Raw genomic sequence first — 72,089 nt, forward strand, 5'->3', positions numbered from 1 at the left:
TGTGGTCGGGTGTGAATGCGCTCGTTTTGCTATCTCTTTAAATGCCCATTCTTCTATTACAGGTTTACAAGTCTACCGCCCCCAGGACCATTCTTGGTATTCAAATCAGACATTATTGAGGCCGTTAGTTCCCTGGCACTGACAGCTACGAATTTTAGCCTTGTTGGTGACCTTAACCTACACTTCGACCATTCCAATGACCCCGAAATTAGAAGCTTGCTTGCCGACTTCACTGCCTGTCAATTAAGACAGCTAGTAGTGGGCCCCACCTACACTGCTGGGCACTTACTTGACCCGGTCTTTTCTAACATCCCTACGTTTTTGGTCAAAACACCTAGCCCGGTGTGTTGGTCCGACCATCTCTTAGTTGCTATCTCCTTCCCGCTCTCCGAACCTATACCTAGAACCAACCTCAAAGCCACTTTTAGACGTTGCTGGCACAAACTTAAAATAGAGGACCTGTTTTCCATTCTGAAATCATCTCCCCTTATCCTGGACACCGATCCTGAGCAAGTGTATAAATGATTCTGTGCCTGGATCCTACATGCCTTAGACACTCTGATCCCTGCCAAATGGTCCAAGGGTCGTTGCTCGAATTCCAATCCCTGGTACGACGACTCTCTGGCAGCTTTGCGTAGCATATGTAAGAAGCTAGAATGGGCCTGGAGAAGGGAATATGACCTTGGGGCAAAAAAGCTGTACCAGGACGCGATTAAACGATAACACAAGGCCATACATCTGGTGCGAACAGCCTACCTCTCTAATGAGATCAAGTTCAGTAAAACTCCTGTAAAAAGCATTTTTAAAATACTTAACGATTTTAAAAACAGGAAAGATCCTTCCACTCTGTTGATCACATCTGGGCAACAATGGGAGAATCTGGCCACTTTCTTTGTTCAGAAAGTTGAAGCCGTCTATAAATCCTTTCGTATTTGCCCTATGGACCCCGTAGTTCTATCAGATCCTCTGTCCACAAATACCCTGGCAGCTATACCCCCTATCTCCCAGGACGAGTTTCTTACTCTGAGCAAGAAGATCAAATCAGGTTCCCCTACAGATTCCAGGAGGCCTGCCCAATTTAGAGATACCCTTTCTGTCCTAATCACACCATTGCGTCGGATCATTAATGCCTCCTTCACCACAGCGGTAGTGCCTCCTTCATGAAAACAATCAAGGGTGCTCCCCTTGCTAAAAAAAACGCCATTGGACCCAACTAAGCCGGAACATTTTCGACCCATATCCCTCCTGCCCTGAGTCGCTAAAATTGCTGAGGCCCACACCAATAACATCCTTTCGGGTCATCTGAACAACACCAGTGCCTTGGATTATTCCCAGAATGGTTTCCGTCCCAGTCATAGCAGAGAGACCACGCTCTTAGCAGTGAGTGAACATTTACGGACTATTCTGGATGAGGGACAAACTGCGGCCCTCATAATGCTCGATCACAGCGCCGCGTTTGACATGGTCTCCCATCAGATCCTCCTGTGTCGACTAGAGTAGGCAGGGGTAGTAGGTCCTGCCCTGGAATGGTTTTGGCCCTCCCCTTTCTCTCACACGCCCATTCCTTCAAGCAGGGGGTCCCCCAGGGCTCTGCATTAAGCTCTGTTCTGTTTAACCTCTACGTTCAACCCCTGGCCGCGGTGGCGAGGTATTACGGCTTGACCATGGTCTCGTATGCCGATGATACACAGCTGGTGGTGGCCCTCTCTGATGACCATAATCGGGGCGCTGCGCAATTTCGGTGTGGCCTAGCAGCGGTCGCGCAAGGGATGACCACCAACTGCCTTCAATTTAACGCCAATAAGTCAGATGTGCTGTTGGTGGGGAGAGATAAGGGGCTCTGGAGCACACATTGGTGGCCGGCATCTTTGGGCAGTGCCCCGACCCCCAAGACAGCAGTAAAAAATCTAGAGATCTGGGTTGATTCCACGCTTGTGTTTCAGGAGCATACCAAAAAGAATGTTGGTACCTGGTTTGGACCTCTCCCGGGCTTAAGGCCCATGTTGGGCTTCTTCGATCCACCCACCAGCCAGTTGATAGTCCAGGCGACTATTCTGTCCAGATTAGACTACGCTAACTCACTCATGTTAGGCACCAACAAGGCGGAAGTGACTCGCCTTTTGCGAGTCCAGATCGCTGATGCCCGTGTCCTGCTGAGGCTCCCCAGAAACTGTTCTGCGGTGGGTGCTTTGCGGCGCCTACATTGGCTACCCATGCCTCAAAGGATCCAATTCAAAGCTTTATGCCTGACCTTCAAAATCCTAAAGCTGTTTTCCCCCGACATCCTGTCTACTTTGTTGGTCCCCTATGTACCCACATGCCAGCTACGTTCTGCTGAGCAATTCCTGGCAACGGTCCCCCGGATGAAGTACCTCAGAGCAAGGGGCCGGTCGTTTCGGCATCTTGCCGCTAAACTGTGGAACTCCCTCCCTGTCCAGATCCGTTGGCTAGATGTCCTGTTGTCCTTCCGCAAGACTATCAAAACCTATCTATATCCAATGGTCTAGCCCTAGCTCTTTTCCGACACTGCTGCAAGCGCCGGGACGCCTTTTTGCTGTGGCAGCTGCGCGCTATACAAAACTACCTAACATAACATAACCACTTGTGGCCTGTCCCCATTTATTTAACACCTTGCTCAAGCCCACACCGGCCAAAGTGATGGGTGCTGACAGGGTGTGTTGTAGAGACGGTGGCTCAGTACATCCTGGGCCTGCTCACATGGAGGGACGGATCGCATACATGCCAACATTTTTTAATTGTTAACAGAGAGAATGAAAAACAAAATCAGGGGAATGGATTTCCCCCATTGAATTAAATTGAAGCAGAAGAGATTTTAGGTGGGTGACATCTAAAATTAATCTATTTGGGGCTTACAAAATCGGGAGACTCCCACCTGAATCAGATCTGTTGCCATGTATAGGACCAGACTAATGTCGATTTCGGCATTCCATGTGTAGCCACAATCGGACTCTGAAGTATAGTATAGGGCCGTGTTGACATCAGAAGTAATTACACCTTTATAACAAGGGAGAGCTATGTTAAAGCAGTACATTGCATACCTTCTTAACATATAATGTCAAACCCTCAGTCCATGATCTCAGGTGGACCCGTCAGCTTTAGGTCGGAGGTGCCCCAGTGGATTTGTTGTTGGAAAGCTTACTCTGACGGACCAAAAGAGCAAGCGGTATTGAAGTGAGAACATCAGACGCCCACCCTATTTAAAGACACCAACCCCATATGTAGAAGAAAACTCCAGTGGTGATCTAATACTTTGGTGGGTGGTAGTTCAGTCAGGAAAGAGAAGGAGATGACCTCTGCAAAAAAAGCAGCCAAGGCTATTCTTCAGGTGTTATTCAGTTAAGCATTTGTAATCACACACACAGTAAAATATACCAATCCCCCCACAAATGGACACCAGGCTGTGAGTATATAAAAATACGCTTCTTTATGTAAAAATTATATATACTTCTCATCAGACTTATCACAAGATCAAATAACGTTTCTGTATGCCCACAGGTTGTAAATAGGCAAGCTCTCTTTTAGTTGTAGTTCAAAATATACTTTCAGTCTTTATACACGGATGTTTTCCTGCAGTGTACCTTTCAGGATTGTTCTCTTAAGTCCTGGGGAATATTGGGGGTCACACTGCTCCTCTTTAGCTTGTTGCAGCCGGCTCAGGGGCTCCTGCCCGTTCCGGGCCGGGATCGGGGCCCGACCGCCCAAAGCTCACGCTTCCCGCGTGGGACGCGTTCGGCCCCGCCGGGGCTGGTGATGTGCACGGCCCCCACGGGTCTGCGGGATTCAGGCGGGGGTTAGGGCTGGCCTCAGAGCGGCCCACGGAAGACGAGGGCCAAAGGACCTGGGGCCGCTCCTGTCACTCTGGCCGGGGCGCTGGACGCAGCCTGCGGCTTCCCCTTCCCGTCTCTTTGGCAAATTCCGACGGGAGGGGCTGGAGCGCTCTCGCAGCGTGGAGCTGCAGGCAGGCATACAGAGCGGTGCGAGTCAGCTGGAAAGGGCGGCTCGCACCACAGCTGATCTTTAGGCCGGGGGCACTCGAAACAGGACGGCTGGTAGCAAACAAAGGGGGTCAACAAACGTTGCGGGCCACGAGCCCGATGACGGTCTCGGTGGCGGCTTTTCCTCCGTCGGCAGATGCGAGGTGCCCAGCGGCTCTCAGGCAGACCGAGGCTGGCACCCGAGGCGTCCGGACAGCGGAGGTCTGTCCCCTGGGTCTGTGGGAGTCCGGTGGGGATTTCTGGCGGGAGAGTGGGGTACAACAGCGAGCCTCCGTGGGCGGTGGGTTCAGTGGTTTCCCTCGGCGGAGGGGGAGCAGCTCAGCAGAGCGGGGCTCTCCCTCTGCAGGGATGGGGAAACCTGGCGATCACGGCCTCTAGGAGGGGCTGGGGGGCACCACGACAGCGAGCCCTCCAAGGTGGGGGGACACAGCGATCTCCTCAGCGGGGAGACACGGCCTCAGGAAGGGGCTGGGGGGCACCAGGGTCACAGCTCCGGCAGTTGTAGAAATCCCGGATAAATACCGGTAGACGAGCAGAGGGCAGGTTGAGCCAGATGGTCCTGTGGCTCAGGTCAGGGGGCAAGCTCAATCAAGCCCTTGGAGAATTTGGCAGGGAACCAGAGCACACTATACTTTTTCAAATATCTTCTTCATCAAGTGTTCATTCATTCAGGATAGATCACACCAAATGGAGATTTTTCAAAAGGATTTTATTTATAAACAGTGTCCACTTCTCGGGAATCACTGTTCCCGCACTCGGAGACTGAAGCTTTACAAGCTGAACCACGGCTGTACACGGCCTGATTACAATTAAGGACATTTGCTCACCGCAAAAGTTTGCTGACGGCACTCGGAAATACCGATCAGTGCCTCTTAACTACGTATAACTACCCGATTAGGACCGGGTTGGAACTATCACCGGCTCCCCGACCACGCGCCTCGATCATTAAGATCAGCCCTGAAGAGTCACAGCCACATGCTGTGATGAAACACGTGTAGGCTTAAGTGATAGATGCAGTGATTCCCGAGAAGTGGACACTGTTTATAAATAAAATCCTTTTGAAAAATCTCCATTTGGTGTGATCTATCCTGAATGAATGAACACTTGATGAAGAAGATATTTGAAAAAGTATAGTGTGCTCTGGTTCCCTGCCAAATTGACTCAAGAGGGGGGTGGTTGTACCACTTCTCTTTACAGAGGTTAAGGTTTTCCTCTGACCAAGAAGCACCTACCTTGATACTACGACAAGCCAAGACTATACCGTAAGAAGTTGAGCGCCTAAATTCTCTGAACACTTAAAAACCTACCCACCGATTTAACCAAGCCCTTGGAGAATGTTTAGGCACAAAGCAGCAAAGTCTTTTCTCATCAAGTCTTTTCCTCTCCTTTCTCAGCAAGGCAAGCAGCAGGCCAGTCCTCCCAGCGTCTCTTCTCCTTCTAGGCGGGCAGAGGTCCTTCGTGGTAAAACAGGATTCTGATTTACAAGGAGCAGGGCTCCTACTTTTATACACAGTTTCTTTTGTTCTGACAGGCCAGGGGGGCCTTTGCATAGCCACTTTCAGTCTCTGAGCACTTTGTTGGGTGCAATCTGGCTTCTGCTTTCAGTGTGAGGGGCAGGCACATCAGACGCTCCACAGGAGGTGGAGCCAGCATTGTGTGGACAGGAGTAGCCAGGAGTACCTTGATGATGGGGCTTCGCCCTTCCTGGGCCAGGTGCAGGCTGAGTCATCAGTCGCTCCCCAGGGGGCGGAGCCAGCATTGTGGTGGCAGAGCACAGCCTGATGCATAGTCCAGGGAAACTCCCACCTCCCACTAAGGTGTAATCCTTCCATTCACCACCTGTCATCCCCCAGCCCTGTCACTCACACTTCCCAGACAGTCAGATACACACAAAAGCAGAGGCGGGCTGAATAGGTTAGGCAAGCAAATGCTAACTTTCTAAAAGTAGCATTTGCAAACACAGGATATTAAAATAAACTTTACTAAAAGAAGTATTTTATTATTCTGAGTTCAGGCATACTAAACATTAATTTCTACAATGTTCCCTGAGCCTGCTGGGATTATAGAGTGTAATAATTCCAGCAGCCCATTCTGGCCTAAAGGGAGCAGGTAGCCTTACAATAGTGAAAAACGAATTTGGCTGTAATTCACTATTAGGACATGCCACATACATCAGGGCATGTCCTACCTTACACTTACAATGCACCCTGCCCTAGGGCCTACCATAGGGGTGACTAATATGAAGTTAAGGGAAGGTTTAGGGGCTGGCAAGTGGGTGCACTTGCCCAGCCAGCATGACAGTACCAGACTGCACGCAGGTTCTGCAATGGCAGACCCTAGACACATTTTAAAAGGCTGCTTCTGTGGGTGGCGCAACCAGCACTGCAGGCCCACTAGCAGTATTGGCATTTACAAGCCCTGGCACTCCTGGTGCACTTTACTGGGGACTGACAGTAAATCCAATGAACCAATCAGGTATACCAAACACAGTTACATTTTATACAGGGAGAGCATATGCACTTTAGCACTGGTCAGCAGTGGTAAAGTGCCCAGAGTCATTCAACCAACAAAAACAGGTCAGAGAGAGTATTGGAGGAAGGCAAAAAGTTTAGGGATGACCCTGCCAAGAGGGCCAGGTCCAACAAAGGGAAAGCAGTGGTCTGAATGATGGTGCACACATGTGTTCCACAGATTGATACAGAGGGATTAGGTGCAAACTGTTTCTTGAGTTAGATGATTTATGACCTTTGCCTATTGACTTTGGCATGGTCTCCTATCACTCAGTTTTCCAAGTTTAAGTTTATGATTTAGCTATTTTGGTAGTAGGGATTTCTGGACAGACGATTTATGTCTGGCTTATCTTGTAGAAGAATATATGCACCACATTTAGATAACGTTCTTTGATTTTCTTGCTTGATATGCATAGTGCTACACCAGCTATTTTGTAGAAATGGGGTTTTTCTTGTTTCCCTATTATTAAACTTCCACTTTGATCCATGAACTCTTAATTAGAACAGTGGGATTAGTTCCAAGGGTGGTCATCTTAGACTTTAAGTTATCCTGGGAGGTGTGTCTTTTAGTTAGGTTGTGTCCTAGATCTATTAGTAATGGTTGCCCAGACTTTGAGGACCCTTTGTTATGTTTATTTGTCAGATTTTACCCAATCCTTTCTTAAGTTGACCAAAGTAGTTAGGCCTCATTTAGGCCCTTTGTTGTTTTTATTTGGCAGACATCTCTCCACATCAATAGATTTCATGAGTTATTACTAGAAGTTGAGGCACATTTAGATTACGTATGCTTTGATTTGTTTTCATTTGGTTGTCGGATTTACATTCCCTACATCAAGTATTAGGTGGTATTTTCTTAGTTGTCATTCACTTTAGGGATTCTTTTTGTTTTTGATTTTTTTTGACAGGTTATGATGATGTTTGTTTATTTGTTTGTTGTTGTTTACGGATGTTAGCAATTAAAGTCAAGGGTGCAATGTTGTGACCGGGTTTTTAGTTCTATTTCTGAGTGATGGTGACTTTAGCTTGCTACCATCCTAGATGCCTATTCTTAGCTTGTTTTGGTCCTTTTCAGGCCTCTTTTCAGACCTAGAAGCATAAACTACAGGATAGCCGCTTTATATGATGATATATCCCTTATTCCTGACTCTAATCCATCTATTGCCTATTGACTTTGACATAATTATGTGTCCTTTCATAAATTTCAGGCCTGAAGATCTATAGTACAGGGTGGATCCTGTAGTTCTGACTTTATATTACCTATTGGTAGGGTTTGTGTATGTACTTTGATAGAGTTATGTGTCTATTTCATCCTTTTCGGGCCTACAAGGCCCAGAACCAGAGAGACTCCATTTTGCTTTCTGCCTCTGCTGACTGAGGAGCTTGCAGGGTAAAGGTAATGTTTATAGTTAAGCCTGTTGTGTGCTAGGGGAAAACCAGCGGAGACTGGTTCTTATCGAAAGAATGTGTTGGTCTCTTGGGTCCAGACGTAACATGCAGATGGTCACTGCAGCTGCGCGGAGAGCCTCGGAGCTGGAACAGGAATTCGATGGGAGGCAGCTTTCTGTTGGAAATTTCCATGAGGAGAGAGCATTCCATATTAGCGAAGTGCAGAGAGGCAGAGTGGTCAGATGGTCTTTGGAGCTGAAGAGAGCGGTCAGATGAATCTTGGAATGGTAGAGTTCAGATGTTTGGAGCTGAGGAAAGCAGTCAGAAGCAGTTGTGGGCAGAAGCAGTTACTTGTCAGAAGGAGTTGTGATCAGTTGTAGCAGGCAGCTAACAGCTGGAGTTTGGAGTGATACCTTTTGGAAGAGACTGAAGTTATATTGTGGATTAGTCTGTGGGAGCAGCTGGAGTGAGTTGGACATTGGAGCTGGAACAATCAGACAGAGTGAAGAAGCTAGTGGAGCAGACGGGTATCAGAGCGGCAGAAACGATATCATTAGACTGAAGTTGGAAGGTGAAGACAGTTTGTGGGAGAGAGGAATCCAGTGCAGAGTGATCGGCGCAGATGTGTGTCCAAGAGTGCAGGGGAGAATCTGAGATGAGCCAAGGCACAGACGAGAGAGGAACCCAGATGACAGATAGAACAAGACTTCATAATAATCAGGTGATATCTGTCCTGTTATATTAGTGCCCATATATATATCCTTTCCTTTATCTCCTAGGCTATATTCCCTACTGTATTGTTGCATTGATTAATCCCTTTTCTTTCAGCAGTGTGCAGTCCTGTTATAATTCATTATTTCCCTTTTTAGCTATCTACAGTTCCTGTCAGCTATATGTGGATGTGTTAGTAATCTGAGCTTTCTTGTTAATAAAGAGACCCCGCAGATCTGTGTATGTGTCTATTTCCCTTTACTCTTCAGGCTATATCTAGATTGCTAGTTATTGTGATATTATAATTTGCTATTGTATAATAAAGGGACCCCAGCTCTTAGTGAACCATTGTGTAACTGTTATTTGTTTGGTAAAGTTAACCTTTCATCTAGTCAGATGCTGTTATGTGGACGGATGCCTTTCCCGTCCGGGTAAGTGGTAACTGAGCAAGGGAGCAGGGAGCACTTATATCAGAGAATAACCTTTGCATATTGTAATTTGGCCATTCTTGTATGAGAGGATTGAACTGTTTATCTACCAACATCCCCAGTAGACAGTAAATATAGAGAGAAACTTCCCAACAGAGAGAGAGAGAGCTGAAGGTATTCATAGGACATAGATTGCCGCTAGAGAGAGTGGCATTAGTGAGAGCATTGATTGTGGTCAATGTGTATACCCACAGGATTGTGGCTTGTGTCAGAGAGTGAGAGCACCGGGAGGACACAGTGTATATGCCCACAGGATTGTGGCTTGTGTGAGCACTGATTGTGGTCAGTGTGTAATGGTAAGTAATCAGAACTGCCCCCTTCACTATGAGTAGGAGGGTAGCATAGTCTGGGTCTAAGTTACCGCGAGACTATAAGGTATGAGTGTGGTGTAGAATATGGAATTGCTTAGTAATCAGTGAGTATTCCTAGTAATCCTATAGATTTAGTGGTGTTTTTGATGATATGAGCTTGTATATTGCTAATTCCCCATCCCCAGGAAGGTACCTCGGTATTGTGGTAAGTAGGCTCTGGAGAGGTAGATGGTTACGTTTCGGCTGGATTGGTGGTGTCTTGGTGAGCTGGTGATATCTGGTCTGAAAATCCGGTCGTTACACTGCCTGACATCGTGACTGATGACTCTTCCCTACTGAGTCACCAGACTGACATGTGACTGCCTGACATGTGGCTGAATACTCCATTCTCCTGATTCACCAGCCTGACATTTGACTGTCTGACACGTGACTGATGACTCCTCCCTCCTGATTCACCAGCCTGACTGTCTCTTCACCAGCTCTCTAGCCTTTTAGAGGCGTGACATGCTACTCAATATGAGTTTCAGTGACACAGTGATGGTTATGACTGATTCTGATCCAGCAGTTTTGTAGCCAGGAGCAGCACCAACATGCTAGCATTAATGTCAGCTCATATTTGGAGTGGTTAAGTCCAGCTGCAGAAAACTAAAATCTGTTAAGGATTTCAGAATAACCAAAATATATTAAAAACTTTCATAGGACTATGACACGTCCAGCTCCACCTCAAGACCATACCTACATCTGGAGTAGACTAATGCTCAACCTACCCAAGAGATCGCAGATCACCTGAAGGACCTCCACTGGCTCCCTGCTCTGAAGAGGTGCCACTTTAAGCTCCTTTCCCACACCTACAAAGCCCTTCATGACCAATGACCTGCCTACATGAATCACTGTCTACACTTCCACCAGCCACACAGAAACCTGTGCTCAGCACACCTCACCCTCGCTGAGATACCACGCATATGCCGTAGGTACACCGAAAGATGCTTTTTCTCCCACCGGGCCTCCAAAGCCTGGAACACCCTACCCCTCCACCTCCTCACTGCACAATTGCTGACCAAATTATAGAAGAAGACTCAAGGCCTAGCTTTTCAACTAAGACCAGAAGCTAGCACCTGGATAACCTCCTGGGTGACATGTAGCACTTTAGAGATATGACTTGATTGATTGATGTGTATTTATAAAGCACACTGTCACCTGCGAGGATATCCTGACGTTTAGTAGTTGTTTGTGTCTAGCCCTGCCTATTGTAGGTTGGTTTATTGAAAGGCCAGGGCTACAGCTTCTTGTGAAATTCTAGACAGGAATAGGCTTTAATGTGGAGAGGGAGGCTGTTCCACGCTTTAGGAGGGCTGTGAGAGAGCATCCATTCTCCTGATCTTGCAGATATCTACAGATATTCCCCATCTGAGATCACTTTGCCGTGTGTTCTCTATGGAGCACATTGTCGTTTATCCTAACTGTGCACATTGTTTAGCACTTTTGCTTTGCACATGTCGCAAAACATCACGCTTGTTTTTGTGCCACATTGTTATTTTACAAATAGGCTGCACATAATTTCGAATTTGCTCTTTTTTGCTGGGATTCAGTCGGAAACACCTCATGCAAGGTCAAACAACACTGTTCCCTGTTATACTCTGTGGTCGGACACTAGTACCCAGACATATTAGAGAAATCCTGCTGCTGATTTTGAACACACAATTTTTATCATATAACCCAGGTGTTTTTTCTTTGAAAACATACACAGTGAAGACATTATTGCAAAGCAAAGTCCCAGGGACGAGAGGGCAGCTCGAGCTGAGATGTAGAACAGGTGCCCATATCTGCCAGGTGAGGGGTTCACCACTAATCCCAGAGATCTATAACATAACATTGTTTCCCCTGGTGAGGGTCGGCTTCGGCAAATTCCTCAGCTAGCAAGACAGAGCTTTTTATTGTGTATGGTTTTCTAGTTATGCTGTTCACATTGTTGACCTGCATATGATTTCTGACAGCAGCAGAGTTGCTTCATAATATAAATGCAGGGTAGTGTCAATACATATGGTAAGCTTTCTTCGTGTCTCTTTTCCATTTATTGTGGACATGTATGAATGAAGGAAGGAAAGGTGATGACCTGCTACGCGATCCCTGAGAGGGTCTAGAGTGTTGTGTTCTGGGGTGCTAAATCACTGCTACTGCGATCCCTGAGAGGGTCTAGAGTGTTGTTTTTTGGGGTGCTAAATCACTGCTACTGCGATCCCTGAGAGGGCTAGAGTGTTGTGTTCTGGGGTGCTAAATCACTGCTACGGCGATCCCTGAGAGGGCCTAGAGTGTTGTGTTCTGGGGTGCTAAATCACTGCTACGGCGATCCCTGAGAGGGCTAGAGTGTTGTGTTCTGGGGTGCTAAATCACTGCTACTGCGATCCCTGAGAGGGCCTCGAGTGTTGTGTTCTGGGGTGCTAAATCGCTGCTACTGCGATCCCTGAGAGGGCCTAGAGTGTTGTGTTCTGGGGTGCTAAATCACTGCTACGGCGATCCCTGAGAGGGCTAGAGTGTTGTGTTCTGGGGTGCTAAATCACTGCTACGGCGATCCCTGAGAGGGCCTAGAGTGTTCTGTTCTGGGGTGCTAAATCACTGCTACGGCGATCCCTGAGAGGGCTAGAGTGTTGTGTTCTGGGGTGCTAAATCACTGCTACAGCGATCCCTGAGAGGGCCTAGAGTGTTGTGTTCTGGGGTGCTAAATCACTGCCACTGCGATCCCTGAGAGGGCCTAGAGTGTTGTGTTCTGGGGTGCTAAATCACTGCTACGCGATCCCTGAGAGGGCCTCGAGTGTTGTGTTCTGGGGTGCTAAATCACTGCTACTGCGATCCCTGAGAGGGCCTAGAGTGTTGTGTTTTGGGGTGCTAAATCACTGCTACTGCGATCCCTGAGAGGGCCTAGAGTGTTGTGTTCTGGGGTGCTAAATCACTGCTACTGCGATCCCTGAGAGGGCCTAGAGTGTTGTGTTCTGGGGTGCTAAATCACTGCTACTGCGATCCCTGAGAGGGCCTAGAGTGTTGTGTTTTGGGGTACTAAATCACTGCTACTGCAATCCCTGAGAGGGCCTAGAGTGTTGTGTTCTGGGGTGCTAAATCACTTGTCTCTCTACTAACGTTAGGAGTGCAGGGGAGACCCTATAAGCGAGTCAGATTTGGGCTCATAGGTACTGATGTGGTATGGTGACTCAGTCCCTGCATGCCGATGTTCTATGATCCCAGGCATAGTTATGTTTCTGAGCAGAATCCCTGCAACAACCTCTGTAAAAAATGAATGATATTATCAAAGAAACCCCACCTAAGTTCTATAGTTGGTGTCCAGGCCCTGATTGACAGCATCCATTCATCTTCTGTACCACTTCCAGCCGACAGAGACAGCGAGCACATACACATGTGCACATTCACACATACATGTGCGCACACACACACACACACCTCCTAGCAATCAGAAGGGCAGGGCCCATTGTACCAATATAAAACCGGTTCTGTTCCATGATCTGCAAAAGAGTCAACACTTTATTTTATATCTCTATTTCACTTCACATCAGCAGAACATTTCACACTCAGTGTAATTGATCATCAGATGCATCAATGGCGAGCTCGGAGCAAGAGGTCATGCAGGTTGAAAACACTTGATTCACAGTTGGCGACCACTGTTGGTGACGTGCTTCTTACAACATATGACAACAACACGCAACGGAACGAATGACGACCACAAACTGAGACTCGGAGAGATACAAATGCAGCACTTATGAAATCCACCCATTCTTCACGTGGGACAGTTGTACTTCCGGAGTCATGACCTTTGTGAATCTGTGGCTTGTCAGCTTCTCCTGGATTAGGCATTCACTGCAAGAAAATATAGGAACATTCACTCAAGTTTTCATAATACCCAAGGAATATGTACAATCAATTTTACTGTGGCGATTATTTGCATATTATTTGATCTAAAATATGATTTGGTTTTGCCGTTTTGGCGAACAGTCGAGCCCAGCACCATCATAGAGTTGGTCAGCAGCACTTTGGGGTCAGTCAGACCCCAGCAGTCAGTGCATGGGGGCTGCTGGGGCCGCATCCTAACTAGTTATAGCAGAATTATTTTTTGCTTCACACAAACAAACATCCCAAACGGAGATTTATTTCCAATGCAAACAAACAAAACCAATGTGACTGACATGCAGGGAGTTTCCCCAGCCCATGGAGACACTGTTGTTTGTCCCTGCCTGGTTTTTCCATGGCAGGGCAGGTCTACTTTTGGAGGCCCACCCTAAATAGAGTATGTTTAATGATGCATCAAATGCAGAGACCTGTGGAAGATGGCTTACTGCCAGTGGAGGCTGCACCTGCAGTCAATCAGCACTTGTCCACCTCCAAGTAAGTTTCTTAGAGCAGTATCCCTCTAATTTACAACAGGACTCCCCTCGGTAAAACGCTGATGGCCTTTGACTTCCATATTACAATGGTGGGAGAGGAGGAATGTCAACTGGCATTAGTGTCCGCCTTTATTGGCAAACTACAGAAGACGTGACAGCCCTGAATTGCCAACTATCAGCAGTACTGCCACTTCACCAACAGCTAAATGTCCCCCTTTGTCTTCCCCTGAAAGGGCAATGACACGTGTCACTACTACCAGAGTTAGATGGTGGGAGATGAGGCTCCAGAGAGAACAGGTTAACCCCAAGCAGAGTAGATTAGAGCACATGCCTTGGGGCCTCACAGGCCTCTGACACTTCTTCTCAGATAAGAACCTCAGTGATGAAGAGCCAGTGGGTCACTTTACCGCAGATAAACTTACCGAAGGTGTAGGAGCCCTGGAATCCCTTCATGTTCAATATCTCATCACTGTGGAAATGGAGCAGGAGGGAGTTACCGGTGGAGGTCACTGGTGGGACGAGCTTGGATCCACAGTATTTGCCAATAAGCGGCGAGGTGGTCTTGGCACCATCGAAGATAGACAAGGAGTCGGCAGCGCACTTTGAATCAGGTTCGACGGAAAAAGATGTGATTGTCATTGAGACCTGCAGGGTGTAAAAGAAGTATGTGTTAGTCCTTAAAGAGCACCTCTGTCCTGCCAGCGGAAAGCAGTGTGATATAAGGAAGAAAACAATGTGACAGCCGGTCCTAACCACCACTAACATGCCAGTAGGGGGCAGTGTGAGATAAGGAAGGAGATGTATGCGTTGGGTCTTATTTACCATCACCGTTCTGCCAGCAGGAGTCAGTATGAGATAAGGAAGGAGAAATATGTGTTGTCCCTTATTTACCGTCACTTTCATGCCAGTAGGGGGCAGTGTGAGATAGGAAGGAGATGTATGTGTTGGGTCTTATTTAACATCAACGTCTAGCTGGCCGGGGGTAAGAGTGATGTAAGGATGGAGAAGTATGTATTGGCCCTTATTTACCATCACTATCCTGCCAGCAGGGGACAATGTGAGATAAAGAAGAAGCATGCCTTGGCACTTACTTACCATTACTGTCCTGCCAGCAGGGGGCAGTATGAGATAAGGAAGGAGAAATATGTTTTGGCCCTTATTTACCATCACCTATCCACCAGCAGTGGGCAGTGTGACATAAAGAAGGAGAAGTAAGCGTTGGCTCTTATTTACCATCTTGTTCCTGCCAGTAGGAGGCAGTGTGAGATAAGGAAGGAGAAATATGCATTGTCCCTTATTTACCTTCATTGTCCTGCCAGCAGGAGGCAGTGTGACCAAGGGGTCTCTTCAGGTTTTATATCTACTGTGCAGTGCCTAGACACCTTTGCCACCCAGAAGTGACATATGATCCACTGAGTGGATTGTCAGGCAAGACCATTCCTAGGTTTCACCTGCATAGCGCTTGAACTGTGCTTGTTTTTAAATATATCTTAAAAGTAGGCTCTTATCATTTCCCATTGCTGAAGTACTGTATTAACATGCATTTGTGTGGGACTTTTAGTTTTTTCCTTTCCCTGGCTGCACACATACAAACAGTAGTGTTACATTCCTGATCGTTTATTCTTGACGCCATCGAGGAGCACTCATTTAATCTTACAGTACATTTTTTTAGGCTCAAGTTATTAAACTCAATTTAATGACTTTAAGAATTCAGGCCCTACTGACACTATTGTGCCGTCAGAACATCACTAATCTTATGTTCCTGCGGTGCAATGTGCCACTGCCATATTTATAAGGCCACGTAACGTCATGTTACATGGCTTTTCATTGCCTTCTAAATATGTGCCCCTGTCACGCAGAGTACTGGGTGAAAAAGACATTCCATGGATGGTGCTGGGGGGGTTCCCATGACTTTTTGACACTGCCCCGAGGAAAAATCTCTTTTTTTCTCCTTGTTTTAACTCTTTCTATGTGTGGTGCATTCTGCAGCACATATAGAGGTAAAAGCCTCTTGTAATTGTTTTTGTGCAGGAAGGTAATCATCCAGACAACGCAGGCACCCATGCACCATTGTGCAAAAGTGCCTAGGTTGGCGCACCGCAGCCCATTGTGTGCCGGCGCAGGGGAAAAGGACAGGAATGTGCCTTATCTCAAAGATACAGGGCATTCCTTCCCTTTTCTTGTGCCGGTACAAAAGGGGGTGGTGATGGACGGAGCATCTGAATCAATCAAACACTCACACCCAGTCAAAAGATCTGGGTTTAATCCATCACCGTTCTTTAGCCCACTCTGCCACCCCAGTTCAGACATGGCTATATGCAAATCAGTCTGACCCTGTGCCTCATGGGAACAGTCCAGCCCGAACTGCCAAGCCATGCCTTCCCTGGACCGCAAACAAGCTTCCGAGGACCGGTTTCTGGCATTCCAGCCGTCTTCAGCCCGGTTTGCTTGAATCCAGTGGCAAAGTGAGCAAGGGACTCACGTCTGAGCATACCCTGCCACACTTATGGCGGCCAAAAGCGGTAAAAAAGGGGGTGGTGATGGACGGAGCATCTGAATCAATCAAACACTCACACCCAGTCAAAAGATCTGGGTTTAATCCATCATCGTTCTTTAGCCCACTCTGCCACCCCAGTTCAGACATGGCTATATGCAAATCAGTCTGACCCTGTGCCTCATGGGAACAGTCTAGCCCGAACTGCCAAGCCATGTCTACCCTGGACCGGAAACAAGCTTCCGAGGACCGGTTTCTGGCATTCCAGCCATCTTCAGCCTGGCTTGCTTGAATACTGTGGCAAAGTGAGCAAGGGACTCACGTCTGAGCATAACCTGCCACACTTATGGGGGCCAAAAGTGGTACAAAAGTGGTTGGTGATGGAAGGAGCATCTGAATCAATCAAACACTCACACCCAGGCAAAAGATCTGGGTTTAATCCATCACCGTTCTTTAGCCCACTCTGCCACCCCAGTTCAGACATGGCCATATGCAAATCAGTCTGACCCTGTGCCTCATGGGAACAGTCCAGCCCGAACTGACAAGCCATGCCTTCCCTGGACCGCAAACAAGCTTCTGAGGACCGGTTTCTGGCATTTCAGCCGTCTTCAGCCCGGCTTGCTTGAATCCAGTGGCAAAGTGAGCAAGGGACTCATGTCTGAGCATACCCTGCCACACTTATGGCGGCCAAAAGCGGTACACAAGGGGTGGTGATGGACGGAGTATCTGAACCAATCAAACACTCACACCCAGTCAAAAGATCTGGGTTTAATCCATCACCGTTCTTTAGCCCACTCTGCCACCCCAGTTCAGACATGGCTATATGCAAATCAGTCTGACCCTGTGCCTCATGGGAACAGTCTAGCCCGAACTGCCAAGCCATGTCTACCCTGGACCGGAAACAAGCTTCAGAGGACCGGTTTCTGGCATTTCAGCCGTTTTCAGCCCGGCTTGCTTGAATCCAGTGGCAAAGTGAGCAAGGGACTCATGTCTGAGCATACCCTGCCACACTTATGGCGGCCAAAAGCGGTACACAAGGGGGTGGTGATGGACGGATTATCTGAACCAATCAAACACTCACACCCAGTCAAAAGATCTGGGTTTAATCCATCACCGTTCTTTAGCCCACTCTGCCACCCCAGTTCAGACATGGCTATATGCAAATCAGTTTCACCCTGTGCCTCATGGGAACAGTCCAGCCCGAACTGCGAAGCCATGTCTTCCTTGGACGGGAAACAAGCTTCAGAGCACCGGTTTCTGGCATTCCAGCCGTCTTCAGCCTGGCTTGCTTCGCTTCCCATACGACCAAAAACCCATAAATGATGCCCCCAGTTGTGCGATGGAAGTGTCACTGTTGTTTCATCCCTGTCACTCTCTCCATACTGGACAGAGCTGCCATGTGCTGTTTATTTTTTTAATTGAATATAACAATTGCTTGGTTTAATGTTGTTCGTTCTGTGTTGAGATGCTTCATTGAAGTATGTTTTGTGTTTTTTCATTTGACAGAATTACTTTGTTGATACTGTAGATGCTGCTTTTGTGTAGACATTTTGACTCCTGAGTCAGCATATTTTAAAACTTTGAGTCAAATTAATCCTGGGGGAACCATATTGCTGCCACATTTGAATTAGCCAGGTACCTTGCTACAATATAGTTTCCCTCTGCAGCATATATAAAGGGCCAGATTTACAAGCCCCTTGCAACACTTTAACTCTGCGTTACGTCACTTTTGGGAGACAGAGGCGGCGTGAACAATGCGCCCAATTTACAATGTGAGGCATCTATGGAGATACATTTCTGACACATCTGTCAATCCTTGCGCCATAATACGCCGTATTGTAAACATAGCTCATTCATGGTGGCGCAAGGGTATCGCAGGTTGGAGCAGGGAAACTGACGCATCTTTGCAGATGTGTCAGGTTCTTTTAAATCTGCCCCTTAGTGTTTTTTAAGTTCTCCAGCGCTGAATTAAGATAAGTTGCCCCCGTGCTGTTGCCGATGAGGCCTTTATTTAAAAATGTTGAATAGGACCGAGGAACGCCATATACTCTGTAGCTGTACTATCTAACCTCGTTGTCATGCACCTTTCCCGCCAGCTTCATGGGGCTCTCAGGCTGAGTGCCAGGAATACATTCTGGTTGTCTACAAGATGTATTACTTGCTTCTATAAGAGAAAATAAACTGTCGTCTTGATTGCTGCCCAGAGACCATGGACCTAGTGTGTTCTTGAGAAAGTAGGTGCAATCGTACATTCCATCGCCTTGGTGCATGAATACCGTCTTCTGGTCGATGGGCAAGAGGCTGTTCCCCTGCAGGGAACTGGTGGAAGTGAATTGAAAAGGTGTGAGATACAGTCCCATTTAACGACAACGTCCCCTCTCGCAGTATAGGGCCACTCCATTCCACAGGCATGGTCGGAAGGGGATGGACTTGTGTGGTCCTGGCTGAAACTTGTGTGCTGTTCCTAAAGCATCTTGGCAAACGTGTGTCTCTCGCGGCGCACTGGGCGATGCGTAGAGAGGTCAGGCATAGAGTCCGCCTATGCTTGCCATATTCTGGTGTACAAGTATGGAGCTGTCCTGAAGCAGACACTTGTGCTGTGGAATGCGGGATGGAGTCTGGAATTCGAAGTTTCCACTTCTTCCCCTGCCCCCCACACTGCCAACACCCTACTAACTGCCCCTCCCCCCAGAAGATGCTTCATTAACATCGAACCCCGATTCATCCATTCAGTCCAGAGGAATTTCTCAGCAATCCCAGGGCAATAATGAAAATCTATTTTCATATAACTTGAAGTGGTTTACAAACCTGGTTTAAAAATTGACATTGATTGGAAGTATACCAGTGGTTGGTGTAGATTTAATTCCAAGGATTCGAGAGTGACTGCATTTTTAGAATGAAAACAGAGGGATCTGGCATTTAAAGCTAGCATGGTTGACAAAACAAAGAAATGGAGAAGAGTTTACTTCTAGCTCAACAGACATTTCAGGTTGTTAGCAAAGAAAACACTTTGAAATGGGGAGCCCAGGATAATGCACAAATGTATAGATAGGCAAGGCAGTGTCCAAGTCGGTAAAATGGAGAGAATAAGACAATCAACCAGAAACCTGTAGAATACAAGTATTGTTCAAAGTCTTCCGAACCAAGTATAACCTCCCCTGAGGAAGTTATTAACAGACTTCTCACGGTCAAGTAGACTGAGCAGGCCAGATGCACTCACACACCATGGGCATACCTCTCACCCTCCACCCACACCTCTCACCCTCCACCCACACCTCTCAACCTCCACCCACACCTCTCACCCTCCACCCACACCTCTCACCCTCCATCCACACCTCTCACCCTCCACCCACACCTCTCAACCTCCACCCACACCTCTCAACCTCCACCCACACCTCTCACCCTCCACCCACACCTCTCACCCTCCATCCACACCTCTCACCCTCCACCCACACCTCTCAACCTCCACCCACACCTCTCAACCTCCACCCACACCTCTCACCCTCCACCCACACCTCTCACCTTCCACCCACACCTCTCACCCTCCACCCACACCTCTCACCCTCCACCCACACCTCTCAACCTCCACCCACACCTCTCACCCTCCACCCACACCTTTCACCCTCCACCCACACCTCTCACCCTCCACCCACACCTCTCAACCTCCACCCACACCTCTCACCCTCCACCCACACCTCTCACCCTCCACCCATACCTCACACCCTCCACCCACACCTCTCACTCAACACTCACACCTCTCACCCTCCACCCACACCTCTCACCCTCCACCTACACCTCTCACCCTCCACCCACACCTCCCACCCTGAACTCAAACCGCTCATCCTGCAATTATACTATTGGCACACCTCTCAGCCTACACTCGCACACCTCTTACCTTGTACAGGAAAACATGCCTCACCCTGTACACACACACAATTCGCATTCTGCACTAAACACATACTATCTCTATGCATTGAGGCACTTTCACGCTGCACTCAGACACTTATCAACCTTCATTCATGCACCACTCACCCTGCACACAGAGCACTCACACCATTCTCCCTGCACTCACACACTGCTCCCACACCTTTTAACTTATTATTAATCTCATAGGCTAAACCTAAACATAATGCACATCTGAAGAATACCGTGCTTGGCTAGATTAAAAAAGGAATCAAAGACCTTCCTAATGGGTAAATTCCTTCCTTAACATTCTCAGCGCTTATACAGCTTGTTGCCTGCCGCCATGCATCTCTTCTTGACCTCTACATATGTATGCCAATCTGCACTCCCTTGATGTACCTGTGCAATATCTTGTACCAAGGCTGTTACTATTTCCTTCGACCTCATTCGTACCTCACTGTTCACTTTATGGGGCAGAGTCTAGTGCTGTACAACCTGTCTCTGCTCACGCTAATGTTTGTTTTTCCCTGTTAAATTGTACCCATGTTGCTTATTCCCTCTCATTTTATTGCCCTGCTTCAGATGGCAAAACGCTCTCATGATTTCGGCTGTCTTGAATTATCTTGTAAACATCTTGTTTAACTCTCCAAAGCGCTCTGATACCCTAACGGGTCATGTTCGTGCTCTATAAAACACTAAATAAATAAATAAAATAAAATTAGCAATGCTTGCCCTGTTCTGGAAAGTCATGATGCCATACCGCCCTCTCTGGCAGACAATCTAGACAGTTCTTCCTGATTCCAGGGTCTACAAGGCTTCCACTCTTATTCCCAGTACTAGAGTGACATTGGGGAGCTCCGGCGCTTACCTTGTGTCCAGCTGGAGCGATGATGTAGTAGCTGCAGTCCAAGTTGGAATAGTAAATGTTGGGGAAGTAGGGGGATGAGACGGTGCCAGGAGAGCTGGTGAACGTGCCGCCACATTTTACTGTCAAACAGAATTAAAAATAATGTTAATTACTCTGCAGCATAGAGTACTGGTCACCAGTGCACAATGTCCACATGCACAAAATACAGAACAGCTCAGCTTCAGCCCTTCAACAACTATGTGCCAAACCGGAGCCAGGGGTACGGTTCTGCCTGATGCCCCCTGCATGCTGCTTGTGCCTCAGCTCACATGTCCCCAAATATAGTGGTCCATTGCAATACATTTAAAACATGGCATGGGGAACCAGTCAGTACAACTTTACTGTCAGGGTGGTAAATAAAACAGCTCATGTCAAGGGAGATGTTCTGCCAATAGAGGACCCACTATCAGAGATCCTAGCCAGTACTCTCCTACATCACTAATCATAGCTGTCGCCATATATTTTGCACACAGTGTGATCTTTGCCAACCCACAATCATCAGTGGGCAAGATTCTACAGGCAGAGAAATCAGAAACAAAACACCAGTAATCCATTTCAACTCACCGACTACCACCCCTCCCCCAGACTCAAGGGGATTATGTCAGTGTGCTAGCCCATGACATCTTGCATTCCATAGTGAGACATCTATTGACTCTGAGAAACAGGTAGTTCCTGCAGTAAACTGAATGCCAACATGCCACGATATCCTGGGAGCAGAGCTCACTGGGTCCCAACAAGAGGCCTTTGCGTCCCCTCGCCCTCTATGCTCTAGGAGGTCTTTGTGGCCTCCTCCATCCCCTGGGTAAAAGCGCTCTGACACCAAGGGCCATACCACTGTTGTAGGAGGCTTTTAGAACCCATTTCCTTTACTGAGAGCACCCTAAAATCAGGACCATTCCATTGATGTAGGAGGCCTCTGAGTCCTCCCTTCACTGTCTTAGAGCGACCTGATTACAAGGACCGTACCATTGCTGAGGAAGGCAACAGAGTCCTCCCTCCCTGTCTGACAGCGCCCGACACCAAGGACAGTGCCAATGCCATAGGAGGCCTTCGAGTCCTTCTCCCTGTTTAAAAGTAGCCTGACACCAAGGACTGTACCATTGCTGTAGGAGGCCTCTGGGTCCTTCTCCCTGTCTGCGAGCAGCTTGACACCAAGGACCGTACCATTCCTGTAGAAGGCAACTGAGTCCTCCCTCCCCTGTGTGACAGCGCCCGACATCAAGGACAGTGCCAATGCCATAGGAGGCCTTCGAGTCCTTCTCCCTGTTTAAAAGTGGCCTGACACCAAGGACCGTACCATTGCTGAGGAAGGCAACGGAGTCCTCCCTCCCCTGTCTGACAGCGCCCGACATCAAGGACAATGCCAATGCCATAGGAGGCCTTCAAGTCCTTCTCCCTGTTTAAAAGTGGCCTGACACCAAGGACCGTACCATTGCTGTAGGAGGCCTCTGGGTCCTTCTCCCTGTCTGCGAGGAGCTTGACACCAAGGACCGTACCATTCCTGTAGAAGGCAACGGAGTCCTCCCTCCCCTGTGTGACAGTGCCCGACAACAAGGACCGTGCCATTGCCATAGGAGGCCTCCGAGTCCTTCTCCCTGTTTTTTTTTGACAATCAATTTTTGTGAGTTTTGAATTTGAATTTGACAACACCCAGCACCATTGAGAGCTACGTAGTACATTAGCAGGATAGGGGAAAAACACATCGCAATGACATCGAGATCACAGAGAGAAATCCGGAATAGCATTTCTTCTCCCTGTTTAAGAGTGGCTTGACACCAAGGATCGTACCATTGCTGTAGGAGGCCTTGAACCCACTGGCCGTGATGGAGCCGTCCGTCACAAACTCCAACAACATCTCATTTCCGGAAGAGGTGAATGGCTGGAGCTCTCCGGTACCACATGCTTTGCTGAGTAAGACTGGGGCTGCCTTATTGTTGCCATCGTAAATTGTGAGGTAGTCAGAGGCGCAGTTTGGGGATGATTGGAGATCGAAGGCATCAAACTGCAGAAGAATCTAGAAGAAAGAGCAGTGAATTAGACACACAATTTCTAGAGTTCCTTGAACTTTCTAGCCTCCATTTGTTTAAAAAGGGATGTTTTTCTGTTTTTGAAAGTTATGCTAGACTAGACTCAGTTGGTAATTTCGCATTGAATATCGGCCAATGCATGCATCCCTTTACCTCGACTCTTTAATTCAGTGACTGCTTCCATCTTTGGCATCCTTCACCACAATCCCTCCACTTTAACTGTGTGTTCAAAGAGACAGGACACCCTTATGCTGTCCTTGATCTTCGTTTTTTCTCTCTTGGTGCCTCTACTTGGAACCAAACCTCTGATGATGCTCAGGTACCTCTTGTGAAGAAGTTACACACTGGATACTTGATTGCTTGTGCTAAGCTGAGGCTGTCAGTCAAATAAAAGGAGTAACAGAGATAGCTAGGCTGGTGTAAGCTTCAAGACGCCTGGCACAGATGGTTCCTCACTGGGCTCATAGTGAAGGTCCTATACCTCTGTGGCACTGCCTCTGGATTATCAATACCCTCTGTCCTACCTTTGAGTGTGAGTGATGCCCAACAGAAGACCAATTAAACGAAGATGGCTGCCACCCTAAAGATAAAATCTCATGTTGGGTTTCCACATTGGGAAGAGAAGCTTAAGCTTAATGCAAGGCTTATACATTAGAATATCGAGCAGAGAAATATCACACACAAAAACATTGTAGCCAGAATATCAACAATACAGCATCCACAGTATGTATAGCTAAGTATAGATTAACTACTCTCCGCATCACCTTAACTTGAAGCCATATATCTATATCCTGTCAAGAAAAATGTGAAATTTAGATTAGTAAGTCTATACTTATCTATACATATATTGACTATAACCATATTTTAGTTGCTGATATTTTGGCTATGATTTTTTTGTAGCGATATATTCAAAACTCAATATTCTTGTCCCATACACTCAGAGGATAATACTGCAACCCAGTATTCTCTCCTGCTACACTGTTCATTAATAGATTTACCCTTACATATCCATATCCTCTGGGGAACTACAATGGCATTCTCCCTCACCTTTGTTTACTGCCCCCTTGTGGCATTTCTTTGAAGTCCAATTTGAACTTGCTCAGGGTCTAGCTTACTTGCACCATGCAGACCCACGCTTTAACCCGTATTCCGTCTTCTCTGTGGTGACAGCACTACTATAGGTTTAAATAACAACCACTAATCAGTCGTCTCAGAAGTTCTGTGGCAATGGTTCTGTCATCATTAGACAGAACATTTCTAGGACAGATCCTACTCCTTGCTGAATTACCACTCTAACCATAGTGACCTGCCTCAGCAGCTACCTCTGCCACCTGTCAATCAGGCAGGTCCTAGCCCAGTGCACCCCCCAGCCAGCTAGGACTCTGGCAGGAGGAAAGCGTGACTGGCTACATTACCTTATCAGAAGGCACTCGGATCAGGTAGACACAGTTAATGTTGTTTGGGTACGAGGAGGGGTTATTTGATGACTTCACAGTGCCGGTCGGGTCAGAGAGAAGAGTGCTGCACTTATCTGAAACCAAATATGAAAATGAAAATTCTTTAAAAAGTGATGTCTTGAAACTTTACAATGACTGTGACAGGTAGAAGTTCCACAATCTACCAGCTCCTACTGAGAATTTCTTAGTTAGGCTCACCAGTATTTAAGCAGGTATCTTATACCTCCTCCAAGAAGAAGCCCCTTGACCTATACAATGATCTCTGTGGACAATCAGCACTCAGTGCAAGTCTTAGCAAGTATTAGCAATGATCTGTACTCACACAAGAACATCGGTAGGCACCGAAAACTACATTCAGTGTTGACACCAACTGCCCTGGTGCAGATACATTTGCAGTAGATATAGGATCAAGAATAGAATATTTCTATCTCTCCACTTTCCCTTTTCTGGTCTTCAGTGACATGTATCCAGGTCAAAGAAATATACATGGTGTATAGCTATAAAGCCACTTAACTTCTAATGATAAAAAGACATAACACTCAACGGCAGGGACATTTTCAAACCTAGGAATCCAAATGTCAAACACCATAAAGGGAACAAACAGGGCCATAGCAGAACTCTAACATTAAACCTGGAACTCCCTTATAAGAGGAAGATGGTTCCATAAAGAAGTAATTTGTGCTTGTGAATTCCAGCGTCCACTGAATGTATGCTGGGAGTTAAATGCTGAGATCACATTACAAAATAAATGCTGGGAGGCAATCATGAATTGAATGCAGACAGCTCACCAGTGATACATGCTGGGATCCAATCAGGGGATAAATGCTGGGATCCAAACAAGTAATACATGCTGGGATCCACTCAAAGGATAAATGCTGGGATCCAATTGAGGATTAAATGATTGAAACCAACCAGGGGATAAATGCTGGGATCCAACCAAGGAGTAAATGCTGAGATCTTTTCAAGGAATAATTGCTGGAACCCAGTCAATGGATAAGTGCTGGAATTCAATCAAAGGATACATGCTGAGAAACAATCAGGGGATAAATGATGGGATCCAATCAGGGGATAAGTGTTGGGATCCAATCAAGCAATAAATACTGAAATCCAACAAGGGGATAAATGCTGGGATCCAATCAGGGGATGAATGCTGGGATCCAATCATAGGATAAATGCTGGGATCCAACCAGGGGATAAATGCTGGAATCCAATCAAAGGATAAATGCTGGGATCCAATCAAAGGATAAATGCTGGGATCCAATCAAAGGATAAATGCTGGGATCCAACCAGGGGATAAACTCTGGGATTCCAACCAGGGGATACATGCTGGGATCCAACCAGGGGATAAATGCTGGGATCCAATCAAATGATAAATACTGGGATCCAACCAGGGGACACATGCTGGGTACCAACCAGGCGTTAAATGCTGGGATCCAATCAAAGGATAAATGCTGGGATCCAACCAGGGGATACATGCTGGGATCCAATCACAGGATAAATGCTGGGATCCAATCAAAGGATAAATGCTGGGATCCAATCAAAGGATAAATGCTGGGATCCAACCAGGGGATAAACTCTGGGATTCCAACCAGGGGATAAACGCTGGGATCCAACCAGGGGATAAATGCTGGGATCCAATCAAAGGATAAATGCTGGGATCCAACCAGGGGACAAATGCTGGGTACCAACCAGGCGTTAAATGCTGGGATCCAATCAAAGGATAAATGCTAGGATCCATTCAAAAGATAAATGCTGGGATCCAACCAGGGGATAAATGCTGGGATCCAATCACAGGATAAATGCTGGGATCCAACCAGGGGTTAAATGCTGGGATCCAACCAGGGGTTAAATTCTGGGATCCAATCAAAGGATAAATGCTGGGATCCAATCAAAGGATAAATGCTGGGATCCAACCAGGGGATAAATGCTGGGATCCAATCAAAGGATAAATGCTGGGATCCAACCAGTGGATAAATGCTGGGATCCAACCAAGGGGTAAATGCTGTGATCCAATCTTGGGATACATGTGGGAACTCAATCAGGCAATACAATTTGGGATCCCAATGGGCAATATTTGATGAGATCAAATCAAGTGATACATTCTGGGATCCTATCAGGGAATAAATATTGGGATCCCATCAGGGAATAAATCCTGGAATCCCATCAAGGGGTAAGTGCTGGGATACACTCTGGCAATATGTGTTGGTGTCCCATTTAACCCCTGGTTGTGGAGAAGTGTGGCTCAGGGGCTAGAGGTGGCAGACCCGGAAGCTGAGATTGGCCCTGGACCAGGGTTCAATTCCCCACCTCGGCAGGTCTCAAGCTAAAAATTCCACGGACTCGATAATTCTCGCTCCGGTGCCTTCTCAACTCACGGGTTCACACTCTGCGACTCTGGGCAATAGCTTGCTTAATCTCCACAATGGCCCCTCGCGGCGGGATGCCTGGCTTTCACCTTGTGGATACTCTGCCGGGGTTATCTCACAGGGGAATACCAGGACGGGTTCCCTAAGCAAGCGCCGGGAAACCCACTGGGGGTAGCTGTGCGCTATATAAGATCAAATACATTTACATTTGAGGACAAATGCTGAGATCTGATCAGAGGAGAAATGCTAGAATTGCTGGAGGGGGGAACAAAGCCTGGAATGCAGCCGGATAAATGCTGAGATTTCATCCTATCAGCAGGAAGAACAGAGAGTGGCGATTGGAGCAGATTTTTACCTCTCAGCAAGACAATAGGACAGTTTTAGTTGCCTGCCTTAGATGATGATGGTGAAACTTCTTTATTTTGGCTGATACTGACAGATTTATCACCCTCATTCTACACAGTGGACTACGACCTACTGCTTAACCAGCTAAACAACGGCGCCCACTGTGTTGGATGCAGCTCTATAATGGTTTTGATAATTTCCTGACAGGTCAGACACTAAGTGTCAGGAGTGGGCCTTTCAAGTCATCAGAGTAGAGGTTTGAAGGTGCGGTGCCCCAGGGTTCACCCTTCTCTCTCACTATTTCCCTCCCCTGTCCTTCAAGGCACTTTATCTATCATTAGGACCGGAGATCTGAATATTGTTTGTTTGATGATGACATACTAATCTATCTGCATGTGTGGAGCCTGAAGGACGGGGTCATTGTCCTTAAACAAGGCCTAAATAATGTGGCCAGGTGAATAAACAAAAGTGGGCCCAAGTTAAGTGGAGCAAAATCTGAGATGCTCTGCATGGGATCATGTCACATGCTCCTGAATAACCTCACTTTTCCCCCGGACTTTTTTTGAGATCCTACGCACCTTCACTAAGACATCTAAAAGGATGGGGGTCATCTGAGAAACAGAATTCAACTTTGAGCCTCACATCAGCTCTGTAGTGATTTAGGTTTATCAGCTTAAGACAACTGCAACAGACATTGCCCTACATCCAAAACAAACATCACAAAATCATGTCGGGTTCACTGACTGTTTCACATATGGATTAAACCAATTCCTTTATGAGTGGGATTCCAAAAATCTAATTACCAAGAAGCAACATGTACAGGACATGGTCACATCACATGTTTTAAAACAAGAGATACATTGTCATTTAATCAGCAGGCTAGACTTCATTGGTACCCATCCAAAATCCCTATCCAAAAAGTCATCATCTTCAACATAGCATTCCTTGTTTTTAAGTGCAGCAAGGAAACGGCCCAAGACTGTTTATGGGGTAAAACCACTAGACATCTTCCCTCCTGCAACTCAGAATCTTGTGGCTTATATCTTCTTCACAATGCAAGTACTGATATTCAGTGGAAGAGAGACGGCAGATTCTTGCAAGTTGGCCCATAGCTTTAGAATATAGTGCCAATGGATATTAAGAATAGACATACTCTGCTTACCTTTAGGAAAGCCTTGAAACATTCATGTGTGTTCTTTTCTGGAGCACTTACATGTATATAGTATTTTATGCTATTATTTACGGAGCCTGGCGCCTAAACACAATAATTTATTCCATAGAGTGAGCTCTAAAAATAAACTCAAAATAAAAGTCCCATTTTAGTTGAAGTTGAACTAGAATAATTAAAAAAACATAACAGAACCAGCTAGAATTAAAAGATACTGGGACTGCTGTGGAATTTCAGACTATTCATGCATACATGCACTCCTTACCGCACTGATACAGGGTGTTGAGTTTGGAAACATCCAGGTTGCTAAGCCCATTTCTCTGTCCAATGGGTCTGTCAGGATTTGGCTTGGGGATGATGCTCGGCTGTCCAAATTTGTTACTGAAAGAATACCTGGGGTAAGGAAGACCTTACAGTTAAAGCCTATCATGTGTGTGCCATTATAGTTCATTATTCACCCATAGAAATCTACAGAACGTCTAGCTGTGGGTCAAATATTTGGATATTACTTAAAACGTTGAATGTCTAAATTTAGTCTCAAAGAATTTCCTGAACTAACCCCTGCAGATCCTTCCCTATCCTGTCTAGAACTTCAGAGCTTTCCATTTATTGAGCCTCCAAGGCATGGAGGACAGAATATATCCACCTTAGCACCTTCACCCTCACTCAGAGCCTCAGATCTTCAAAAGCACTGATGTGAACAATTCCTCCTGTTAATTCTCACAACATTTCTGCTTTCAACAGAGGATGACTTTAGCATTTAGGTATCATCCTCCTGTCATTCATAAATAATGGCACTACCACTCTAAACCGAGCATGTTCACCAACTGAGACAGCATTTACCTGCCCTTTTTCACCCATGGACTTTCCACTCTATGGTAACATGTGCTGACACAGCCATGACTCGCCTTCACTTTCTTACCCTCATCATCTACGGCAGTTCCATACTGTAGCACCCATGTTCACCAACCCAGCCATCATTCAATACCCTGCTTCACATACAGAGTGTTAATCCTGACCAATCATGTTCACCAACGCAGCCATGCTGGCACTAATCTTCCTCCTCCATGGACATTCCACTCAGTTGGAACTCGTTCACTGACAAAGCCGTGAATATACTGCCCTGTTTCACTTTCGTCCTCCTAAGACGCATCTACATTCTGGCGCTCATGAACACCAACGCAGCCATCTTTCCGTTGCTCCTTTCCCTTCTAATAGACAGAGTCAAAACTCTGGTGGTCTTCTTCACATATAGAAGTTCAAATATGCACCAGGCTTTGCTTCCTGCCCCTCCCCCCCCCCCCCCACTATCAAAGTTGAAATACACACTGCCTTCTACTTCCCAGGTTCAGTAATCTCAGTAATGATTAAAAAGATCACATTAGAATGTGATCAAAATCACTGGGTGTGAGTTAGGGTTTGATGGATGGAGGGCTAGGGGGGGGTGTCAGTGGACATTAGCTATGCCACTCTGACTGTACTCCATCTGCCAAATTTAGACAGGACCACCAGCACATCTGTCATCTCTACACAATAAAACAAACCATCATCACTGCGGTTCCTTCCAATTACTAAAAGATTTAACCCAGGTTGCGGGGGTCGTTATTGTTTTCTCCCTGTCCCTCAAAGCTAGGATTGGTGATGGACAGGGAAAAAAGATATTACACCCTAAGTAGGGCAGGCATTGTCATGCCATTCCTCAGATTGCCGCTACTCCATTGGGCTGTCACAGGAAGTATTTCATCATCAACAGGGGTTCTGTCGACGAGGTTCTTAGAGTTCGCCCATCTTTAGATGAAGCGGGTGGTCCTAGGGTTTGGCGGGAGGGAAATCTGTCATGTTTGCAAAGGAGTATCCTGTCCACCAAAATCTTAATCTTGTTCATTGCCTATATGTGAAAGCCTTTAATGAGTGGTTTAAATAGAAGATCTCTTCTTAGCTGAGCATTGGATACTTACATCCCATAATGCATCACGGAGGAGTAGTCGTACTCCAGGCCAAGGTTGTTGGTGTTCTCTTTGTTAAAGTTGCCGATGTTTTCTGTTAAGATGAGCAAAGAGTAAAGATGAGTTAGTGACGACTGAGCCTGACAGGGCACATTTCAATGATGAGAAGGTCCCAGCTCACTGGGGGTGGTGCTTCCTTGTGCCCTTGCAAGGGTTAGAAGTAGTCCAATGGCAGAGCTGTGAAACTGGGAGCATGTGGGGGTGGTTCATATCTGAGCCTCAGCACCAGATCGAAAGGCACAAGATATGAGGTCAATCACTTCATCGCTTTAGCATGTGATATGCAGCTGTAAAACTCAAAATATAAATCCTATTTGATGAAGATCACCATATTGCCTCAAGTGAGGTTCACAAAAAATAAAAGCCAGTGCCTACATACATGCAGGAGCGATGCACTGGAGTTTCGACCAATTTTAAAGATAACTCCCAATGTCTTTTTGAAGGAAAAATCATCATTTTTTTTCCTTATGAAACTTTTTTGCCTCAATGAGTGATCCAACCCCTTTGATAATCTCCAGGGTGCACCCTGCGCCTTACATTGTATAGTATTGTATCATAGTTGCTTTTGTTTGGATTTTACTAACCTTGGCAAGGCACTGAAGCCCTTTATGCCAGGGAGCACACTGCTCCGGGCACCCACGGTTCAGTGGTTCATCCAGTGGTTGTTGGTTACTGGGATTAGTCTTGTGCTCTCAAGAAAACTGTACAATGCATTTACTCCAGCTTCGTTGAGGAACTGAAAACTATTAGGAGTTAGTGGTGCTCATTTCGGAAGGGGAGGGGGTATGTGAGTTGTAATTGATGCCTTGTGGGATTAAATCATGAAAGAGGAGATTAGGTATTGTTAGTTTGCAGGAATGACTTTCAAAGCAGAGGGGATTGTTCTGAAAATTTGGAATAAAATGAGGACATTAGCAAAAAGGCAATTATAAAGATGAGGGCAAACATGCCTGCGACTAAAAGTAGGTTGTGCGCAAAGAGAGGAGTCGTGCATTCTAAGGAAAGGAGAGGGGAGATTTTCATGCAGAACTTTGGGAATACAGAGCAGGTTTGAGATGCCATGCAATCGGAGGGTGAGAAAACTGTAGAAAGAAACACAATTATTTGCATGTGACATAGTGGAGTGAGAAAGAGTGGTGCTCAAGGTGCTGTACATTTCATCCGGCCCTGGGCCCACATAAAAACACATGCTGTGTATCAGGTTTATGTTACTTTTCTAATGCAAACTCGATCAAAGGGTTCAGGTGGAATTTACAATCCAACACCATTCGCGATTTGTGTTGGATTGTAACCCAAAGTAGCAACATTTGTGCTTTGCTCCTCCTTGCATTACTTTGAGTCAAAGGGGCATTCATGAGTGGTGCACAGGGGTCACTATGCAACAACCGATGGCTTTTGACATAAATCCCTATCTACAAAAAACTGTCGACAGGAATTTGGGCCAAAATTCTGCGCCTCGTCAAGAAAAGTGCAACAGGGTGAAAATCTTGTATTTCTCTTTCTTCCCACTTTGCATGTGAGCTGCATTGCACAGCACACATATAATGTGTGAAAAGTCTTAAAGCATAGCTTTTATATTCAAAGGGACCAGTCCCAGCACAAAAACGATGGTACGGACAACGCAGCCACTCTATCGCTATGGTGCAAGGCTCTCTTTGTTGGTGAATGTCTGCCTAAAGTCTGCCAACAGCACTGGGAGAGAGCAGAAGAGCACATCTTAGTGTTGCATTCACTCAATGCAGCACAGCAACTTAACATGATGTGCTGCGAGGACAATGCATGACTTCTGTGTCTCTCTGGACCCCGTGTCTCTGTAGCAGGCACTGCAGTTAGCAGTCACTGATCTTCATGATCAATTTCAAGAAAATGCATTTTAAACATGGGTCTCAGGTTAGCCTGTGCCAAACATTTTTATGTAGGCTAACAGCAAATGGTTTGCTCCAGGTAATGACCTCAGCAATGGCAACTTTTGCAAAAAGGACACCAGACTGCTTGTGATAGTGACAAATATTGATCACTGTAAGGAAGGGTCAGATTGGTAGAAAGGTTGTGTCGGTGAGTACCTTTGATCAAACATAAGCTGAGCCAATCAGATATCTAAATCAATGCCCTGGTGAGACCATCAGGAGTCTGAGCTGTACTCAGTTTTCCCTCTCAGGGGTAAGTGGAGCCCGGGGGTGTCACTGACCAGGCGCGATGTTCTCCGTCATGATGGTCACATAGTTGTCGCGGTCGCTGCGGCTCTGCTCGTGGTAGAAGCCCAGGGCGTGGTTCAGCTCATGCTGGATGGTTCCTCTGGACATACATCCCCCGGAGAGAGATACCTGCTGTCCTCCCCCTGTCTTCCCAACGTACGACCAGCACCTAGGGGAGAAGATGGACCAGGGAGATCCATAAATCACTGCAATCGCATCCTCGGAGAACGAATATTACAATTTTAGTCCATTCAAGGCATCGGCCTGTGCATCTCCTCTCTGACTGTAGTTATCTGCAAGGGAGTACGGATTCTGGGACAGTGACAATGTGCAGTCTAGGTTGTGATAAAAGACCTTGCATGCAAAGGAAAGCTGTGTCATCCGGAACTAGTCTGATTCATTTCTGGCCTACCCTGAGAGGTTTTCTCCCAGTGGACTCCACATCTGTGGGTATTGTCTAACTGGGGGAGGCAGATCTGCCAGCTGCCTATGGGTCAATCTGTTGCGTCCCCCATGACTGGGATCCATACTCTAACGCAGTCAGTGTTGTGTTTGTGTGTGTCATGTTACATGTGTGTTTTACAACTGAGAAAGCATATGCATTGAGAGTGGTGTCCTAAAATGATGGGCCCCTCTAGGTTGTCTTTTATCTTTTGTGTACTCTTCTCTGCCTGTGGAATCTATGCATTTAGACCTCGTGGATCTATGAGAGGAACAGGAATATACAGTACATCTCTTTCCTGCTAGATCCAGCAAAAGACGCTGAGACCCCCTCCTGCCTTGTGTTGTGATGGTCATCACATCGAGAGACCTGTTCAGACAAACATCTAACATATCAAAGTCAGGCTGGTACACTGCAACACTATGCCTGGCATCTTTGCTCCACTGAACAGGAGAATTATACACACCACCATATTTAAAGATTAAAGACCCATTCCTAGCCGTAATAGAGAACAGCATAACATCCCCTAATAGAATAACACTTTGGAAGAACTCCAGCTGGACTGACGTACTGCAAGCATGCTAGGGTATTGCCTGAGGTTGTATTGAGGCCACATGAGCACCTTAGACCTTCTGTGTTTTAGGTGTTCTCTATATTAACTCCTTTGCTTTCCTTTGTGTCGATGCAATTCACATTAAAAAATAACAAAATATCCTTTCTACTGGATTTTTTTGATAATTGTGTGCAATCATTGTTATTGTACTGTGAGTTCCAAACCCTCAACCACCTCCTGGAGCAAGCCTTGGCTACCCAGCCTTGCTGCTCTTAAAGAGTCACAAGCACAACAGGAGTAATTCAGTTGTGGTTCAATGGAACCTGTGTCCCTGGGATACAAGTGGTAAATGATGTGGCACAGTACGCACCACCCACTGATGCCGCTCAGTAACCACTGACAGCCCCAGAAACCCTATTAAACTCTTAACAGTTTATTGAATACAACTGTAAGAAGAGTTTCATATCCAGACCTCAGTGGCAACCCTCAGCACTGCAAGGGTGGCTTCTTTCAGCTAGGGAATGCAAACTTCAGCAAATGGAACACATCCACCACTGATTAAATTTGAGGGACATGTGATTCACTGAAAGAAATATACCCCATGCTACAAGATTGAGAGGAAGTGTAGACAGACATAAAGAGAACCCAGTGATAGGGGTCTCATCACAACGCAAGGGATTGAACAAAGCATTCAGGATCCTGCCATCAGAACATTAGGAAATTAACAGGCCTACAGGAACAAGCCACCTCACCACCTCTCCACTAGGGAATAAACAAAGCATACACGATCGAACACCCACACCACTAGGGAATAAACAAAGTGTACAGGATCAAGTCATCACAAAACTGGGGTACGAACAAAACATACAGGACCCAACCATCAGAAGAATAGAGAATAAACAAAGCAGACAGGATCTGCCATCACAGCACTAGGGAATAAACAAATCATACAGGATCGAGCCATCACAACACTAGGGAATGTACAAAGCATACAGGGTCCAGCCATCAGATACTCTAGAGAAAGAACAAAGAATAAAGGAGCCGGCGATCAGAACACTGGGGAATGTACAAAGCAGACAGGATCTGCCATCACAACACAAGGGAATAAACAAAGCATAAGCTCTAAAAATCATAAAAAAGTAAGTAGACCCGCTGATCTAGTAGGTTGAATAATCTACTCAACCTAACTGTAATATACTTGACCCATACTTGCTGGTCTTAAATTGTGTGATCATAGGAAAATATTTTGTTTTAATGAGCCACCTTTTTCTTCATTATCACATCTTCAAGTTCACTACTGCTGCTGTACAAAAGACTAACCATTTGCTCCGTGTATAATAAGAATCAAGCCCACATATAGGGTACACATGATCCCAGGTTTGCCTCCTAGTTCACTAATAGCATTGCTATCTGGGCATGAATATTTCCCAGTTCATGTTTATAAACTCACTTTTCATTAATATATTACCAAAGCATGATGTGGTAGTGCACTGTCATTTACACTAGGGAATGAACAAAGTATACAGGATCCAGCATCCACAACACTAGGGAATAAACAAAGCATACGGAATCCAGCAATCACAACACTAGGGAATAAACAAAGCATAGAGAATCCAGCCACCACAATACTGAGAAATGAACAAAGCATACAGAATCCAGCCACCACAATACTGAGAAATGAACAAAGCATACAGAATCCAGCCACCACAATACTGAGAAATGAACAAAGCATACAGGATCCAGCCACCACAATACTGAGAAATGAACAAAGCATACAGAATCCAGCCACCACAATACTGAGAAATGAACAAAGCATACAGAATCCAGCCACCACAATACTGAGAAATGAACAAAGCATACAGGATCCAGCCACCACAATACTGAGAAATCAACAAAGCATACAGAATCCAGCCACCACAATACTGAGAAATGAACAAAGCATACAGGATCCAGCCACCACAATACTGAGAAATGAACAAAGCATACAGAATCCAGCCACCACAATACTGAGAAATGAACAAAGCATACAGAATCCAGCCACCACAATACTGAGAAATGAACAAAGCATACGGGATCCAGCCATTAGAACACGAAGGAATAAACAAAGTATACAGGATCCAGCATCCACAACACTATGGAATAAACAAAGCATACAGAATCCAGCCATTAGAACACAAGGGAATGAACAAAGTATACAAGATCCAGCATCCACAACACTAGGGAATAAACAAAGCATACGGAATCCAGCAATCACAACACTAGGGAATGAACAAAGAATACGGGATCCAGCAATCACAACACTAGGGAATGAACAAAGCATACAGGATCCAACCACCACAATACTGGGAAATTAACAAAGCATACAGGATCCAGCCACCACAATACTGGGAAATGAACAAAGCATACAGGATCCAGCCATTAGAACACGAGGGAATGAACAAAGTATACAAGACCCAGCATCCACAACACTGGGGAATAAACAAAGCATAGAGAATCCAGCCACCACAATACTGAGAAATGAACAAAGCATACAGAATCCAGCCATCACAATAGTAGGGAATGAACAAAGCATACAGGATCCAACCATCAGATCCTCTAGAGAAAGAACAAAGCATAAAGGAGCCGGCGATCAGAACACTGAGGAATGTACAAAGCATACAGGGTCCAGTTATCAGAACACTAGGGAATGTACAAAGCATACAGAATTCAGCCATGACAACACTAGGGAATGTACAAAGCATACAGGATTCAGCCATGAGAACACTATGGAATGTACAAAGCATAAAGGGTCCAGCCATCGCAACACAAACCAATGAACAAAGCATACAGGATCCAACTATCAGAACCTCTAGGGAATAAACAAAGGATGCAGGATCCAGCCATCACAACACTAGAGAATGAACAGAACATCCAGGATCCAGGCATCACAACACTGGGGAATGAACAAAGCATACAGGCTCCAACTATCAGAAACTCTAGGTAATATACAAAGCAAACAGGATCCATCCAACACAACACTAAGGATTGAACAAATCATACAGGATCCAGCCATCGGAACCTCCTGGCTATTTATAGTCCAGAGGTCCCCACATTGAGGGCCTAATACAGTCGGTGGGATTGCATGGAACTGCAGATCTGTCATACAGAGTCCACAAACCCTTATGGTATACTGTCACCGAGAGGTCAAAGGCCATTTGGTATTATTTCTCACAAAGAGGTGATTCTCCATGGAAGGTACACCGCTAAATCCACATCACATTTATAGTCTTTCACCAAGAGTCCTCTGCCCATGGAAAGCTTTTCACTGAGAGCCCTCTGCCAATGGAAAGTCTTTCACTGAGAGCCCTCTGCCCATGGAGAGTCTTTCACTTAGAGCCCTCTGCCCATGGAGAGTCTTTCACTTAGAGCCCTCTGCCAATGGAGAGTCTTTCACTGGAAGCCCTCTGCCAATGGAGAGTCTTTCACTGAGAGCCCTCTGCCAATGGAGAGTCTTTCACTGAGAGCCCTCTGCCCATGGAAAGTCTTTCACTGAGAGCCCTCTGCCCATGGAAAGCTTTTCACTGAGAGCCCTCTGCCAATGGAGAGTCTTTCACTGAGAGCCCTCTGCCAATGGAAAGTCTTTTACTGGGAGCCCTCTGCCAATGGAGAGTCTTTCACTGAGAGCCCTCTGCCAATGGAGAGTCTTTCACTGAGAGCCCTCTGCCAATGGAGAGTCTTTCACTGAGAGCCCTCTGCCAATCGAGAGTCTTTCACTGAGAGCCCTCTGCCCATGGAAAGCTTTTCACTGAGAGCCCTCAGCCAATGGAAAGTCTTTCACTGAGAGCCCTCTGCCAATGGAGAGTATTTCACTGAGAGCCCTCTGCCAATGGAAAGATGTTCACTGAGAGCCCTCTGCCCATGGAGAGTCTTTCACTGAGAGCCCTCTGCCAATGGAAAGTCTTTCACTGAGAGCCCTCTGCCCATGGAGAGTCTTTCACTGAGAGCCCTCTGCCCATGGAAAGCTTTTCACTGAGAGCCCTCTGCCCATGGAGAGTCTTTCACTGAGAGCCCTCTGCCAATGGAGAGTCTTTCACTGAGAGCCCTCTGCCCATGGAAAGCTTTTCACTGAGAGCCCTCTGCCAATGGAAAGTCTTTCACTGAGAGCCCTCTGCCAATGGAGAGTCTTTCACTGAGAGCCCTCTGCCCATGGAAAGTCTTTCACTGAGAGTCCTCTGCCCATGGAAAGCTTTTCACTGAGAGCCCTCTGCCCATGGAAAGTCTTTCACTGAGAGTCCTCTGCCCATGGAAAGCTTTTCACTGAGAGCCCTCTGCCAATGGAAAGTCTTTCACTGAGTGCTCTCTGCCCAGGGAAGGGAATGTTCTGCACATAGTTTCCAGACATTGAGGGTCACAACTCGTAATAGGCTATGTCACTAAGTCTCCTCAAGTCAGTGACACCCTTTTAATGGATGCTGGCAGCCCATGGAGGACCATCTCCACTGAGTACCCACAGTCAATGGAAAGTATATAATTTAAAATCCACAGCGCATGTAAGGTCTTTCACTGTGAATCCACAACCCATAGAGGGTCCTCATGGACAGTACAGAACCCATGGAGTGTCTTTAAATTAGAGGACACATCCCCTGTGGATACACCAGTGAGAGCTCACGGAACATGAATGATCATTCACAGAGGCACAAAAAAACATGCAGGGACTCTAAGTGGTGGTCAGCAGAGCAACCCAGTGACAATCACATTCTGAGGGCTTTCAGCCGATGTAACTAATTATCAAGTTTTTTTTAGATTAACCTAAAACGATATACTGTATAGATTTAATATTGTAAACAAAACCTCTATATCCCTTAAAGATATGCATGCCAATATATAGTCCCATTTGAGTGCAGTGTGAATCAATCGTGGTGCTGAATTTTGTACAAGTTGTAATTTGTAGATCAGATGCGCAGGAAGACCAGTACAGACCGAGTTACAACGATCCAGTCTACTTAATGTCAAGGACTGGGCCAAGATCTTCTGGGAGTCAAAAGGCAGAAAGGGGCAATTTTCCGGAGTACTTTCAACATAAAATAGCAAGTGCATATGAGTTTGGAAATTTGAAAACAAAAAGAAAAATTTTAATCGAAAATCACTTCGAGATTGCGAGCTGATTCTGTTGGATTTTAAGTGGCATCGAAAGGGGTAGGCCACCAGGGAGAGGGTCACACATCTGGTTTTCCAATCTGAAGATCTCAGTTTTAGTGGTAGCACTCATTCAAGAACAGCAGCCTTAAGGAATAGAGTCATAAAGGGATTGCCTGAAGCGAGCTGTCCCACTGGACATTTAGTTTAGCGAAAGCACAATGGGGCGTGAAGCTGAACAACCCCATTTCATATCTAGAGGACACTTTTTCTAGTGTCAACAAACACACTGGTGAAGGTAAATATTTTCACTACACTACCTTTTGCCCCATTCTATGTATCTTAACTATGCGGTGTGGGGATATATTGTTCTTCTTTGCATCCTATGCAAGCTGGAGATTATGCACGATAATTCAGCTTGTCATGTTTCATCTGGGGAACATGGATATTAACACTAAGTTTATGTGATTGAGTCCAGTCTGGTGTGATGCTGAATGTAGGATCAGACCTTAGTGGACTCTGTGCTCTTACACAGCCACGGGATGGATCTGGAGGTAATGAGTCTATCTGATGGAGCCCTGTCTGGTGTGATGCTGAATATAGGGTCAGTCCTTGGGTGTCCTGTGCTCTTACCCACTTGTAGGAAGGATCTGGAGGTAATTTGGTTCTGCCGTGCGGGTCACAAAGCGGATGCAGGTCAATGTTGCAAACTCACTCATTGCATTTATAATGGCTGCCAGATCTTGTGCACCTGAGGACAACAGAGGAAAGGAGAGGATGACGTAAGAGGAAGCAACCGGGGAAGGTATCTATGAAAGGAAATCTTGAGTCTTGGTGTAAAGGTCAACTCACTGTAAGTGGTACTGAGGGTGTAGGGCACATAGACGGTCCCATCGCTGGATTTAGGCCAGAAGCAGCTGTTGTTTGGACATATCCTGGCACTGCGGCCTGGTAGGATGGCAATGTCTCCCTCGTGGACCAGCTGTGAGCTGCCTACAACAGTAAAGCACAGAGATAGTATTCAGTGTCTGTCATTACACAAGAAGGATCAAGAGCACATGGAAGAGAAGGGAGATCTTATGCCTAAAGAACAAGTTTAAGAAATAAATAAAAAATGCAAGAACCTCTCGTGAAGTAGGCAGATGCGGCCATTTTGGGTCAAACCCAAACCTCGGCCTACGCACCTACTTAAGAAAACATATTACCCTAATGACTGAAAAGGCCTCAGCACACAGGCATGGACAGTGAGTGATTACAGCTGGTAATGTTTACTGGGAATGGTTTCCTGTGTCTTACATTCCTATTGTGTTGTCATCTTTGTCATACCAGGAGTTAATTATGGCACCACTAAAAACATTTTACTGGCTTGCCATAACATCAAGCATATTAAGACAGAAAAATCAGATTAACAACTGCATTAGCTATATACCTTCTAAGTGCTTTATGTCTTCGAGCAGCAAACACCAGCAGTAACATCACACGCGTTGTCAGAGGCAGCCATTTGACCCTGTCAGCACCCTAGATTCCATGTAATTCTTCGTCCACACTTTGTATTGTTTAAGTCTTTAAATCTAAGTTAGGATTGTACCTGTCATTATCTGTGTTACACACAAGTAAGAACTACTATGCAGATTTCTTTGAATATTCACTAACTGAACTAGACAAATGAGCAGGTTCGATTTACACAATTTGAAGAACACAAAGGTTAGTTCTAATTTCCACTGATATGATTGTATTAGCACAATCCTTCAAAATATATACTAGTGTGGGCCAATCATAAGCTTTGATTAATAATAATAGATCTGTGGTGATGACAAGATGTAGACATCTAGCTTTGTTTATACTACACCAAAGTAAGGGATAGTGTGCACAGAGTCCAGGGGATCCCCAAAGGCTTACAGAGGTCATAGTAGATGCCACCTTCCTCTCTAATTGTGGTAGTGTGGGCGAGCAGTAATGCTTTATTGTAGGATGAGTATTAAGCATGTATTGTACACCCTTAGGCAAGAAATGATGTCACCCACTCAAAGACTGAACTCAGACCAATTGTTTGTAAAAAAATATATTTCTTAAGTTGTATTTTATTTTTAGAACCAAGCAGGACCTGGTACAGGTAAGTAAAATGGTACTTTTTAAAACAGTTAGATAAGAGTATGCAAACTGGATGAAATTGACTTTGTTACCGGTTTGAACAACAGTTAAAGACAGTTGATATTTGTAATTACTTTGTTATTACTTTTTAGAGTACTTTTGACATTACTTCTATTGCAAAGTGTCGAATGCCTATACATCACACTGGTCCCTTTGAAGAGGATAGCGTCGGATGGCGGGAGCTGCGATAAAATTAAGATATTGCGGTGCCGGGTGGTTGTCGGCATAATGTCACTTCAGATCAGAAGCTCAGTTGTGAAGTGCTAGTTCAAAGAACGACTTCCGTTTATACGCGCGGCGCAGAGGACTTGTATTCTGGCTGTGAGCTGCCTTCTGAAGTTATAAAAATACAAGGTTGAAGGATACCATCTGGACAGCATTTGAGGATGTCTGGCACTCCAAGAAACGTTTAAGCTCTTTTTCCCTAGTCCTGAGGAGAACCCCTTTAATTATTTGTAGGGTTTGAAACGCGTAGACCTGTTTGTGTTTGGCAAATGTAAGTATTATCAAAAAAAGTGTCAGGTTTGTTTCAAAGAACATATAATCAAAAGGATTTCCGTGTATAAACCTGAAGCTTACACTATTTTGCCAGCATTTGCTGGGATTCTATCCACCCCCCTCTATTTTTCTTTCTTGTAAAATCCTTTCATTTCTTCTTTTTGATTCTTTTCTACTATAATCTGTTTTTTATTTTTTGGTGGGAAAGTGGGCTTTGTGTTATATTGAATATGTGTCACATTGAATTTTGATTGTTTTGTATAAATGTATGTAGATGTAATTGTTAGGTCCTTTTTGAAACATGTTCTACTGCGTATCTAAAAATAAAAAGATTCCAAAGAGTAGATTTAAAATACTAAATAAAAAAGAAATCTATCTAAAATAATTTGAAAATGTGTTCCAATCACTATGAGTGGCACGAGTGATTGGTACATTTGATGGTACTAGGGATATCAGCATTGGCTCTTTCTTGTTTGGATTATTAGATATCACACTGGGACATTTTCTAGACAAAGGTAAGTAAAACACTTTTGCATTAAAACATAGTTGCTTGGGTTTTCATACAAACACAGCTCCACACTTAGAACTTTTTGAGAGGAACAGCAGTGAATGCAAGCCTTTGGAAGAAAATGTGATTATCGGTGTACAGGTAAGCAATAGGCCTGGGCGGTGAACTCCGCTTGGTTTACAGCGTTTTCTGAGTTTTCTGCACTCCGTGCTCCGCGGAGCTTGCAAAGTGCGTAAAACTCGGAGTGGAGTATTTTCTCTGGTCGTGCACACCAACGATATGTTGGCGATCACGAGATCCAGCTCGGGTAGAATTTCTACCTCAGCGCAGGAAGATCAGTGGCACTAGGGCAGCCGGGTGCAGAGTGCTGAGGCCCAATGTTAGCGTATGGCATTAGGGGCCCATCGGTTGGTGGCTGCTCTCGGGCAAGCCACAGGGCTGAAGGAGCAAAGTTCCTAGAGTTAAGTTCAGGCCAAAGGGGGATCCGAGTTAGCATACAAGGTGCACCCACAGGGACAGCTGGTTGCAGGGTGCTGAGTTGATGTCGGGTTCTCTGTTGTTTTCATTTGAAGATCTCCGGTCAGAACAAAGCCTGCAGGTTCGGGCAGGAAGGCTTCCTGGAGGCCACTCCCAGTTGGAGAGGTAATGTGGGATGCAGGAAGATCTCTAGGATGCCCTCTGATTGCATTTAGTATTAAATCCAACACTGGCATCAGTGTGGGATGATTGGGCTGAGAATTTTGATACCTAACTCCGCAGTCTTCAGTGAAGCAATCATAGCGCTGTGAAGTTGGGGTGCCAAACTCCCAGCCCATGGTTTAAAATGGCTTTTCTAAAGTAAGGAAGGTTATAGCTAGAAAATGATATCTATCTACATATCTATACCAACTTGCTAGTGAGCTAAATAATTATCATAAAAAACAAGGGACACCCTATTAACACAATATGGACACTGGCAGAGGATATAGTGATGTATTTATTAATTTAGAAGTGTAACATTTTATATTTTATGTTGTTTATCATCAAATAAACAATTTATGATTCATATACAATCGTTTTATAAAGCAGATATTAACAGTCAATATATACAAATCCAATAACGGACGGAGCATTGATTCAGGCAGTGCGGCAGATGTTCACAACGTGCGTTTCGGCATACATGCCTTCATCAGGTAGCCGTCTATTGCACAAAGAAGCCCAAAATGGCGTTACTGCACTTACAATACCTGTAAGGGGCGATGGTTTGTTTGTTTACTAATTATTTTTGAATGATTTGGTGATGGTTTTGTTATGTTCATAAGAAGGGTTTTTATGTTTGGGAAAGAAGAGGAGCACGTTATCGATGACGTAATTATGAATATGTATTTTCTTACACAGAGGGTGATACAATAAGAGTGGTACCATAAAACATAGGTGGTTTGGATTTGACATAGGAGTTGTGAATATGTTGAGTGGACGATCATTGTTAAATACACGTTGCACTGATGTTTGTTTTTTACTATGCAGCTACCCCTGATGAAGGGCTGTATTGTAGTCCAAAATAACTTGGGAACTTTAAACAAAGCTGCCTGGGACAGGGGAATCCTGCATGCTACAGAAAAAGTCTGGATAGGCATTTCCTCAGTATTATAGAAATATTGGGTGTACAAAGTCTTTATATCAAAAATTAAATAAGATGCCATGAACTTGTGGAACAAATCATGGTTGAAATAAGGATGAAATGAGGGAATATTGAAGATAATTGGATTTTTCTACTTTTGTTGCTGTGCGACATGTGATTGGAAGGGAATAAACGCTTCATATTTAATGGAACCATTTGCAACATGCTGTGGGGCATTGCATGAGCAAGTCTGCACCAAAAACCTTGCCCAAAGAACACACATTAAAGCAACTGATTAGAGTTGACAAAGGAGTGCATTCTGTCATTTTCATGAACACAGGGATGAGTGCCATGTTGACTTGTAGATTTAGGTTTTCCCCCTGGCCCACAGACTTCACTGGCATGGGTCTCTGAGGGTGGCAAAATATATGCTTCAGCCCTCAGAGACTTTCTCTTCCTACGAGGCCCTTACATAACATGTGTATTTGTAACGCGCACATTCACCCCCAAAGGGGCATCTTGATGCTGAATAACAGATGTTTGTTCTTACTCAGCTCAATGGTTCTCATTTTATCAACCTCAGAAAGGATGAGAGGCTGAGTGGACCTGCCGGGATTTGTACCTGTGAACATGCCATGAGGGCAAACACAAGCCCCTGCAGTGGATGCTTTAGTCAACTAAGGCACCTGACCCAGTTGATGCCCCTGGTACCTTTTACATGGGACATATATGTAGGCCAGAGGCGTGCCAATGTGGAAGCAAAGGTACAGTTTTGGGGAAAGAACACAGGCCCTGGGTACCTGATTAGCAAGAACCCAGGGCACACATAGTCAAGAAGCATCACACAAAACATGAAGGGCAGCCATGCATAAAGGGGCCCTTTCCTACACAAGATACATATCTGTATGTTGTTACCAGATGTTTCTATGCTATGAATTTGAAATGTATTTGGGAGGACTCTATTTCCCAGAATGCATTTCATTTTAAGTGGTTTATTCCATTCCTCTATTTGTTTTTAAATGGATGGCATCTGTTTCCAGATATGCTACATTTGTAAAATGTGAGCCAATGTTTATGTATTGAGACCAGGTGTAAATGGCTGCTTCAATCTACACTAAAGGCTGCAGTGGCAGGCCTGGGACATTGTTAATACTCTACCTTAGTGGGTACCATCAGGAGTGCTGCTGCCCAGTAGTAGAGTTTAATGTACATGCCCTGGGAACATGTAGCACCAGATACCAGGGACTTACAAGTAAATTAAACGTGCCAATTATGTGTAGGCCCGTGTTACCATGTGTTAGGGAGAGAGTAGAAGCACTTTACCACTGGTCAGCCGGGAAAGAGTGCACAGAGGCCTAAAAGCCAACAAGTACGAGTTCACAAAAGGACGGCAGAGGAAGGCACAAATCTGTGGTGACTCTGCAGAAAGGGCCACGTCTAGCACCTTGGTAGTCTTTGGTGATGATTGTGAAGGCACCTTGGCTCAGGATCACAGCTGACTATCGTGTAACAGAGGCCAGTACCCAGAGGCCCTGAGGCTTGCTTGTACCTTGGTTCTCTTTGGTGATCTTGAGGATGTCTGGTTTTACAGTCACAGTCGACTATCGCATAACAAGGTCTAGTGCCCAGAAGCCTGAAGTTTTCTCTTACTTTGGCTCTGTTTGGTGACGATTTCGAAAAATGTCTGGGAACGGGGTCACTGCTGACTATCTTGTAACAGAGTGTAGCGCCCAGACGCCCTGAGGTTTTCTCAAACCTTGGTTCTATTTGGTAATGATCTGGAAGACACCTGGGCTCAGGGTCTCAGTTGAATCTCATGTAACAAAGTGTAGCGCCTAGAAGCCCCGAGCTTTTCTCTTACCTTGGTTCTCTTTGGTGATGATCTCGAAGACGTCTGGTCTCAGGGCCTCCTCTGAATGCCGGGTGTCTGAAAGAGAAGGCACATTCCCAGCTTTACATCAGCTGCTCGTGCACAGGGGGATTCAGAAATCAATTATAGAAGATGCATTATTCACTGAGTCTAAAGGTACATCTGTGTCCATACACCATGGTCCCAATTCACAAAGGTCCAAGTTTACGACTTTCAGTATTCACAAAGGTAATCTTAGATCAAATATCCAAGCTTACAACTTTCGGTATTCACAAAGGTAAGTTACGAGCAGTATCTTTACGTCTGCACTCAGGGTGGAGTTTCTGCATTTGGGGTGCAATCTCTGCACTGGGGGCTGTATTTCTTCCCTGAATGCGGAGACGTTACTCTACACATGGACTGGAGTCTGTGAACCCAGAGTGGAATCTCCGCACTCGGCCTAGAGATGCCGCCATGGGTGCGAAGGTTCAGACCAAGTGCGAAACTCTGCACTGAGTGCGGATGTAAAGATACTACTCGTAACTTACCTTTGTAAATATAAAAAGTAGTAAACTCGGTGGCATATTATCACCAACTAGCGATATTTATCCCTAAATGCGCTTAGAGAATTTTTTTTAACGCCACCTATCACCGGATATTATCGCAGAGATAACGTGCTATTAGCAACGTTTATCTCAAATGCGATAAAATATCCGGCGATAGCAGCTCAATGCGTGAATATCGCTGGAAATCCAGCGATATTCAGACATTATCGCCAATAGGGTCTTAACCTGAATATCCACCTCCCATTGGATATACAGGTTAAGAAAAGGTCTGAGCAGCCGTTAGGTTTTGGCGATATTCGCGCTTAGCGCAAATTTTTTAATCGCTTTGCCTGCCTTGCTAATAGGTGATAGCTGTGTTAGCTACTGTTTTTAGTCACAAACGGGTTGGGTACACCCACTTTGCATGTCATTAGGGGTAAATAACGCTGACATGCAAAGCAGGCCCAAAACCTGTAGCTATCGCCCAAGAGCTGTCGCTAACTGCTGTTAGCGACAGTTTGCTAATAGGGCGATAAAATTATCGCTGCTTCAGTGGGAAAAAGTCCCGCAAAGGCGGCGATAATGCCCTTGATAATATGCCCCTGAGATGTTTGGTCTAAGTTTATTTACCTTTGTGAATCGGGCCCCAAATGTGTATTTCTGCCAACTGGCAAAGATGTTCCTGCACCTGGTGTGGGAGGGGGGACTGCGCAGAGCCCTGCAGGTGCAAACAAGGATACCTGTGCAGCTCATCTTCCTTATGGGTCGGGTGCTCTTTATAAATCCTTTCCCAAACACCCGTTCCAAACCCACACTGGGGCCGTCAATAAACCTCTCCATTTCCGGCAGCCAGTCAAGGGTGCTTTGGGTTTTGTTTCTCTGTGGGCGTTTCTCTAGTTCTCACTTCCTGATGTTGACACCTTCATGTTGCGTACGCAGACACTGGTGTAAATGCTCCTCCTTTCATCCACACACCTAAGTTGTGACTGATGGCAGCATTCTGTTCATGCACACACCGCACAACATTCAGGATGGCCCATCTTACTCTCTCTCCCTTTGTAAATACACAAAACCTAATTAAAGGGATTCAGTACATAATACACAATGCAGCCGCCACCCTCCCAGGAGTATAGCGCTGCGTTGCGTACAGGAGCTAAGTTCAAAGAAATCCAGACAAAAAATGTACTTACGATTTTTCTCCAGTTCATAGAAAATCTGCAAAAGAGTAAAATTACATTTTAATCACCCAATGTATGTAAGTATGAGGATCTTAGAACTTTAGGGAATCCTAAAGCCATGTTTTGAAAGATGACATAAGATGTAGGTTGGGCTGTATGTCAAAATATCGAAGCAACAAACCTCGACCTGCAACGGTGTGGGCAGCAGGACAGCCCCTTGCACAGTATCATCAAGGTAAGAGTATATTGGAGATTTCCTGTACCGATGCCCCCTTGTTGACTTTCCTTGTCGATACTGTGCAGCTGATATCTTGCTGTCAATATTGCTGCGGATCGATATTCAAGCGCCCATACTGTGGTGAAACACTGTGGCTCCTGGCCTGGTTTGGGCCCTTGTTTCACACACTCAGGGTTGCACAGATGTCAAGGGTGAAGTCTGTGGTTCCTGCATCTATTCGGATACTAACAACTGCTGTAGAAACGTTTCGGAGAAAGTGTCACAAGAACAGATGGCCTTCAGCAGCACAGATGCTCCGAAGATGTACAGAGTTCTGTATAATGTAACAGAAGACTCTATGGAGCGGTCTTTGAGGGACCTCTATAGCACCATCTGATGGCCGCACTAATCCTGATGTGGGTGCAAACTCCACTTTGTGCATAAATAAACTCCAACCTGTGTGCTAATACCCACACGTTTTTGGCAAGATTTGTTTCCCGCTAAAAAGACATCCTGCGGGCCCACTCCACAAAATCCATGGTTGAGTTTCCGACATATTTACGCCTACTGGCGAGTGTGACTTAGGCCTCACTCCCCCCCTCCCCCACCGCCCCCCATTCCGAGACCCCAAAGGCAGCAAACTGAGCACATTGTCCAATAGCCCTACACCCACCGTGCAAACACTGCACTAAATACCCTCCCACACAGACCACTACTTACAATGAGCTCAGTTTGATGCAGGAATCACATGGGCCAATCAGAGGCGTTAAGACCTCGGGGGGATGCAGGCCCAGCATGAGGGCCTTGGCAATGGAAGGTGTCCTGGGAGGTTCACTACAACCACCCCTCCCAAAGTCCCACTCCTTGTAGGATTTGTAAAATAAGCCCCGGTGGAAATGATACTTTCAAAGTCACTTCAAATGTGATCGGCACTTATCATCTGTCCAGGTGAGCTGACCTCTAATCCCTGCTGGATCCCAGTGGTGCCCCCGGCTCCTGGACCGATGCCTCACAAATGCTCATAGAAGACCCTCCCGCGCCTGTCCTGTGCCTCGAAGAGATACTCTCGGTGTCTAGACACTCTGCTCAGGGGCGTAGTTTACAACGGTGCTGCGGCCACAGGGCCCACAGGTGAGAGCCCTACTTTACTCCTACCGTGGCGGTCTCTTATGTCTGTCTTTTACTACGGACCATGTGCACAGGAGGGGCCATTTTTCTTTCTTGCTTTCATTAGGGCTGTGGCACTCTTGTTACGCCGCTGACATTCTAGTGCCTGTCTCGTGGCCTCTAAGCGCTGTAAAAACTGTACCCTGAAACATTGGTTGTGATGGCCTCTCACCCCAGAGGCTCCATCAGCTGCGCCAGGAGGGGCGCCCGCCATGTCAGCTCCACTGCAGGAGACTGAAGGCCTCACCTATGTAATGCTATCACTCATATACTCTGCTGTACAGGTGCGCTCCTGTGAAGCACACGTGAGAAGCATTACATGTACACAGGGCCCTGAGATACTGTCACTGACATACTCCCCTACACATGTGTGCGCTCTGTGAATCACACCTGAGAGTCTACACCTACACAGAACCATATATAACACGGTTACTGCGGCTCTCACCTGCACAGGTGTACTTACAGGGATGGATACCTGACAAGTCTACAACAACGTAGAACCATACATAACACTGTTACTGCGGCTCTCACCTGCACAGGAGTACTTACAGTGATGGATACCTGACAAGTCTACAACAACGTAGAACCAAATATAACACAGTTACTGTGGCTCTCACCTGCACAGGTGTACTTACAGTGATGTATACCTGAGAGTCTACAACAACGTAGAACCATATATAACACTGTTACTGCGGCTCTCACCTGCACAGGTGTACTTACAGTGATGTATACCTGACAAGTCTACAACAACGTAGAACCATACATAACACTGTTACTGCGGCTCTCACCTGCACAGGTGTACTTACAGTGATGTATACCTGAGAGTCTACAACAACGTAGAACCATATATAACACTGTTACTGCGGCTCTCACCTGCACAGGTGTACTTACAGTGATTCATACCTGACAAGTCTACAACAACGTAGAACCCTATATAACACAGTTACTGCGGCTCTCACCTGCACAGGTGTACTTACAGTGATGTATACCTGACAAGTCTACAACAACATAGAACCAAATATAACACAGTTACTGTGGCTCTCACCTGCACAGGTGTACTTACAGTGATGTATACCTGAGAGTCTACAACAACGTAGAACCATATATAACACTGTTACTGCGGCTCTCACCTGCACAGGTGTACTTACAGTGATGTATACCTGAGAGTCTACAACAACGTAGAACCATATATAACACTGTTACTGCGGCTCTCACCTGCACAGGTGTACTTACAGTGATGTATACCTGAGAGTCTACAACAACGTAGAACCATATATAACACTGTTACTGCGGCTCTCACCTGCACAGGAGTACTTGCAGTGATGTATACCTGACAAGTCTACAACAACGTAGAACCCTATATAACACAGTTACTGCGGCTCTCACCTGCACAGGTGTACTTACAGTGATGTATACCTGACAAGTATACAACAACGTAGAACCCTATATAACACTGTTACTGCGGCTCTCACCTGCACAGGAGTACTTACAGTGATGGATACCTGACAAGTATACAACAACGTAGAACCCTATATAACACTGTTACTGCGGCTCTCACCTGCACAGGTGTACTTACAGTGATGTATACCTGAGAGTCTACAACAACGTAGAACCATATATAACACTGTTACTGCGGCTCTCACCTGCACAGGTGTACTTACAGTGATGTATACCTGAGAGTCTACAACAACGTAGAACCATATATAACACTGTTACTGCGGCTCTCACCTGCACAGGTGTACTTACAGTGATGTATACCTGACAAGTATACAACAACGTAGAACCCTATATAACACTGTTACTGCGGCTCTCACCTGCACAGGTGTACTTACAGTGATGTATACCTGACAAGTATACAACAACATAGAACCAAATATAACACAGTTACTGTGGCTCTCACCTGCACAGGTGTACTTACAGTGATGTATACCTGACAAGTCTACAACAACGTAGAACCATACATAACACTGTTACTGCGGCTCTCACCTGCACAGGTGTACTTACAGTGATGTATACCTGAGAGTCTACAACAACGTAGAACCATATATAACACTGTTACTGCGGCTCTCACCTGCACAGGTGTACTTACAGTGATGTATACCTGAGAGTTCTCAACAACGTAGAACCATATATAACACTGTTACTGCGGCTCTCACCTGCACAGGTGTACTTACAGTGATGTATACCTGAGAGTCTACAACAACGTAGAACCATATATAACACTGTTACTGCGGCTCTCACCTGCACAGGTGTACTTACAGTGATGTATACCTGAGAGTCTACAACAACGTAGAACCATATATAACACTGTTACTGCGGCTCTCACCTGCACAGGAGTACTTGCAGTGATGTATACCTGACAAGTCTACAACAACGTAGAACCCTATATAACACAGTTACTGCGGCTCTCACCTGCACAGGTGTACTTACAGTGATGTATACCTGACAAGTATACAACAACGTAGAACCCTATATAACACTGTTACTGCGGCTCTCACCTGCACAGGAGTACTTACAGTGATGGATACCTGACAAGTATACAACAACGTAGAACCCTATATAACACTGTTACTGCGGCTCTCACCTGCACAGGTGTACTTACAGTGATGTATACCTGAGAGTCTACAACAACGTAGAACCATATATAACACTGTTACTGCGGCTCTCACCTGCACAGGTGTACTTACAGTGATGTATACCTGAGAGTCTACAACAACGTAGAACCATATATAACACTGTTACTGCGGCTCTCACCTGCACAGGTGTACTTACAGTGATGTATACCTGACAAGTATACAACAACGTAGAACCCTATATAACACTGTTACTGCGGCTCTCACCTGCACAGGTGTACTTACAGTGATGTATACCTGACAAGTATACAACAACATAGAACCAAATATAACACAGTTACTGTGGCTCTCACCTGCACAGGTGTACTTACAGTGATGTATACCTGACAAGTCTACAACAACGTAGAACCATACATAACACTGTTACTGCGGCTCTCACCTGCACAGGTGTACTTACAGTGATGTATACCTGAGAGTCTACAACAACGTAGAACCATATATAACACTGTTACTGCGGCTCTCACCTGCACAGGTGTACTTACAGTGATGTATACCTGAGAGTTCTCAACAACGTAGAACCATATATAACACTGTTACTGCGGCTCTCACCTGCACAGGTGTACTTACAGTGATGTATACCTGAGAGTCTACAACAACGTAGAACCATATATAACACTGTTACTGCGGCTCTCACCTGCACAGGTGTACTTACAGTGATGTATACCTGAGAGTCTACAACAACGTAGAACCATATATAACACTGTTACTGCGGCTCTCACCTGCACAGGTGTACTTACAGTGATGTATACCTGACAAGTCTACAACAACGTAGAACCCTATATAACACTGTTACTGCGGCTCTCACCTGCACAGGTGTACTTACAGTGATGTATACCTGAGAGTCTACAACAACGTAGAACCATATATAACACTGTTACTGCGGCTCTCACCTGCACAGGTGTACTTACAGTGATTCATACCTGACAAGTCTACAACAAAGTAGAACCATACATAACACTGTTACTGCGGCTCTCACCTGCACAGGAGTACTTACAGTGATGGATACCTGACAAGTCTACAACAACATAGAACCAAATATAACACAGTTACTGCGGCTCTCACCTGCACAGGTGTACTTACAGTGATGTATACCTGACAAGTATACAACAACGTAGAACCCTATATAACACAGTTACTGCGGCTCTCACCTGCACAGGTGTACTTACAGTGATGTATACCTGACAAGTATACAACAACGTAGAACCCTATATAACACTGTTACTGCGGCTCTCACCTGCACAGGTGTACTTACAGTGATTCATACCTGACAAGTCTACAACAACGTAGAACCATACATAACACTGTTACTGCGGCTCTCACCTGCACAGGAGTACTTACAGTGATGGATACCTGACAAGTCTACAACAACATAGAACCAAATATAACACAGTTACTGCGGCTCTCACCTGCACAGGTGTACTTACAGTGATGTATACCTGACAAGTATACAACAACGTAGAACCCTATATAACACAGTTACTGCGGCTCTCACCTGCACAGGTGTACTTACAGTGATGTATACCTGACAAGTATACAACAACGTAGAACCCTATATAACACTGTTACTGCGGCTCTCACCTGCACAGGTGTACTTACAGTGATGTATACCTGAGAGTCTACAACAACGTAGAACCATATATAAAACTGTTACTGCGGCTCTCACCTGCACAGGTGTACTTACAGTGATGGATACCTGACAAGTCTACAACAACGTAGAACCAAATATAACACAGTTACTGCGGCTCTCACCTGCACAGGTGTACTTACAGTGATGTATACCTGACAAGTATACAACACCGTAGAACCCTATATAACACTGTTACTGCGGCTCTCACCTGCACAGGTGTACTTACAGTGATGTATACCTGAGAGTCTACAACAACGTAGAACCATATATAACACTGTTACTGCGGCTCTCACCTGCACAGGTGTACTTACAGTGATGTATACCTGACAAGTCTACAACAACGTAGAACCATACATAACACTGTTACTGCGGCTCTCACCTGCACAGGTGTACTTACAGTGATGTATACCTGAGAGTCTACAACAACGTAGAACCATATATAACACTGTTACTGCGGCTCTCACCTGCACAGGTGTACTTACAGTGATTCATACCTGACAAGTCTACAACAACGTAGAACCATACATAACACTGTTACTGCGGCTCTCACCTGCACAGGAGTACTTACAGTGATGGATACCTGACAACTCTACAACAACATAGAACCAAATATAACACAGTTACTGCGGCTCTCACCTGCACAGGTGTACTTACAGTGATGGATACCTGACAAGTCTACAACAACATAGAACCAAATATAACACAGTTACTGTGGCTCTCACCTGCACAGGTGTACTTACAGTGATGTATACCTGAGAGTCTACAACAACGTAGAACCATATATAACACTGTTACTGCGGCTCTCACCTGCACAGGTGTACTTACAGTGATGTATACCTGAGAGTCTACAACAACGTAGAACCATATATAACACTGTTACTGCGGCTCTCACCTGCACAGGAGTACTTACAGTGATTCATACCTGACAAGTCTACAACAACGTAGAACCATACATAACACTGTTACTGCGGCTCTCACCTGCACAGGAGTACTTACAGTGATGGATACCTGACAAGTCTACAACAACATAGAACCAAATATAACACAGTTACTGCGGCTCTCACCTGCACAGGTGTACTTACAGTGATGTATACCTGACAAGTATACAACAACGTAGAACCCTATATAACACAGTTACTGCGGCTCTCACCTGCACAGGTGTACTTACAGTGATGTATACCTGACAAGTATACAACAACGTAGAACCCTATATAACACAGTTACTGCGGCTCTCACCTGCACAGGTGTACTTACAGTGATGTATACCTGACAAGTATACAACAACGTAGAACCCTATATAACACTGTTACTGCGGCTCTCACCTGCACAGGTGTACTTACAGTGATTCATACCTGACAAGTCTACAACAACGTAGAACCATACATAACACTGTTACTGCGGCTCTCACCTGCACAGGAGTACTTACAGTGATGGATACCTGACAAGTATACAACAACGTAGAACCCTATATAACACAGTTACTGCGGCTCTCACCTGCACAGGTGTACTTACAGTGATGTATACCTGACAAGTATACAACAACGTAGAACCCTATATAACACTGTTACTGCGGCTCTCACCTGCACAGGTGTACTTACAGTGATGGATACCTGACAAGTCTACAACAACATAGAACCAAATATAACACAGTTACTGTGGCTCTCACCTGCACAGGTGTACTTACAGTGATGTATACCTGACAAGTATACAACAACGTAGAACCCTATATAACACTGTTACTGCGGCTCTCACCTGCACAGGTGTACTTACAGTGATGTATACCTGACAAGTATACAACAACGTAGAACCCTATATAACAGGGTTACTGCGGCTCTCACCTGCACAGGTGTACTTACAGTGATGTATACCTGACAAGTATACAACAACGTAGAACCCTATATAACACTGTTACTGCGGCTCTCACCTGCACAGGTGTACTTACAGTGATGTATACCTGACAAGTATACAACAACGTAGAACCCTATATAACACTGTTACTGCGGCTCTCACCTGCACAGGTGTACTTACAGTGATGTATACCTGAGAGTCTACAACAACGTAGAACCATATATAACACTGTTACTGCGGCTCTCACCTGCACAGGTGTACTTACAGTGATGTATACCTGACAAGTCTACAACAACGTAGAACCATACATAACACTGTTACTGCGGCTCTCACCTGCACAGGTGTACTTACAGTGATGTATACCTGAGAGTCTACAACAACGTAGAACCATATATAACACTGTTACTGCGGCTCTCACCTGCACAGGTGTACTTACAGTGATTCATACCTGACAAGTCTACAACAACGTAGAACCATACATAACACTGTTACTGCGGCTCTCACCTGCACAGGTGTACTTACAGTGATGTATACCTGACAAGTATACAACAACGTAGAACCCTATATAACACTGTTACTGCGGCTCTCACCTGCACAGGTGTACTTACAGTGATGTATACCTGACAAGTATAGAACAACGTAGAACCCTATATAACACTGTTACTGCGGCTCTCACCTGCACAGGTGTACTTACAGTGATGTATACCTGAGAGTCTACAACAACGTAGAACCATATATAACACTGTTACTGCGGCTCTCACCTGCACAGGTGTACTTACAGTGATTCATACCTGACAAGTCTACAACAACGTAGAACCATACATAACACTGTTACTGCGGCTCTCACCTGCACAGGAGTACTTACAGTGATGGATACCTGACAAGTCTACAACAACATAGAACCAAATATAACACAGTTACTGCGGCTCTCACCTGCACAGGTGTACTTACAGTGATGTATACCTGACAAGTATACAACAACGTAGAACCCTATATAACACTGTTACTGCGGCTCTCACCTGCACAGGAGTACTTACAGTGATGGATACCTGACAAGTCTACAACAACATAGAACCAAATATAACACTGTTACTGCGGCTCTCACCTGCACAGGTGTACTTACAGTGATGTATACCTGAGAGTCTACAACAACGTAGAACCATATATAACACTGTTACTGCGGCTCTCACCTGCACAGGTGTACTTACAGTGATGTATACCTGACAAGTCTACAACAACATAGAACCAAATATAACACAGTTACTGCGGCTCTCACCTGCACAGGTGTACTTACAGTGATGTATACCTGAGAGTCTACAACAACGTAGAACCATATATAACACTGTTACTGCGGCTCTCACCTGCACAGGTGTACTTACAGTGATGTATACCTGAGAGTCTACAACAACGTAGAACCATATATAACACTGTTACTGCGGCTCTCACCTGCACAGGTGTACTTACAGTGATGTATACCTGACAAGTATACAACAACGTAGAACCCTATATAACACTGTTACTGCGGCTCTCACCTGCACAGGTGTACTTACAGTGATGTATACCTGACAAGTCTACAACATAATAGAACCATATATAACACGGTTACTGCGGCTCTCACCTGCACAGGTGTACTTGCAGTGATGGATACCTGACAAGTCTACAACAATGTAGAACCATAAACAACACGGTTACTGCAGCTCTCGCCTGCACCTACTCTCAGCTCTATATATCATTGTTAAAGGGGGTCTCACCTGTACAGGTAAACACCAGCAGGTGCTCACAAGGCACACTGCGACCAGGGCCCATCCTCCGCTGTCCATCCTCGGGTTCTGGGCAGTGCTCAGGTCACCAGAGGTCAATGTATCTTCCTTCTGGGAGATGCTTTGCTGACCCCAGACCAGTCCTTTATATACCTGTCAGAGGCTGCGCATCCTCCTATCAGCGTTCAGCCTCAAGGATGACACCTCTTTCTGCACAGGTCACAAGGTGTGTCTGTACTGGAGAGGATGCCCTGGGATCGCCTTTGAGGTGCCATAACCAAGATAATAAGCAGCTTTTAAGTGTGGCAAATTTGGTTTGTGGCAGACCCTGCACCGTGATATATTATCGTTTGAAACTCTTCCACTCTTCTTTCTGTAAGAGGGTGAATTTGTGATTGGACACAGACGCACCTCCCAGGGTTTAGCTCCTCAAACAACAACAAAAGTCCTCGAGGCACCGAAAGACCCGGATTGCAGAAAATCACAGGAAACGCAGAAAGTGCATCTGACGAGATGGACTTGCATCTGAAGAGTAGATTTAATTTTTCAAGCTAAGTTAACTAACTTTTTTAGATGGATCAGAGTTAAATAGTTGTAGAAGGAAGGCAGCGTGGGAGGATGAAAGGAAGAGCTGGTGGACGAAAGGCAGAGTTGGTGGACAAAAGGCAGAGAGTAGTAGGATGAAAGGCAGAGAGTAGTAGGATGAAAGGCAAAGTGGGAGGATGAAAGGAAGGGTGGGAGGATGAAACGAAGGGGGAAGAATGAAAGGCAGGGTAGGAGGATAAAAAGATGCGAGGGAGGAAGCGAGCATGAAAAACATGGTAGGAGGCTGAACGAAAGGAAGGGCGGAGCGAGGAAAAGAATTGTGGAAGGATGCATGGATGTAAAAAATGTAAAAGGCCGCTAAGGGCGGAATGAGGGGTAAAAGAGTAAAATGATGGAAGGAAGGGTGTAAGGATAGCGTCGCCAGAGACACTAGACCTTACGCCATCATGACTGGAACATGGTGCCCCTTCCTGTATTACACATCTCAATCTCAGCTCAACATCTTCAGACAAAGTGATTTGAGAGCTCGCCACCTTTTCACCAATAAGACCCTCCTTTCAACCTCCAACCATTTGTTTTCCTTCTTAGAGCATGCTGACATTTGTTTTTTTAGGAGTAGGTGTAGCTGGTGTAATTCTCGCTAGCGTAATTACTCGTAATTAATGCAAAATGAATCGTAATTATGCGTAAATACATGACAAGCGTAAACCTGCATTTAGTGATATTTTCTTGGTGCAAAATGCACCTTTGTGTCCAAAATGGGCTCGAGGATGCATTTTGCACTAAGAATATAGCACTGAATGCTACAGGACATGAACCGCAGTAACCAGGAGCCGCTCTCTGTCTCTCTTAGGGTTATATTTACAATGCCGCAGCAGCACTTTTACGCCACTGGAGCGTCACTTTTGGGCCACTCCGGAGGCGCAGTGTGCTGCACATATTTACAAGGCCATGTAAAGCCAAATAGCCTGGCTTTTATGGCCTTGTAAATATGGCCCCCTTTCACGCATTACTCTGAGCGCAAGGGGCGTTCCATGGGTGTTGCTGGGGGTGTTTCTGCGCGACACCCACAGCTTCTGACGCATTCCCGGATGTACAAGGTTTCGTAAACCTGGCAATGCATCAGATTCTACTGTCTCCCCAGGGGAGGCGTTAAATGGTGCAACAAGGGGAAACACATCACTTCCTCCATGATTTTTGCTCTTTCTATGGGTTCTGGATTCGGCAGCACACAGAGAAGGAGGAACAAGCCATACATTATTGTTTTGTGTAGGAAGGGCTCTCTTCCTGCACAAAACCCCTCAGCCCTGCAACGCAGGCCCCCCTGAACTATGGTGCGAGGGTACCTGCGTTAGCGCTAGGCAGCCAATTGTGAGCCAGCAAAGAGGAAAGCACAGGGACGTGTCGTATTGCTGTAAATATGATACATCCCTGCACTTTCCTAAGGATGCAGCTCAGCGCAGCAGGATGGCTTGCAGCACTCTGCGGCGCCATTTTCTAGTAAATAGGCCCCTTGGTTTATTCTTCCTGTGCTCCTGTTGCAGGATTTGCCACAAATTACATTTAAATGCTCAAGCGGGAGTAATCGCATAATATCTGTAATTTCACATCACAAGAGTAATGCGTATTTATTGAAATTACTCAGTTTACTCTGGTGTAAATAACATTTTGCCCAAGCTTAGTTTTTTTCTCAGTGTCTTGTTATTGAAGAAATCTTGTTATTAAAATCCGGCCTCCCTGCTCCTCCGTGCTGCAACCTTCATGGTGAATCGAATCGCCATGAAGGTTGCAGCACGGAGGAGCAGGGAGGCCGGATTTTAATAACAAGATTTCTTCACTAAAGTAAGAAGGTGAAGTCTGTGATAAAGAGAGTGTCGCCCTCTTGATCCATATTCTCAAGATTCATTGAATGAACATAAACAGATCCATAGAGACAAAGGACCTAGCCCTGATATTTACGGTGGTTCCTCCGTGCACCTGTAGGCTTCATTTCATCGACCGTGAAGCCTGCGAAAAGACCAATAACACAAGTTATCCTATTCTTGATGGAAGGAAATTATAATCCTTTTGCGATTTGAAATCAGATATTGAGTCAATTTGTTACAAAAGTCCTGAAGAAGGTGTGAAGCCTTAGAAAACACCGAAACGCCGCGTCGACTGTTTTGTTCACTTTTTGATTCAACTATAGATTCATTGTCTTACCACTGTTGGTGGTTTTTAATCTTAATGTTTTTATCATGTTTTAGAATGTAACCCATGTTGGGAGGTAATAAATTGTATTAATTTTTGTAACCAACAACAACTGACCTTTTTGAGTATATTTTTTTGCATAATTTCATGGGATTGTTCATTTTTTGCCTGCTTATATAGTTTGTTAGGAGTAAAAGAGCGCAGGGAGAACCATCTATACATCTCCTACCCCGTTTAGCACCTGTTCGTCTGGCCACTTTAGCCTACTATTGTTTAAACAGGGACTCTCTCTTCACTGATACTAACACCCCCTTCCCTGTTATACACACCAGGGGTACCTCCTGTTTTGAATTTCAGTACTTTGTTTTCTCCCATAGTTTATGATTTCTTCTGTTTTCTTCATAGTGCATGGTGTGCTTTGTTTTTCCCATAGTGTATGGTGTCTTCTGTTTACTTTCGCAGTGCATGGTGTACTTTGTTTTATTCCATAGTGTATGATGTCTTCTGTTTTGAATCACAGTGCACGTGTACTTTATTTTCTCCCATAGTTTATGATGTGTTCTGTTTTCTCGTAATGCATGCTGTTCTTTGTTTTCTCCCATAGTGTCTGATGTATTCTGCTTTCGTTCATAGTGTGTGGTTGTGAGAGGCTGGCCTGGTATATGATGTCCACTAATGGAAGTGAGCACCTTGCGCCAGTCCAGACAACCCTTATGGTGATTTAAGAGGTCTTAGACAACCTTAGAATGCTCTCTAAGTGGTAGCTGTGGAGAGCAGACTATAAGGAGTTTTAAGCAGCTTGTTTTACCAGAATGCAATCTTATAGTATAGATTAAGTGAAAAGAACCACACCAAGTACTTATAAAAATATATATTTATTATATAATACTCTCTAGAATGTTCAAGTATTTCCAAATCGGGGATAAACACAATGCACACAATACTTTAGCAAGGAAACACAGTAAATAGCATGAAATACACGGGAATCATCCTTTACGACGCAACTTTTACCACGCAGTACCTTTACAACGCAGGTTTTTCAACGCAAGTCATTACAACGACTTGCGCTGGGGGGGCGCTCTAGGATAGGTAATAGTTTAATTTACTATCCAACACCTTCTCTACTATCCACAGGGACTGGAGTTGGAATAGTAAATCAAACTATTCACTATCCAGCACCCCCCAACGCAAGTCATTGTAACGACTTGCGTTGTAAAACCTGCGTTGTAAAGGCATGCATGGTAAAAGCATGCGTTGTAACAACGTACATCCGAAATACACAGTGGCCCCAGCGGGGGACAAAACCATATACTAAAAAAGTGATATAAGAACCATGACTTCAAGTCAAGAGAGTGTTGAGAGGATGTGGAACCGCTGGGGACCCACAGGACCACCAAAGGTTAGTAGATAGAGACCCAACAGAGAGCGTGTGCAGTGTGAGTACACAACCGCGGGCTCCGTACACATCTATGTGCAAGTCGCAGTTGGAGTTTTAAAGATTAAGGATCCATAACAGTGGATCCTGAAGAAACCCTGTGGAAGACAGAAGGTTCGAGAATCAACACACCCGTGGATAACCTAGTACCCACGTTACCTATACCAGGGATGCCGGGTGCATACGTGTGAAGTGGTGTCAGAAACCGCTGTCAAACCCGATGGAGTATTCCAGGAAAGTGCTGCTCCTGGAAGAAGAGAAAGTGTATGTGGGAATCCAAAGATGGATTCTTGAAGAGGAATACCTCAAAGCAGAGGGGACAGAGTCTATGTCACTCGGGGGTGACCAGGAGACTAGGAAGACGAATGCCCTCCGATGCCTGGTGCTTCAAGGAAGATGACGGTTACCTTGACTCTGCAGGACCAGGCGATGTCTAAGGAAGACCAGGACCCAGATACGAGCTTTCCCACAAAGGATGTCAAGTGCTGAGGGGTCAGTGTCTGGCGGGAGCACCAAAAAACCTTGGAAAAGGCAACCCATGCAGGAAGTCAAGAAGGTGTACTGTTGGGACCAGCAAGGTCCAGAGATGCACCACAAGCAGGAGAGTCAGGGCAGGCCCTGAATAATCCGGGGAGCATAAGAAAAACAAAGGTGACCCTCAAATGGGCCCACAGGCCAGAGGCACGAGTTAGAAAAGGATCTCAAGCAGCTCACAAAAAGGAGCAGGCCACCGTGTGCACGAGGTGGTGTGGCTGAAAATCTTGATAGAAGATGTTGCCAGAGGCTTGGGCTACTTGGAGCCTAATGCACTTGTTGCAAAGTTGCCAACAAGCATATGCACTTGCAAATATATTTGGTGCACAGGGGTTTGGTTAATGCAGCCCCCACAAGAGATTGGGGCCTCAAACTCAGTGAGAGAACAGCTCCAGCCTAGGGAGATGTAGGTAACTACAACCCTGTGTTGTTAAAACCCTTCAAAGTCTGTTGGAGCTTGGGATCAGCAGACCAGTCAGCAGTGTTAAGGTGCCTGTGAATTCAGGGGAGGGACTCCTTAAACTCCAAGGAATATTACTTCATTTGTCCTTGATGCTTCACAGACCTTGGAGGTTCCTGTATGATGCACACGCTCAGACGATGCCGTAGACTGGACGGGAGACATAGTCAGTCCTAAACAACATCCAGGGATGTGCAGCGTGCCCAGACGGTAGAAGTGCAGTGGTTTCAGTTCTGAATCTTATCCCAAGACAGATATAGGGACCTACACTCAGTAAGTACTCTAGGGAAATGGTTGGGATGATTCAGGGGACCCTCTTAGGGGAGGGTCTGGACAGGGGGGAGTTTACTCCAATGTCCTTTGTCCAGTTATGTGCCAGAGCGGGAGTCAATGGCTCCCAGATCTGGTTTGAACTGGAGTATGCACAGGGATACCAAATGTGCCTCTCATGCAGACTTTCAGGCGCTGGCAAAAGCACCCACCCGGTCCCAATACACTAAATCCTGTCTGGGAGGTGGTCACACCTCCCTGTGACAGGATTCCTATTGTTCCACCTTCCTCTGCTCTAGCTTGGCTCAGCAGCAGGAGAGCAGAAATGTGTCTCTGGTCGGCAGCAACCATTTTATACTGCCCCGAACTAGAAGGTTGGCACCGAGAACACTGAGAGCCTAACAGAGGGCTCTGGCAGTGCTCTGAATCATACCCCCTTCACTGTTTCTGGTGTGGGGGTAGGATTCGAACATGTTTGATACCAAACATGATAGGATTCGTAGCAGCCGTTTTGCTTTACTGATAACATGGGAGAATGAACTCCGTAGGCTGCAGGGGTGTCCTGCTCATGCAGGGGCCCCTCTTATTTAGAACCAAGCAGCCTGCCTTCAGCATTGCGAAAACCTGCTATAGGGGTCACTTATAGGTTTTAAGTGCAGTGACCCTTAGATATAGTAAACATATATCTTTAGTGAGTGGTGCATGCACCAAGTTACACAAGAAGCAAAGGCATGCCTGTAGTTCCATTTTGCATGGTCTCCCACGGGTGGCATAATGCATGCTTCAGCCCATGGGGGACCTCTGAGGTACCTATGCCCTCGGTGCCTTAGTATCATATACTAGGGCTGATAAGGGTACCTCAGTATCCAATCTTGAGTGCACCTAAGAACTCAACAAACCAATTTAGGGTGAAAGCAGAAAGACTGGGGTCCTGATTAGCAGGATCCTAGTCAGACTAGTTAAAAACAGCATCATATCATGCAAAAAGTGGGGGTAATGAGGTGGGGGTAAGAAGCAGATCCTACTTTCCTACAGTGGTATACTTTGTTTTATTCCATATTGTAGGATGTCCTCTGTTTTTTTCATAGTGCATGGTGACTTTGTTTTATTCCATTGTATATGATGCCTTCCATTTTGTTTCGCCGTGCACTGTGAACTTTGTTTTCTCCCATAGTGTCCTCTGTTTTCTCTCGCACTGCAAGGCATACTTTAGTTTCTACCATAGTTTATAATTTCTTCTGTTTTCTTTGTAGTTCATGGTGTGCTTTGTTTTCTCCCATAGTGTATGATGTATTGTTTTCTTTCGTAGAACAGGGTGTTCTTTGTTTTATTCCATAGTGCATGATGTCTTCTGTTTTCTTTCATTGTGCATGGTGCACTTTGATTTATTCCATAGTGTATGATGTCTTCTGTTTTCTTCTGCAATGCATGGTTGTAGGAAAGTAGGATCTTTCTCTGCAATGCATGGTTGTAGGAAAGTAGGATATTTCTCTTATGGTTAACTCACTTTTTTCCTGGTGTCAGTAGGTTTTGACTGTAGTTTGATGGGATCCTGCTAACCAGACCCCATCAGCTGTGCTCCCTCCCAAAATGTCACTGTTAAGTACTTTAGTACCTCCATATTTGGCTACTGGTGTACCCTTATAAGTCACTAGTATGTAGTACTAAGGTATCCAAGGTATAGATACCTCAGGGGTCTCCAATGGGATGCAGCATGTATTGTGCCACCTATGAGAGACTTCTCATACTGTGACTACAGGCCTGCCAATGCAGCCTGTTGAGATGGTGCTTGAGTTTGAGTCTGAGTTTAAAATATTTGTTAAGCGCGCGTACACCGAGCGGTTTCATGGCGCTGATTGGACTGAACCCCTGAAGCTTCAGGCACGGGAGGAAAGAAGAGGGGGGAAATTTAGGAGGGAAAAGCCTGAGTGAAGAGGAAAGTCTTTAAAGCTTTGCGAAAAAGTGAGTATTGAGGGCAGGATCTCAGGTGACCCGGGAGGGAGTTCCAGAGAGTGGGGGCGAGAGTGGAGAATTTGGATCCACCCCACTTTTTGCGCTTGAAACGGGGGACTAGGAGGAGATGTTGGGTAGAGGAACGCAGCTCCCTGGGGGGAACATAGAGATGTATTTCAGAAGTGATGAAGGCAGGGGCTGATCCAACCCGAGCATTGAAGATGATACATCCTAGTTTGAACTGGGTGCGTTCGCGGATGGGGAGCCAGTGTAGAGTCTTGAGAAGAGGGGTGACATGGTGGGACTTGGGTAGGTTAAAAACCAGCCTGGCCGCCTGATTTTGTACTAGTTGAAGGCGACGCAAACTGTACGCGGGCATGCCACAGTAAAGGGCATTGCCGTAGTCCAGGCGGGAGATCACCATGGCAAGAACTATAATTTTGAGAGCTGAATAGGAAAATAAACGGGAAACTTTACGGATGGTGCGGAGGGAGTGGACGGATGAGGACACCTCCGAGCTGACCTGGGAGTGAAGTGAGAGTTGGCAATCTAGTTTAAATTCGATGGTTTTTACAGAGGGAGATGGGGTGGGTGGAGAGCCCAAAGAGGGAGGCCAGAAGAAGGGGGTCCAGGGGCTGGAACAACCACCAGTCAGCACCAACTCCGTTTTGTCGGGGTTGAGCTTCAGGTGGTTGTGGTTCATCCAGTCCTGGATAAAGGTCATGGTGGATTGAAAATTGACTATAGACTGTGGGGAAGAGGATAGGGGGAAGATCAGCTGGAGGTCGTCCGCGTAATTTAAGACAGAGACCTCCAGCTGTTGGAGAGCAAAGATGAGGGGGGCGATGTACAAGTTGAATAGTAGCGGGGACAGCGAGGAGCCCTGGGGGACCCCGCATGTAACCGCCTGGAAGTCTGCTGCAAAGTCTCCAAGGTGCACCGCTTGGGAACGGCCGCTCAGAAAGGAGGACAGCCAGACCAGGGCAACGCCTCCGATGCCCGCCGCCCTGACACGGGATAATAAGATGGAGTGGTCAACCGTGTCAAAGGCGGCGGAAAGATCTAGGAGCACCAGGGCCTGGGGATGATTGTTGTCCATGCCTTCTCTGAGGGTGTCCAGAACCGAGAGGGCCACGGACTCAGTAGAGTGCGATGGACGGAACCCTGCCTGTCTAGGGGCCAGTATCTTGTGTTCCTCTACAAAAGTGCTTAGCGTCTTGGTTACGTGGCGCTCTAGGACTTTCACCAGAAATGGAAGGAGGGAGATGGGACGGTAGTTGACGAGTGAGGTGGGGTCCGCTTCGGGTTTCTTTAGAATGGGTAGGATGACAGCAGTTTTGAGGGAGGGAATTACGGTGCCTTGAGATAATGAACTGTTCAGGAGGGTAAGGGGGGGAGAAGTGCAGACTGAGTAGATCTTTTTCAGGATGGGTGCAGGGCAAGGATCGAGCGGAGAACCAGACTTTATCATTGGTAGAATGGAAAGGAAAACGGTTTCTGTAAGAGGTGGAAATGAGTCAAGATGAGCAGAGTTGGAAGGGGATAGGGGATTTACAAATATCTTATATCTGAGGTCACTGCATTTAAAACCTAAAGCTCAACCCTGTAGTAGGCCCTTTATTCCGGAGTGAAGGGTGCTTGATCAATCAATATGAGGGTGCCACTGTATGAGCAGGACACCCCTACAAAACCTTGAGTTGATTTTCCATGCTTTGTAAGTGCAGTCAGCCATTTTAAGACATATAGTGGACATCAGTCATTACGAGATATCTCACTATATGATGGCTGCGTTGAACCCGGTCATGTTTGGTATCAAATATGCTGGAATCATACCACAACATTGATTCTGATACTGTAAGTATGATCCCCTGTATTGGGGGGCCCCTTAGAAGAGTCTCCATTCGCGTGGTTACAGCCTTACAGGGTGTAACAGCAAGGTAGTGTTGCTGCCGACCACAGACACCTTTCTGTCCTCCTGCTGCTGAGCCAGGCTGGTGCTGGGGAAGGTGGAACAATAGGTTTCCTGTCACAGGGATGTGTGACCACCTCCCAGACATTACTTAGTGTACTAGGCTGGAGTGGGGCCCTTTCCAGCAGCACCAGACTGCATTTAAGTGCACATTTTGTGCATACAACAGTTTTAGCCAGCTCAGGAATCCTTGGTTACCACTCTGCCATGAAACTGGACAAAGGCAGGGGAGTATCCTCTCCTCTGTCCAGCCACTCCTCTGGGGTGGCAGAGTGGGCTAAAGAACGGTGATGGATTAAACCCAGATCTTTTGACTGGTGTGAGTGTTTGATTGATTCAGATGCTCCGTCCATCACCACTACCTTTTGTACCGCTTTTGGCCACCATAAGTGTGGCAGGGTATGCTCAGACGTGAGTCCCTTGCTCACTTTGCCACTGGATTCAAGCAGGCCGGGCTGAAGACGGATGGAATGCCAGAAACCGGTCCTCGGAAACTTGTTTCCGGTCCAGGGAAGACATGGCTTGGCAGTTCGGGCTGGACTGTTCCCATGAGGCACAGGGTCAGACTGATTTCAAAATAGCCATGTCTGAACTGGGGTGGCAGAGTGGGCTAAAGAACGGTGATGGATTAAACCCAGATCTTTTGACTGGTGTGAGTGTTTGATTGATTCAGATGCTCCGTCCATCACCACCCCCTTTTGTACCGCTTTTGGCCACCATAAGTGTGGCAGGGTATGCTCAGACGTGAGTCCCTTGCTCACTTTGCCACTGGATTCAAGCAAGCCGGGCTGAAGTCGGCTGGAATGCCAGAAACCGGTCCTCTGAAGCTTGTTTCCGGTCCAGGGAAGACATAGCTTGACAGTTCGGGCTGGACTGTTCCCATGAGTCACAGGGTCAGACTGATTTGCATATAGCCATGTAAACTGGGGTGGCAGAGTGGGCTAAAGAACGGTGATGGATTAAACCCAGATCTTTTGACTGGTGTGAGTGTTTGATTGATTCAGATGCTCCGTCCATCACCACCCCCTTTTGTACCGCTTTTGGCCACCATAAGTGTGGCAGGGTATGCTCAGATGTGAGTCCCTTGCTCACTTTGCCACTGGATTCGAGCAAGCTGGGCTGAAGATGGCTGGAATGCCAGAAACCGGTCCCCGGAAGCTTGTTTCCGGTCCAGGGAAGACATGGCTTGGCAGTTCGGGCTGGACTGTTCCCATGAGGCACAGGGTCAGACTGATTTACATATAGCCATGTCTGAACTGGGGTGGCAGAGTGGGCTAAAGAACGGTGATGGATTAAACCCAGATCTTTTGACTGGTGTGAGTGTTTGATTGATTCAGATGCTCCATCCATCACCACCCCCTTTTGTACCACGAAGCTGGACAAAGGCAGGGGAGTATCCTCTCCTCTGTCCAGCCACTCCTCTGGGAGGGGTCCCTGAGTTGTGCATTTAAGTGCTCCCTTGAGGGTGAATCCTCAGATTTGCTGTGGAACAAGACTCAATTCTGAAGCCAAGACACCCTTTCACTGTCTGGATACTTGGACTTTGCTGGACTTCACCCGGAACCAAGACTGCATCAAGGAAGTCTACTGCTGCTCCTGGTCTAGCGGTTCTGCAAGTATTCTGCCTTGTCTGTGTCTGTGCTTCACTCAGGTTGTCCGGAATACCTGTGGGCATCAAGGACATCTCAAGTAATCTCCCTTAGAGTGAATGAGTCACTCCCCTGCATCTGCAGGCCATGCATCGAATTTGACCAGTCTGCTTCTCCTGTTGTCCTATGGACTTACCAAGGCTCAGCAACATAGGTGGTGGATCTGTGGCTCCCCAGAGGTTTGACCTGTCTTCACTGCAGCTGAAACAAGGTGCTGGGTCTAAAACTCTGCGCACTATGTTGCCTTGCCAATGCCAAGGCATGTTGTCTCTGCCCTCCAGAGAGCTTCAGGCTACAACAAGCTAGAGCCTCCAGCATCTCCCCCCTTGAAGATCAGTGTCGTCCCTGCATCCCTTGCATCTTGGGCCTCTATCTTTGGTGAGCTGCCAGAGATCCTCTTGCTACTTCTGTGCCTTTGGCCTGTGGGCCCTCTCAAGTGTCTACTTCTGCTTTGGTGTATCCTCAGACTCTACTGCATTTGGTGAGTCCCTTGCACCTTGCTGGTCCCAAAGATTGCATCTTGTCATCTTCCAAGCCATTTGCAGCTACCAAGGCTTGTTGGTGCTCCTGCAGACAACGACCACTTAGACACCGATATCCGACGCACAACACCTTGTGTTGGCTCCTGATCTTCCACAGCATCACCTGGTTCCCACAGCTACAGTGACATGGGTTCTTGTGAACTCTTCTGAACTTCCAGACAAAAGTAGGCATTAGAGGTCCGTACCTCCTGGTCACCTCTGAGTGGTATAGACTCTGTCCCCCCTGCCTTCAGGTTCTCCTCTTTAGGAATCCACCCTTGGAATCCACCGGATATCTTCACAGACTTCTCCAGAGGCCTTGCTGAGTTGCCCCTTGTCATCTATGAGAAGTTCTGATGTCACTACACTCCGATGCCCCCAGCTTCCCTGGTGTGGGTAACCTGGTGTGCTGAAACAAGCTGCTGTATAGTCTTTCAAGATAAGCCTAAAGGCTGCTCTCCACAGCTACCACTTTGAGAGCTTTCTGTGGTTATCAAAGACCACTAAAATCCCCATATGGGTTGCCTGGATTAGTGCAAGGCACATCACTCCTCTAAGTGTGCACCATACACTAAGCCAGCCTCATACAATGATGTACTTTCTTTTATTCCATAGTGTATGATGTCTTCTGTTTTCCTTCACAGTGCATACTGTTCTCTGTTTACTCCCATAGTGTATGATGACTCCTGTTTTCTTTTGGAGTGCATGGTGTACTTTGTTTTCTCCCATAGTGTTTGATGTCCTCTGTTTTCTTTCGTAGTGCATGGTGTGCTTTATTTACTCCCATAGTGTATGATGTCTTCTGTTTTCTTTCGCAGTGCATGTTGTACTTTATTTTCTCCCAAAGTGTATGATGTCTTCTGTTTTCTTTCGTATTGCATGGTGTACTTTGTTTTATCCGGGGATATATTACTAGAAACGAAGAAATACTTGTATTTTACAACGTGCCAAACATTAGTTCAAACATTGTCTAATGTACGTTAAATAATATCACAGTAATTTCAAGTGAAGTGCGTGAAATAGTGTAGAAGGAAATCATGCAAAAAAAGATTTCAAACGCGTGGTGTAATGCTACACATTGCGGTATGGGTGCATGCTGTTGGTAGAGATAGTGAACATTACTCATTCCATATCATAAACTGGGCGAGGTGACTAAAGTGAGTTACCTTGCCGAACGTAACCGTGACTAACATGTAACATTCCTAAGTTTAGTATAAACACCTCGGTGCCTAGCAAGTTGCATTACGAAAACGTGCGCTTACCGCGAAAGAACGTCCGTGACGGCCAAAGCAGTCGCTGATTTCAGAAAGGGTCGGACACCCGGAAGTGAATATATTGGGAAGGTAGCTTGAGAGCGCGACCTGTTAGGGACGGGGTGTAAAGAGTGTGGTTGGAATAAAAGCTGATAGGGGACGTGTTCAAAAAGTGCGGAGTTAAGTGAGGGTAAACAGAAAAGTGGAAACTCAGACAGTTACAAAGAATCCGTCCTCGTTAAAATTAGCAGTGCATGCAAGGCTCATGTGAACTACTGTAATTAAACACGAGTAACAAGTTAAAAAATGATAACATGAAAAAACCACTCTGCGCTGATAAGGAGTCATAGGCTGGGGCCCCAGCTGTTAAAGATAACACGAATATTCCACTCGGTCGTTAAGTCCGAATGGTTTCATGCTGCTTAAAGTGAAAATCCAATAGTTTTCTCTTTTCAACAGTTCCTGATGATTGTCCTTTCCTTCAAGCTGTCTGACTGTTTCCAGTGCACAGTACCTCAGTTGGCTGATGCCATGGCCAGCTTCCAAAAAGTGTTGAGCTACAGTAGATTTTAGGTGTTTGTTCCTTATGTTCGATTTGTGCTCGTTCAATCTAATCTTGAGTTTTCTCTGAGTTTGTCCCACGTAGATTTTGCCACATGGGCATTTTAGCATGTACACTGCATTACTGGTGTCACAGGTTGCTGTGGCTCTTACTTTGATCTTATTGCCCTTCATGGGGTGGTTGACTGTAATCCCTTGAATGACGTTATTACAGTGGTTGCAGTTTCTACATGGGATTGTTCCTTTGTGCACTGTGTGGGTTGAAGGAGTTTTCAATAATTCGCCTAGATTTCTCGCTCTTGTGAAGGCAAAGGTGGGTTGAATGTCAAAGATTTTATTAAAATCAGGTTCTATCCTTAGGATTTCCCAATGTTTTCTCACAATTTGTTTGAACTGATGACTTGCTGTTGAATACTTGGAGACTATGGTAATGGTTTCAGTGTCGGTTCTCGGAGTGTAAGCAAGTAGTTGACTTCTGGTTTTAGTTTCTGATCGTTGAACTGCCTGGTCGAGGACATGATGTGGGTACCCTCTGGCTTTGAATCTCTGTAAGGTGGTTTGCTTCTCTTGGTTGTATTGATGATTTTCAGAGGTGATTCTTTTGGCTCTGATGATTTGACTATATGGTAGGTGGTCTTTCAGTGGTTGAGGGTGAAAACTAGAATAGTGCAATATGTTGTTTCTGTCCGTTTTTTTCCGAAATAAACTGGTGGTGAATCCTGTGGGAGTGTTGGTGACTTTGACGTCGAGAAAAGTTATGGAATCCTTGTGGAACTCATGTGTGAATTGAATACGTTGGTCTATGGTGTTTAGTAGTGCCAGTTGTTCTTGTAAGATGTTTACAGGACCCTGCCAGATCAAAAAAATGTCGTCGATGAATCTCACAAATATTTTTAGATGATCCTTCCATTCTGTTTTATTGAGTATGTGGTCTTGTTCGAAGCGGTGCATAAAAATATTAGCATAGGCCGGTGCTGTAGAATTGCCCATAGATGTTCCTGTTAATTGCTGGTACCAATCATCCTTCCATGTAAAATAGCTGTTAAACAATGTGAACTGCAAAAGTTCCATGAGAAAGAGTTTGAGATGATTGTCCAGGTCACTTCTCAATAAGACGTACTCGATGGCTTCAATTCCCATTGAATGTGGGATGGATGTATATAGGGATGATACATCGACTGTACATAAAAATATTTGGGCATGATCATCGATTTGTACTTGGTTTAGTCTGTTAATGAAATCCGTGGTGTCACGGATGTATGTAGGCAGGGAAATGACAATGGGTTGAAAATATCTGTCAAGAAATTTTCCCACAGGATCGTGAATGCTGCCACATGTTGATACAATGGGCCTACAAGGAGGCGTCTGTAGATTTTTATGTATCTTGGGAACCAAGAAAAATTTTGGACTTTTGGGGTGCTTGGTAGTAAGATACTTGTTTGTTTTTTCAGAGATCGTCTTGTTCTCAACTGCTTTGTTAAGTGTCATGTCAAGTTTTTCTTTGAATTGAACGGTGGGGTTATTGGGTAATTTCAAATAGGTATTCGTGTCCGAGAGGTGGACCATTGCTTGTTGATCATAATAAGAGGTGTTGAGGATTACTATGGCGCCACCCTTGTCAGCTTTAACACATGTCACTTGATTGTTGTTAGCTATGGATTTGATGGTGCTAATCTCCTTGACAGAAAAATTTCTTTGTTTAGATCGATGGTTGCAATTCAACTTGGATAGGTCATTGCGAACTAGGGTCTCATAAGTGTCGAGAGTCTTATGTGAGACTGGAGCAAGAAAATTGCTTTTGGGACGTAAGCCCCTGAGTTGATCTTCCTGGGGATCTGTTGGTGTTTGTACGATGTTCAGAAAAAAATGTTTTAACCGAAGTTTCCTCATGAGTTTATAGAATGAGATTTCTAACTCGAGTTTATTGGTTCGGGCCGTCGGTATAAATGATGTTCCTCTATGTAGGATTTTCATTTGAATTTCACTGAAATGATAATCAGAGATGTTGATCACCAAGTTGTCGGTTATTTCACTTTGGTTTTCTTGGTTGTTGCTGTCCTGGTTTGAGGAGGCTCTCTTGTTTTTTCTTGTTCTCTTGGACCTCCTGGGTCTTCGCGTTGATCCTGGCCTACCTCTAAAAAAGACTCAGCTGAGGTTGTAGGTGGTTCCGAGGAGATTGTATTATCCGGGGGATTAGGTGTTGATCTCTGAGGTGGCGGTCGGGCTCGTCTTCCTTGTAAGTTGGAAGTATCATCTTCAGAGGAAGAAGTTTCAGTGTTTGTTGTATACGGTTTGTTTTGTCGCCGTTTGGCATATATCTCAGCCCATGTGTATACCTCGCCCATTTTGTAGTCTATGGTATCTCTTTTTAGTTTACGA

At 45.7% G+C, this 72,089-nt stretch overlaps 1 protein-coding gene across 1 annotated transcript; it reads right to left on the reverse strand.

The window, feature by feature from the left end:
• Window positions 1–13,221: 13,221 nt before the first annotated feature.
• Window positions 13,222–56,444, reverse strand: LOC147729345 (embryonic protein UVS.2-like). The gene is made up of 13 exons (XM_086959625.1): window positions 56,361–56,444; window positions 47,130–47,154; window positions 45,407–45,472; window positions 39,641–39,781; window positions 39,422–39,539; window positions 32,672–32,847; window positions 30,436–30,517; window positions 28,743–28,870; window positions 24,557–24,672; window positions 22,903–23,128; window positions 21,076–21,194; window positions 14,233–14,455; window positions 13,222–13,286 (listed from the first exon to the last, which is right to left on the reverse strand). Exons 1-13 carry the CDS (start codon window positions 56,427–56,429, stop codon window positions 13,276–13,278), a joined length of 1,500 nt encoding a protein of 499 aa, XP_086815751.1. The 5' UTR covers window positions 56,430–56,444; the 3' UTR covers window positions 13,222–13,275.
• Between the last annotated feature and the right edge of the window lie 15,645 nt (window positions 56,445–72,089).

Source organism: Lissotriton vulgaris, chromosome 2_2 (genome assembly GCF_964263255.1).
Source record: "Lissotriton vulgaris chromosome 2_2, aLisVul1.2, whole genome shotgun sequence".
Taxonomy (NCBI): Eukaryota; Metazoa; Chordata; class Amphibia; order Caudata; family Salamandridae; genus Lissotriton; species Lissotriton vulgaris.

Coding starts and splice junctions, on each gene's coding strand:
- LOC147729345 (XM_086959625.1), bottom strand. CDS start 56,429: ATGGACAGCGGAGGATGGGCCCTGGTCGCAGTGTGCCTTGTGAGCACC. Junction 28,871..30,435: donor TCCGTGATGCATTATGGGAT/GTAAGTATCCAA, acceptor TCCTTACCCCAG/GTATTCTTTCAGTAACAAAT. Junction 24,673..28,742: donor CAACACCCTGTATCAGTGCG/GTAAGGAGTGCA, acceptor ATTTGGTTTCAG/ATAAGTGCAGCACTCTTCTC.